The 70,234-nt window shown below is 49.2% G+C and overlaps 2 protein-coding genes across 6 annotated transcripts; both read right to left on the reverse strand.

The window, feature by feature from the left end:
- Positions 1–7,670: 7,670 nt before the first annotated feature.
- Positions 7,671–17,574, reverse strand: PLPBP (pyridoxal phosphate binding protein; the record flags this gene model as incomplete). 5 transcript variants are annotated; one of them, XM_079726829.1, is made up of 9 exons in its annotated part: positions 7,671–7,805; positions 8,668–8,766; positions 9,565–9,707; positions 11,379–11,513; positions 14,649–14,724; positions 15,223–15,258; positions 15,337–15,444; positions 17,025–17,174; positions 17,476–17,574. In XM_079726829.1, the coding sequence occupies 9 exons, from the start codon at positions 17,572–17,574 to the stop codon at positions 7,671–7,673; spliced, it is 981 nt and encodes a 326-aa protein (XP_079582955.1). The 5 variants fall into 5 exon arrangements, with proteins under 5 accessions (XP_079582955.1, XP_079582958.1, XP_079582957.1 ...); XM_079726832.1 differs by lacking the exon at positions 17,025–17,174 and having other exon boundaries at positions 15,223–15,252; XM_079726831.1 differs by lacking the exon at positions 17,025–17,174.
- An 8,296-nt stretch (positions 17,575–25,870) lies between these two features.
- ERLIN2 (ER lipid raft associated 2) lies at positions 25,871–40,941 on the reverse strand. Its single transcript, XM_079726675.1, has 12 exons — positions 40,875–40,941; positions 39,490–39,611; positions 38,123–38,204; positions 36,776–36,822; positions 34,989–35,050; positions 34,707–34,832; positions 30,847–30,920; positions 30,622–30,680; positions 29,999–30,090; positions 29,169–29,258; positions 27,183–27,262; positions 25,871–26,773 (listed from the first exon to the last, which is right to left on the reverse strand). The coding sequence occupies exons 2-12, from the start codon at positions 39,594–39,596 to the stop codon at positions 26,573–26,575; spliced, it is 1,020 nt and encodes a 339-aa protein (XP_079582801.1). The 5' UTR covers positions 39,597–39,611; positions 40,875–40,941; the 3' UTR covers positions 25,871–26,572.
- Positions 40,942–70,234: the final 29,293 nt, after the last annotated feature.

The raw sequence follows: 70,234 nt of genomic DNA on the forward strand, positions 1-70,234 counted from the left end.
AGCAGCTGGGGCAGGAGGCCTTGGACCTGGGAGAGCATCTCTGTGTGACCATGGGTTTGCAAATCCAGCTTTCAGGAGCTTCCCCACCCAGTGTCTGTCCTTAGAGTCCCACGTCTGATGCTCTGGGCCACTATTGCCCTCTCCCCAAACTACTGCCCCCTTCCCATGGGTCACTGCCCACCGCTTGCAGCACGTGGGAAGCCCCTCCAGTCACAGGGGAGCCTCAGAGAAACGTTACTCACACACAGCCTGGCAGAGTGGATTTCCAGTTTGCTGGAAAAGTCAGTCTTTGTGTGGAACCCCAGTTCCCTGCGGCAGCTGTCCTCTTCGTGCCTGGCTGGCCCTTCGTAGGGCAGGGGCTGGGGGCTCTGGAGCCGGCCCTTCGCCGTTTGTCTTGTCACCTCCCTCTGCTTCTTTCCCTCTCTCTGTGCTTTTCTTTCTCCTTTCCTCTCCTGTCCTCTTTGTACATACAATCTCTCTTTCTCCCTGGAAGGCCAGGGTCAGGCTTCTTTGCGGGAGGTGGGCTCTGTTCTCTAAGACCTGTCAGGCTGCCTTGGGGCCCTGCAAGGCCCATGGGGGTGGAGGGGAGACATGCAGTAGCAGGACCCTCGCTCTGGGCCTCCTGTCCAGGGGCTGCACTCGGAGAGAGAGGGTGCGTGGCTAGGGCCTCGGTGCCCAGAGTGAGTGAGCCAGTGTCTAGTTTTGGTTTCACTCTGGGCTGATTTTGCTGTTTTTGTGCCCCAGTCTCCAGCTGGGCCTTTCCTTTCAAGCTAGGGGGACTGGAAGGGAGGCTTGGGTGTCCGCGCTCGGCCAGCCTGTGAAGGGGAAGCCGGCCTTCCCACTGCCCCCATCCAGCCTCCTTATGTCAGCAGGACTTGGTGAGAGACCCACGAGGGAAGCTTGCCGGGCTCTCCGAGCTTTAATTGCCTGTCGGAGGGTCCCCTTCCTCCTCGGCCTCAGAGGCTCGTGTTTCATTTCTGAAGGGAGGAGGCAGTTTTCCCGACAGTCCGTATCTGCTCCGTCCATCAGCGCTCTGCCCCGATGCTCCGTGGAGATTGCAACAGACTGCAAAGCCCAGCCGGCTGGGTCCAGTGCTGGTCCCTGATGCCTCCTGAGCGCCTACGCTGTGCCAGGTTCGGTCACAAGGACACCATGAGGCCCTATTTACAGATGAGGGAACCAAGGCGCCAAGGGGGTTAGTCTTTGGCGCAAGGGAATTTGGCTGGCGAGGACCAGATTTGGGATTCAGACACAGACAGACGGGTGTCAATCTTGGAGCAAGCCTCGTGGCCATGCGTGTGCGTGCGTGCGTGCATATGCGTGTGCGCGTGCGTGCGTGTGCGTGCGTGCGTGCGTGCGTGTGCGTGCGCCCACGACTCCCCGGCCCCAGCGTGGTTCCTCTGCACGTCTTCCGGCAGCTCCTCTCCCTGGGAGTATGTTCCCAAACTCACTGCATAAAATCCTTTTGATGGCCGGGTTCCTTGCAGCGGACACAGTGAGAGCCCTGTTCCCGCTTCCCCACCCCTGCCAGAGGGAGGCCCTGGGCCTCAGTTCAGAGCGCCAAACGGCACAGCGGCTGCCAAAGCGGGCCTGGACCTCACAGGTGAGTGGAGCGCGCCGGAGACGGCGCCCACCTCGGCTGGGCCACGTGCTCAGTGATGGAGACAGGCCCTCGACCCGTCACACAGGCACACACAGATGCTGTGAGGCCCGGGGAGGGGAAGGACGTGGCTCTCCTGTGGACCTTCTGGTCGCAGATGTGGAACGGGAAGCGGGCCATACCCGGGCAGAAGCCTCTTCCCGCCAGAGGGGCTGCCCTCCACCATCCGCGCGGGCCCCAAAGTCCCGTGACCCGGAGCAGCAAGCTCCTGCCCATGGATGGCTAAAGCAGTAAAGCGAAGACCCTCCAGAGTCCTCAGTTTCGGGGTCCTTCCCATCACCAGTGGTTTGTGGGGGAAAGGTGGGCGGGGGGACCCGGAGGAAAGATAGATGTAGGATGCAGGGAGGAAACAAGGGAGAGAATGAGCGGGCTGGGCTCACCCAGAGGCCCCCCAATGGAGGAACACCCCCTCTTTCTGTGAGGGAGGAGGTGCCCCCTTTGGAAGCCAGCAGGAGGCAGGAAGCCAGCTCCGGAGGGTAGATCAATGTGGCTGGAGCTCCAGACACCAAAGGGCTGCCGTCTGGGCACAAAGGTGTCTGTGGAGAGCCCTGGGGGATCGGCAGCAGCCCCGAGGGCCTGTGGCCCAGCTGGCCAGCCCCTCCCTAGAGCCTGCCAGCCCAGCTGAGGAGTGCCGCTGGCAGGGCCCCCTCTGCAGATCTGGCTGTATCTTCCCCACACATTGAAACCATCAGGCCTGGCCCTCCGAGCAGCCTGCCTAGCCCCGTCAGCTAGAGACACTGAGCTTTCATGCAAACCAGACCTTCCCTCCTCCAGGTCCCCACTTGGGGGAAGGGGGGCGGAGAGCACAGCCCTGGAGCCAATTCCAGAACTTCTTAAACCTTTGCCCCCCATTGTGCTCTCTCTTCTGAAATGTGCACGAGGCCACCTTCCACTCTGGGTCCTCCTCGCTCCACCGTCGTCCTCCAAAGGGCATTTTCGTTGCTACTGCAGAAATAGGGAGTTGGGGGGACCCCGAAGTATGGAGCTGCTCCATCAAAGCAGCAAGAGCTCTTCTGTACCTCCAGTTCTGGAGAAGCCGAATCAGAGGCAAACCCTGAATGCCTCTTGCTCACGGCCAATAAAAACCTTGCTCCAGTGCCGGCTTCCTCTGCTGAAATCAGATATCCCAGCAATAAACAAGTCCGAAAGGCAGGGGAAAAGCTCTTATTTTTTTCCTCTTATTAGTTTTTCTTCCTTATTAAAAAAAAAAAAAAAGCCCTCTCCTATAACAGGATGCCCGCCCCAGAAACTTGCGTGCAGAACTGTGCCCTCTCCTGCTCTGCGCCCCGACTCCAGAATCCTAACCCCCAGGCTCCTGCAGGCAAGGGTGGGGCTCTGAACACGTGAAGGCTTTGCTCAAAGGCAGGTCGAAGGGGGTTGCGGGGGACAGGCCTTGCAGCCTGGGTAGCTGGCTGCCAGCTTATAGGGATAGCTGGGTTCTCGGCCTTTGGCTGCTAGTGGCAGTCAGAAACAAGAAGTGGAGTTAGGACAAATTGGGACCACTTTTTCCCAAGGTAATCCTTCTGAAGTCCTCTCAGTGCAACGCAGGCTGTGCAAAGCCCAGCACCGTGGGGTTTTGTGTTGAGTGCACAGTTGAGAAATCCAGGCAAGGTGGGTCGTGTGGCATCAGAGGGGCTGGGAGGGCAGAGGACTTGGGGTTTCGCTTCCCCACCAGCTCTCTCCTGGGCACCCCCTCCTGTGCCTGTCTGTCCCAGGGCGAGTGGTCCTCCGCATGTGGCCTGCTGAGGAGCGCCCTCTCCTAAGAGCTGACATCTCTCCCCCTATTCCCACCCCCAAATAGGTTTTTAAGTGACTTTGCTGTCAGAGACGCTATTCTGTTTGTTTTTCCTTCTGACACTATCTCTCTGGAGAGTTTCTGGTCAAGAGAATTATGTCGAGGCTGCAGATTGCAAGAGAATTGCGCCTAATGGGGAACAGACAGACAAGACACCTTTCATGTCCAGCCAAGTTTTTTCTTCCCCCCTCCTCTTTCTCTCTCTCTCCCAACTTCTCATCTTCCCTTTTTGGCTTCAAAGTTGGCCCTAGTTTGAGTTAGTTTCTTCGGTACAGCTGGTGAATAAGGTCACACATTGATTTTATTTTGGAGATTGGCAGCTGGGTCAAGCTTAGCTCTGAAGCTGGGGAGCGGCGTGCCTCTGCTGGTGCAGGGGTAGGGGAGCGCCAGCAGGAGCGCAGTAAGCCAGCTCACGGAAAGAACCTTCTAGAAGGCCGTCGGCACTCCAAGGATGACTTCTGCTCCTTTGTGGTCTCAAATCAGGAGCCGGAGCTTGTGTTCATTTTAAATACAAGAGTGTTGCCGAAAACACCCCTCACCTCTGTCCCCACTGCGTGCCATGTCAGCTCACTGTGCTGCAGTTGATAGAAAAAAGAGTGTTCTGAGGTCCCCTGGGACCTTGAGGTGCTTCTAGGAGCACTCTACCTTGTGAATAGCTTCTCAGCCACACGCAGCCCAAGTATCTACAAACTGGGAGCAGGTTGGGTGCTGCTGGATGTGGTGGGAGCAACGTGGGTGGGAAAGAAGGACCCTCTCTTTACCTCAAACAAGCTTCTTGAGGGGGGAGCAGATTAGTAAAACGTCTCGTGGACGGCTGGATTCTTTCGCTCTTAGTCACGAGGCTGATGTAATAGCATTCAACTGATTTCATGGTAAAGACAGCCGCAGTTCCCGGAGCAAATCAGTTCAATTGTACCACTGCACATCCATCCTCATAGAAGCCCTCCAGGGACAGGGGGCGAGGCCTTCCTCCTCCAGTGCTGTGGTGGGAAGCCCAGGGCCATTTCTTGTCTGAAGAACTAGATGTCCTGGATTTTCAGAACTTCCCGTTTGACCTCCTTCCTCCCGGCCCAGCCTTGGGGAACACAATTCACCGCCCATCTAGCCTGGGGGCAGGAGGATACAGTCCGGCACACCCTGAGCCCTGCAGCCTGTGGCACAGTTTGAATCTGTTGGGGGGGAAATAGGGTAAAAGAAGGGGAAGGCTGATTCCACTCAGGCTGCGTTTAATTCTCTCCTTCCTTCTCATCCCCTCTACTTGTGGTTTCAAAGTTTGTTCTGCATCAAGATGTGTCAGTTCTCAACAACGACTGCAGGCTGGAAAACATACATTTCTATCATGGTAAGAAGATTCTTTTAAATGAAGCTTATAGGGAGTTCCCTGGCGGTCCGGTGGTGGCCTGGGTTCGATCCCTGGTCAGGGAACTAAGATCCCGCAAGCTGTGTGGCACTGCTGAGAGAAAAGCAAAAAAGCAAAAAAAAAAAAAAAAAAAAAAAAACACCCAAACCCAAAACCAAAACCAAAAACCAAAAAAACCCTAAACTAAATGAAGCTTATAAATCTAAGAATATGCCGCTTACTAACTATTAAAGCCTGAGACAACAGAAGAGACCAGTGTGGTGTGGTGTGGTGACCAAGCTCTGGAACAGGAATCAAAGGTCTTGAGTTTATTTCTTGTCCTGCCACCAGCCCACTCTGACCTCAGGCGAGGAGCACACTGAACCTCCTCTGGGCCTCTGTGCCGTCTGCGAAGGGACGCCGCCCAGCAGCCTAAATCACCCTACCAGCTGCCGTGAGGGCAATACGAGCGGATGTAGGGGATGGTGCTTTATGTGCCATGAATGATTAAAAAAGGGGGGAGAGGAGTGCAGTTTGACTACCAGGAGGTTGCTTTGTTAAGAGATGCAATGAATCTGTGAGGAACTTCCAGAGGACTTCCTGATGGATTACTGGGAGCCTCTGAGTGTCTGCACCCGGCAGAGCAGGGCCGGAGGTTGACAGGATCGTCACAGAGGCTGCCTGGGTGGGTCCGACCCAGGACAGCGTGCTGTTGTCACTCAGGAAACCTGCTGTGGATACTGTCACGGCTTTGATGCAAATCTGTGAATACTCATGCCCGGCCCGTGTAACCAAAGACAAAGTCACAACTTTGCTCTGTTTTCTCTCTGCAAAAGGTCCCGGCCTGTGGTGGGCACACCGGACAGACATACTTTGGTTTCCCTTCCTGATCTGGGTTTGAGTCCATCTCTCCGGGCTCCCCTCCTTCGTTGTTCTTGATTTCCAGGCACAAGCCAGAGGGCTCTCTTGCTCAGACCCGTTTCTCACCCAAAGGTTCCACAGTCACCCACAGGACCCTCAGCAGAGTTCGAAAAGAAACGCAGTATCTGGAAGAACCTTGTGACTCTGCAAGACTCGGCCACATCACTTGGGAGAATCGTGTCCTCCCTGCCTTCTGTTTCTGCCTTAAAAGAAGGGGTGACGGGCGGCAGCGTCCGACTGGAGAACCCGGAGGGCAGCCTGGAGGAGGTGGCGGATGCTGTGAGCAGTGGGCGGGGCGCAATCCTGGGCTCCGGGGGCCCCCTACCCTGTACCTCCTCCCAGGCAAATTTGAAAAAAAAAAAATAAGGGGTGAGACTTTGGGTGACAGCCTCTTCCAGAGTAGTCTGGGGACAGTGGCGCGCCAAAGCTTGCCCCTCAGGTTAGCCAATGTCGCCACCTAGAGGCAGTTTTAAGAGTTTCTTACAGCAAGAGGCAACCTCTTTATTCTTGCAGTTCCTGAAATGCCAACATTTCACTTTCTTGCTCTTAGAAGTTCAGAATCCCTCTTTCATCCGCAGTCTGGCTTTGGCCGTATCTGTGACCCACAGGAAGCCCTTCTCCAAAGCTGTACGATGCCAGTGACGGGCACAGTGGCTTCCTATCGGGTCCAAGGCCCCCCTCCTGTTATACTCACTCACTACACCAGATGTAGAAAATAAATCTTTTAATCGCTTTGTAATTGGCATAGATGGCATAATTCAAACTCACATTTTTATTTAATAGACTGAAATATCACACTATAGCTTTGATTGAAACAGTACAGGAATCGTAATGGTTTAAGTTTTACAAAATTTCATTTCGGCAGGAGCTTAATGGAAGTTGTTTCATAAAATTAAAGACTGGGGTTTGAATAAGTAAGAAAAAGCCACCTAGAAAACAACGACCCAGACTACAGCTGTCTGTTGTGACTGTCCGAGAATTGTGCTTTCTGGGTTTTGAAGAGCTAGCTACTCTATTAACGTCAAGACTTGCAAAATTCTGCCTTATAAACATGGTTGTGAGGGGAGGCTATAAATATGCCTAAAAAGTGCTCCCAGGAACAGGAACCTCAAAGCCAGGCTTTGTTGAAACTGTGAGCCTGAACTGGCTTTCAGGGAATCTTTCATATCTGGGGAGCTATGAGATAAGAAATCATCATAATGGGGACTATGGTGGCGGAACAATCGTATCATTTGATGGTCATCACCGTAGGGCCCAGGGCAAAAGCTCAAAGTCCTGTCTCTGGAGGAGGATGTTAGAAAGGCCCAAGGACCGCTTATGTTAGTTGCCCTGTAATTTTCAGGGTCAGCACCACACGGTGGCCGAGGACACAGTTCTCATCAGCCACAATGTGGGTCTGGAGGACTAACTCAAGGCAGGTCCCGAAGTTACCTGTACTGCCATTCCAGAGTGGAGACCAACGTTTACTGGGTGGGGTGGAGACTGGGGGCAGAAACCACGCTGCTCCGGAGTAGCAGAGATGGCTGCCCAGTGGGGTTTGTACGAAGTTGGTAACAGGGAACTTTCTATTGAAGTGGTGACAAGTGGGAATCCCTCTGACTTTGATGATTAAAGGCATTAGCCACCAAGTTGTAACCTGGGAAAGGCATTCATGGGTTGGTTGGTGCTCCTGGGCCATGTTCAAGCCTGAACTCAACTCCTGACTAGTGCCCAGGTACCTGTTCTGCAGAAAAGTCTGGATTCCTCCAATCCAATCCAAAGTCACTGCTTGAAGTGAGCTTCCTGTGTCAGACACTAAGTCAGATGGTTTCCATCGACGCACATAATCATCGGCGTGCTCCCTCCAGGTCCCGAGGAGGGTGTGGTCGTGCTGTGACGTGGGGCATGTGGAAGTGAAAGGCCAGAGTAGTGCACAGTTAGTCTTCCTGGACCCGGCCCTTGGGCTGGGCCGCTGCTCAATGTGCCCGGGCCACCTCTGCTGCCGGGGCCTTCAGCTCTGCTGCAGGCTTGTCCGGGGCAGCTTTCTTGGAGTAATCTCGCTCTCCAAAAATGGTGCTTCCTATTCGGACATTCGTAGATCCCACTTCAATCTGTGGGAAAGGAGAACCGAGGGCTGAGTTTAAAATAATGAAACGCAGCAGACGCGGAAGCTGCGCCGCATTTGAGGGGCTTCTCGGAAGGACAACGATGACGCACCTGCAGAGGACTATGGGGCAGTGGTTCACCAGGAGAGGGTGTTTAAGAAATAAGTAAGGGGACTTCCCTGGTGGTCCAGCGGTTAGGACTCCGTACCTCCACTGCAGGGGGCACGGGTTCAATCCCTGCTCAGGGGACTAAGATGTCTCAAGCTATGTGGCGTGGCTTAGATCCTCCTGAGCACAGGATCTAATTCCATTTTACTTATAAACACAAAGTTTTTTGCATTGTTTTAGTATATTCTATTTTCCACAAGAGCTACTACTGTATACCTGGAGGAAGGTTTATAGTGTGATTTTTGGAACACTTTATCAAGTTATTCACTGCCCCAGAAGATCACGTATGTGAGTTGTTAATACAGCACACCTATCAGAACATACTTAGAGCTGCTGCCATCATGGTGAATCTACACGTACGATGAGGCATCATACTACTTCGTCATGACTTACTGTCATATAACCACGCCCAAGCATGAACACAGTGAAATGCCTTTTTAAGAAGTTGTAGTTTAATGTCTTCTTATTTTCCTTTAGATTCCACTTAGGGAATTAATTTAAAAAATTATGTGTGGGGCTATAATTTCTATACACTTCATTTCAAAAAAGAAGGGGCTGGGGATGTTAGTATAGGTGAGAACCAGCACTCCTGGGCGCCCTAACGCTACAATGAGGTATTTTCTGTAGCAAAAACACATTCTTGCTGGGGCCCTTTGGACCCGAACTTGAGGCACCCAAGGGCACTGGGGAGGACACTCACCGCATGCTGGAAGTCCACGGACATGCCCATGCTCAGCTCCACCTGGTCGGTAGGAATGCTCAACTTCCTGCACAGCTCCTCCCGGAGGGACAGTAGCACCTGACAGAGAGACGAGTGTGACATCCATTCATCCCCGCCTTCTCTGAGGATGCCTGAAAGCGGCTAAATCTCAACATCTCTGACAGAGATTCTTTATTCCTCATGGTTTCAAGGCCTGTTAAAATTGCCAGAAGTGGACTTCCCTGGTGGCGCAGAGGTTAAGAATCTGCCTGCCAATGCAGGGGACACGGGTTCGATCCCTGGTCCGGGAGGATCCCACGTGCCGTGGAGCAACTAAGCCCGCGCGCCACAACTACTGAAGCCCGTGAGCCTAGAGCCCGTGCTCCGCAACAAGAGAAGCCACCGCAACGAGAAGCCCGCGCACCGCAATGAAGAGTAGCCCCCGCTCACCACAACTAGAGAAAGCCTGCGCGCAGCAACGAAGGCCCAATGCAGCCAAAAATAAATAAATAAAATACAATTTTTTAAAAGGATAGAAAAAAAATGTTTAAGAAAAATTGCCAGAAGTTACTGAAAGGGTTTTTTTTTTTTTTTTTTTTTCTTAGCAAATGCTCCTCCTTTTCAAGAAAGCTGTCAGTCGTTGGGGAGGAAGTCAGAGCTCATTTTCTCTAAAGACTGTGTCAGGCAGGTTCAAAGTGAGCCGAGAAGGGTCTGTGGAGGTTTGGGGACCTGTTCTGTGTCCCGTATGAGGAGAGTGCCAGAAGAGGGTAATAATATAACATGACAGGCAACGTCCGGGATGTCTGTGGAGTTGATGGCAGCAGCCAGCCTTGCTCCAGCACCTCCCCGGATGCTTGCTCAGCACGTGAGCAGCGCCCCACCCCGGGCCCCGAGTACCTGGAAGTCTGGGTTTGGTCCTTGACTAAGATCGTGCCCTAAGCTCCCGATGGTCATCAGCCCCACGAACTCCAGGCTGGGGCACTTGGCGTTTATGTGTTCCACCACGGCCACCATCTCTGCAGGGGGCAGGCCGTGTTTGCCTTCACAAAAGGAAACAGAAGACACACAGAACACACCAAGATGTTCCAAGAAGCCAGAGGAGAGCCCCTTTCTCATCCCTTCCTTATGACAGAGGGGGTGGCTCTCAGACAAGAGGACTTCTTGGAAGAACTTGTCCTCAAGACCGAGAGAGAGTGACTTTACACTGAGGTCTCCGTGTGTGTTACTCCCCTTCTGACCTGGTTCTGAGTTTCTCAAGCTCTAAACTGGATTCTCTTTATTCTACCTCAGCATCTGAGAACAGCTAGAGTAGAAGGAGAAGAAAGAACACTGCTTTTCTTGACACACCAAGAAGATTCCCATCGCCAAAATGTCAGATTAACCTGAGAATTATTTTTCCAAATCTGGTATTTCTACCATTTTATTAATTTATTAGTAGAATTGTAAAAAAATAAAAAATGAAGTATATATTACATAGTTTTGACTATAACTTGCAAAATTTAACTGAGCTTGCGAATTAACAACCAGAGGAGGAATCTGCAGCAAATGATTATTTGTTATACAGTTATAAGGATGGATACTGTCCTTCTCTAAGTTAACAAATGGAGATGCTAACAATCCACCAATCTTTAATTAGGGCAAATGATAGCCACTGATCAAGAAATGATGTAACAGACTTGACCTGGAGTCAATTTCAGATTTACCTATATTGATAATGTAATGTAGAATCTAGGTACATGTACATGTAACGATAATTGTTAAAATTTACTGAACACTTCTGTGCCAGGCACATGTGCCAAGTCCTTAGAGCTTTTCGTTTAATGCAGTAACTGGATGAAGTAAGTACTCTTACTTTCTCCATTCTAAAGAGGAGGAGACTGAGGCACTGGGAGACCAAGTACCTTTCCCGAGGTCACACAACCAGGAAATGTGGAACTGGGATGTGGATCCAGGTAGCCTGACTCCTGAATCCACTGTTTCCAGGCCCCATGCTTGTTCCTTCAGCCTCAGCTTTGTAGGCAAATGACTGGTCTGTAAACACTTATTCTTAACAAACAGCTAACAGGTAAGACGCTCAGGGCTCTATAGCAACAGCTTTACCTCCATTTCCACGTTCAAGCCTCACAACACCCTTGGGAGTACTGCCCTGCTTGCACTGCCAGATAAGGCAGTGAAGTGCAGAGAGGTCAGGTACGTTACTCAAGGTTACAACGCTGCAAGTGGTGGAGCTCAGACTCCAGGTCTGTCTGATTTCAGAGCCCAGGTTCGGTTTACTATTTTACATTGTTAACCCAAGCCCCATAAACATATTCACTGATTGGTACTCACAGTGATATTTCTTCGATTTTCTCCTAATGTAACATTAAACAGTTTTGTTAGGTCCTGAGAAGTATTATACATGTAAGACTGCCATCTCTTTCAGGAGGGGTGGTGACCTCGGAGAATTTTCAGGGTCAAAGTCACAATGCCCTGCTCGATTCCCCCTGCCCACCTCCTCAAAAATTAAGAAATGACAAACCACGATGTATTAAAGAAGTACACGTGGACAGGTTTGGATGTCACTGTGCCGAGACCCTACATACAACAGTTTCCTTAAAGGCCTGTGACTTCTTTCTGTAACCTTAGGTATCAGATGCCTAGGCCTGCCATTCTTCCTGAGGTACAACCATCCTAAGGGGAGAAAAGTCTGCAGTCCAGGTCTGGTCACTTACTCTCCTCTCCGCTGGTGTTGATCTGGACCATAACCTTTAACCTTTCGGGAGAACCTTTTTTCTGCCACGCGCTGTTCACTTTGTCTGCCAGCTTCACAGAATCCACTGTTTCCAGCATGAAGAGATTGGGGACAGCTGTAACGAGAAAGAGGCCAGGTCATTCTTCACTCACCTGACCGCAGCAAGCAACACACCACAAAGCTTTTCTTGGTAGACAGCAAAATAATTTCCCAGGAAAAGAAAAGGACAGTTAAGTCTCAGTTCTGCTAAGACTTATGCGACAGTTTACTAGATATTAAGTTCGAATGTCAGCCCATTGCTGTCTAATCGGAAAACACGAATAAAGAAAGGGAGGTGATGACATGCTACGATCAGGCGGCACACGTATCCATCCATAAGCTTCAAGAAGCTGATAGTTTATAAATTAGGAGTTTGGGAGTAATATATACACACTACTGTATATAAAACAGATAACCAACAAGGACCTACTGTATAGCACAAGGAACTATACTCAACATTTTGCAATAACCTATATGGGAAAAGAATCTGAAAAAGAATCTATCTATCTATCTATCTATCTATCTTAATCACTTCACTTTACACCTGAAACTAACACAACATTGAAAATCAACTATACTTAGGGACTTCCCTGGTGGTCCAGTGGTTAAGAATCCACCTTCCAATGCAGGGGACGTGAGTTCGATCCCTGGTTAGGGAACTAAGATACCACATGCCGTGGGGCAACTAAGCCCACACGCCGCAACTACTGAGCCCGTGCACCACAACTAGAGAGCCTGCGTGCTGCAACTACAGAGCCCACGCGCTCTGGAGCCTGAGCGCCACAACTAGAGAGAAGCCCACACACTGCAACTAAGACCTGCCGCAGCCAAAAATAAATAAATAAATATTAAAAAAAAAAAAAGAAAATCAACCACTTCAATAAAAAAATAAAAATTAAAAAAACAATAAACAGTGAAAAAAAAAGAAGCTGGTAATTGTAGAGATTATGACTGGCAGGCTTGATCTGATTAAATCTCAGTTCAAACTGAGAGAAACAGGCCAAGATGACAATAAGGAAAGGTTCAACAGTGAAAGCTGAAGTGTTCCCTGGGCCTGATATCTCCATGTCTTTAAACTTCCTGGGATGGGGATGCTCTTATTCAACAAGGACATCAGGATGACCACTGACAGCTAAGGGAGACACTTAGCTGTCATCAAAACCAACTTCTTTCCCAAAGATGCATTTAGTCTTGCCTCAGATAAAAAACAAGACAGAAGCAACATCAGCAGCTGACTTTTATGAAACACTGAAATCCCCAGGTAATATGCTAATCACTTTATTTGCATTCTTCTTTTTAAATTGATGTATAGTTGACTTACAATATTGTGTTAGTTTCAGGTATAGAGCAAAGTGATTCAGTTACATATATTCTGATTCTTTTCCCATAAAAGTTATTACAAGGTACTGAATATCGTTCCCTGTGCTATGCAGTAGGGCCTTGCTGTTTATCTATTTTATGCACAGTCGTGTGTATCTGTTAATCCCACAGTCCTGATTTATCCCTCCCCCACCCCTTTCCCCGTTGGTAACCATAAGTTTGTTTCCTGTCTGTGAGTCTGATGCTGTTTTGTAAATAAGTTCACTTTGTACCTTTTTTTTTTTTTTTTTAGATTCCACATATAAGTGATAGCATATATTTGTCTTTCTCAGCCTTACTTCACTTAGTATGATAATCTCTAGGTCCATCTATGTTGCTGCAAATGGCAGAATTTCATTCATTTTTATGGCTGAGTAATATTCCATTGTATATAGGTACCACATCTTCTTTATCCATTCATCTGTTGACGGACACTCAGGATGCTTCCATGTTTTGGCTATTGTAAACAGTGCTGCTATGAATACTGGGGTGCTTGTATCTTTTCAAATTAGAGTTTTCATCTTTTCTGGATATATGCCCAGTGTTGGGATTGCTGGGTCGTATGGTAGTTCTATTTTTAGTTTTTTAAGGAACCTCCATCCTGTTCTCCACAGTGGCTGTATCAATTTACATTCCCATCAACAGTGCAGGAGGGTTCCCTTTTCTCCACACCCTCTCCAGCATTTATTATTTGTATAATTTTTGATGATGGCCATTCTGAATATGTTTAAGACCACAATTGTTGTGATGGTTTCATAAGTGCAAACATATGTCAAAACCTATCAAATTAAATATGTGCAATTTATTGTATGTCAATTATACTTCAATAAGGCTGTTTTAAAAAATAAATACAGGTTACTTTAATTTTGACACCTTGAGAGAAATAAGTATTCAGTTATTCAGGAAGATCTCCACCTGTCATTTTCACGCAGTTAAGTCTTTCTATAGTTAATTCTTTATTTTACTTTATTTACTGTATGTTACTGTATACTGTATTTTATTATTATATACTTTACTTGTAGTATTGTATATTATTGCATTTTATTTACTGTAGCCTTTCATTTAAAGGGAGAAGGACAAAAGTGTCTCCTTTGCCAGCTGAAAAATGTTATGGACTTTATTAATTCCTTATAATTTATTTCAAAGACCACCAAAAAATACCTAATGTGAGGTAGGGTAGGTTTCCAAGTATATATTACCCAGTCAATTGTGAGTTCATTCTTTTCTTACATGACGTTTTCCCTTATATCAAGAACGAAGATTTCCTAATGCCCTTTGTGGCAACATGGATGCAACTAGAGATGATCATGCTAAATGAAGTCAGAAAGAGGAAGACAAATACCATATGATATCACTTATATGTGGAATCTAAAATATGGCACAAATGAACCTATCTATAAAACAGGAACAGACTCACAGACACAGAGAACAGACTTGTGGTTGCCAAGGGGGAGGGGGAGGGAGAGGGATGGACTGGGAGTTTGGGATTAGCAGATGCAAACTATTATATACAGGATGGATAAACAACAAGGTCCTACTGAACAGCACAGGGAACTATATTCAACATCCTGTGATAAACCATAATGGAAAAGAATATAAAAAGAGAATGCATATATGTGCATAACCGAGTCACTTTGCTGTACAGCAGAGATGGGCACGACACTGTAAATCAACTATACTTCAACTGAAAAAAAAAAACTGAAAAAAGAACTAAGATTTCTTTCCCAAAAGAAACTCCAAAGCACAAATGGTGAATCAGGACTACTCTAAAATCTTCTCTCTTCCACAGAAGGTACTGTAAGTGATACAATGACGAAAAAATTGTGTTTTCGTATTTAGAGTTTTATCTTACCCATCAACTTGTTGACATTTTGTTTCTGCAGATGGCCAATGAAGTGCCATTTGATCTCAGGACACGAAGACAGAATCTGAAGAGAAAGAGGTGACCGTGTTTGACTTACACTGTGCGGAGGCCTTGCCCGCCCACATACCTTGCACGCTGCCTTCTGACCTTTCCCCTCTATGCAATAAACCACTACTGTCATCTTCGGTCAGGCTGTTAAGGATCCTTATAGAAAAACTGAAGGCTTCTGTTCCATTTCTCTTCCTTGTTCCCATCAACTCTCTCCTTCTTTCAGATATTGCCCATTAAGAATGAACTGATTAAAGCTTTCAAATCTCAAAAGGATCCAAGATTACAGCAAGCTCCTAAAAATCACCATTTTCAAAAAGCCACAAAGGAGAAAACTATGGTCTTAAGAAAGAAAGAAAATCTAGATGAGAAATGTTTAGGGCTCAAGGTGAACACAGACATTTCTACCGCCAGCCCAACCTCCTGCTCTAAAACTCAACCACCGATGTGGGTCTAATTTTCAACCGAACAGCCAAGACTGAGATCCAAACTAAAGAATTCAGATTCCACTTACTTTAGGATTTGATGCTTTTTCAAGCAGTTCCTGAACCTAAAGGGTAAAAACAGAACAAGTCAGAAGCCTGGCATGCGTGACTCTTCCGAGGGCAGTGTGGAAAAGGGCTCTTACATAGTTCTCCCCGAAAGTGCGCTGCCCGTGACTGTAGGCCTCGATCACCATGTCTGCAGGTTTGGTTTTGCTGACTGCTACTAGCCGGGGCTGGATGGCTGGGAGTTCCTGCCAAGAGGAAAAGACCCAGATGAATCAATGGTTGGGAATATTATCCCAATAAGCCCTGTAGGACATCCTGTAGAAGAGACTGGCAGAGATCTTTAACTTGGCATTCTGGAAGATCCATTTTTCCAATACTGCAGGGAGATCAGTATCAAATGATGTTGATCAAATGTCTTTTGTATGCGTGGCATCTAACTCTAATACGCTAGCTACCTTCTGCTAGATAGCAGAAGACCTCTCAGGAGAGCTGGGCAGGTAAGTAAGAGCAGGATTTCCGTAAAGCCTGGTCTTTGACCGACAGTATCAGCATCCCCTGGGTCCTGCTCCAGACCCACTGGATCTGAATCTCAGTCTGGAGTCTGAGAATCTCCTTTAAATCAAGCTCTCTGGATGAGTCTCTTGCGTGCCAAGGTTGGAGGTTTAAGAATCACTTTGTCTAAAAAAAAAAAATTAAAAAAAAAAAAAAATTAAAAAAAAAAAAAAAAAAAAAGAATCACTTTGTCAAGAGAAGGCAATGCTCTCTGACTAGAAGGGAGGCCACTTCTGGCTTCTGAAATCCCGAGGTCAACAGTCTTGGAAACTCATCTGGGTCCTGGTGTAATTATCAATATTGCCCACAGGCACTCTCAAAAGCTACCTGCTTAGGGCAACTCTGTAACTTATTGTACAATCTAATCAAGAACCAGCGGCAGAACTAAGGCAAGGACACAGAAGGCTCTGGACTCAGGATTAGACCTATCTGACCCCCCTGTCATGGCCGTTACATAAAGAGCACGGCTTCCCTGGACTCTGCTGTAACCAAATCCACACAGGGAAGAGATTCACTTATCCCCATATGGCTCAGTTTTCATGTACCCCATCACCCTCTGGTATTTTACAGAATCACAGAGTTCCCAAAGGGCCTGAAAAGTTACAATGATTAGCAAAGAGTTTCCCCTTCCTCCTGAGGGCTGCACTGCCAACCTTTTGAGACCATGTCATAACTCCTAGGATTATGCTGATGAATTGACAGTTTCTAGAGAAAAAAGTGGAAAAGGCAGCCCATCTGCCTGAGAGTTATGCTGGGAGCACCCCCTAGTGTGATTATTTATTAGTGGAATCTCTAGCTTTTTCTTGGAGAATCACAAAAAATTAATGCTGGAAGGGAGCTTAGAGCGTTCCATTGCCTGTACATATGAGGAAACTGACAGCCCGAGCAGTTAAGTTGTTCAAGGTAACGTCTAAGTAACAGCCAAGTAAAGGCTACACTAATACAGGTCTTCTGTCTCCAGGCCAGCATTCTGAGCTCTAACACCATAAATGCTTCATCAGAGAAAACTTTGACCTCTCTATTCAAGCCTGTCTCACTCCACACAATTCAGCTTAAACTTGCCCTGAGAGGGGAAGATATTGACCTTTGGTTTAGTGAACTTCCAACAGGAGAGGAAATATATACAAGGAAAAAAAAATCTCCCCGTAAACTGCTTGGGATTGGAGGTCAATTCCCTCCTGCCCCAAACGCGCAAGTGCAGCTCTGGTGCCTCCCTCCCAAGTCGGGCCAATCCACCCTGTCCTGCGCCAGCGAGGCGGGTGGGGGGACTGACATTTATTGAGCATCTACTAGCTGAGACGCTGCCACACACGTGATCTCCGGCAGACCCGGCCTCCTTTGGCTGCTCTGGTAGTGGACGTCTTCTCCTGCAGCCTCTGGGCACAGGCCCGGCCCCTCTCCCATCCGCCAAGGCTGCTGACCCCTAACACGAAGCGGGATGGACAATGATCGCGCTGCCTGGAGACTGGTCATTTTCCCGGGATACCGACACCTTCTGCTCCGACCAAGCCAACCTCCAGAAAACCTGACGGAAGCAGAGGAGCCCCTTCGCTAGCCTTTTGGGGGCTCTGCAACCCGCACCAATGCCAAGGCGGCGGGCTGGTCCCGCCCCTCCGGGAGACCCCTCTGCGTCACTGTGACGACCCATTCACACGCAGGTGTTACCCCCACCCCCGCCACCTCAAAGCGGCCGCCCACCGCCACCACGCGGTCCCCTTCCTCACCCGCGGCCGCCGCGTCACCGCCTGCTGCACGCGCTCGTTCACCGCCCTCAGGGCGAAGCCGACCCCCAGCTCCGCGGACATGCTGCCAGCTCTCCACATCCCCCAGGGCCTAACGTCCAGCCCGGACCCCCACTCCCCAGGCTGAGACCTCTTCCGGTCCCGCCCAGCTCACGTCTCCGTGTGCCCAATCACCGCTCACCAGCGAGTCGTCTCAGCCAATCGTCAGCACGGGGCGGGACGGGGACGGTGCGGCCGGCGGCCCCGGCCCCTGCCCCGGCCCCGCGGCGGCGCCATCTTGGGAAGGTCGCCGCGGAAGCCCGGCGGGGCTCCTGGGTGCGGAGGCGCTGCTGGCGTAGTTCCCGGGCCGCGGGGCGGGCCTTCTGCGTCCGCCGTCTCTGCCGCCCCCGCGGAACCGAAGGGACTGAGAAAACGTGGCCTGTGCCCGAGGTCCTCTTCCCGGGGTCCTTTGCTCGCGGATCAGCAGGAGAAGCTGCTGGGGCGGGAGACATGCCTTTTATCTCAGATGATTCTCAGGAGGAACCGTTAAGAGATATAAAAGAAAACTGCAGGGCTTCCCTGGTGGCGCAGTGGTTGAGAGTCCGCCGCCGATGCAAGGAACACGGGTTCGTGCCCCTGTCCGGGAGGATCCCACGTGCCGCGGAGCGGCTGGCCCCGTGAGCTATGGCCGCTGAGCCTGCGCGTCGGGAGCCCGTGCTCCGCAACGGGAGAGGCCCCCGCAGTGAGAGGCCCGCGTACCGCAAAAATAAATAAATAAGTAAAAGAAAACGGCAAAGAACATGGCAGGATTCAAATGTACGGTTTTTTCCCTCTGGTCATCCTTTAGCCCAGTACTGCCCCAGTGCAAGACACATATGTAATTTAAAGTTTCCTAATAGGCACATTAAAAAAATAACATTTTATATAGCCCAATATATCCAGAGTAAGGTTTCAATATGTAACCAATGGAAAAACTTAATGAGATCTTTGAATTCTTATTGTATTGATACTTAATTTACAAAACCCTGTGTATAGTTTGGACGACAAGCCTCAACTCGGACTGTCCACACCGCAGTCCCCCCCGGTGGCAGGTGCCGCCTTCTGGGAGGAGAGCACAGGCAGCTTTAGACAGTCCAGTGTGGGCTCCGCACACATTCAGCCCAGTTCTTGAGTCTCCTATGTGTGTAGCTCTGGGCCATGTGAAGATCACAAACAGGATGAGGAGCCAAACGATATAAAGATTAGCGCACTAGGGAATTCCCTATTGGCGCAGTTGGGAATCTGCCTGCCAGTGCAGAGGACACGGGTTCGAGTCCTGGTCTGGGAAGATCCCACATGCCGCGGAGCAATTAGGCCCGTGAGCCACAACTACTGAGCCTGCGCGTCTGGAGCCTGTGCTCGGCAATTAGAGAGGCCGCAGTAGTGAGAGGCCCGCGCACCGCGATGAAGAGTGGCCCCCGCTTGCCGCCACTAGAGAAAGCCCTCGCACAGAAACAGAAACCAAACACAGCCAAAAATAAATAAATAAATAAAAAGATTAACGCAGTAAAATACTGAGTTTAATAGTCGGATGGTGAAATGGTAGGTGCTGAGGCAAGTAGAGATGGATTTTGTTGTGGAAAACATTATTGGCTGTACTGCTGTACTGTTGAAAGACTCTCAAGCATTAATTCAGCTTCATGAATGAGATGCTATTACGTTGGAGAAAGGGCTAAAGTTTGCTCTCCATGTTGTCTTGAGGTGACTGGGCTTACTTCGAGCCTTCTGGAAAGAAAGGGCAACGTTCGTACTTTCTTCTCTCACCGTCTTCCCAGACCCTGGGAACTGAGATAAAATTTCACATGTCTGCTCTGGGAAAATCACTTTGAGCAGAACCTAGGGTCTTTGTCATCAAGGACTTCTTTTGGGGAAATTTCCATCTACCAGGAACACAAAACTGGGTTACCTGTAAACTAGGGTTGCAGTAATTGTGTTCAAGTAAAATGTCTCTGGACTTGATAATTTCTACTCCTGCCAAAGTGATAAAGATTAAAAAATGACTAGACTAACTCTTCATGGTGTGAATATACTAATAGATGCTTGTGGTAGAGGTGCAAGGTTCGAAGGCGCTAGCCGGCAGGCAGTCAGTGGTGGAAGGAACAAAGGGATTACAGTGATGGGGATCATGGTGAAGGGCTGTATAGCAGATGGATTGGGTGAGCATGACATACTTAAACGGATATGCTATTTAGACAACATTTTAAAAACCATAACTACTTAACAGAACTAAGGGATGTATAATCCAGGTGAGAGCTCACTATGTCAATAAGTAGAAGTAGCTTCATTTAATAGGTCAGGTCATTTCTTTGAATTACAAGGTCAGCCTCCCCACCCCAATGGTGTATGTGAGTGTGGCTCCCTAAAAAGTATCAGAAGAGTGATTTAAGCTTTCGAGTTAATAAGGATAGTGGTGGCAAGATTGGGTGGTGGTGGGCATAGGGCTGACACAAGTTGAACCTTGGTTTCATCACTAAACTGTGATCTTGGACAAGTAACTGAACTTCTCAGTTTTTCATTTATAAAATGGAGTCCGTCAATATCTCCTTCAGACTTGCAGTAAGGATCAGTCAAGGTAGCATGTGACACACACTTAGCAGAGTGCTCCCCAAAGCAAGTGTTCAATGAACACTAGCCCCTTGACATTAGTCAACATTTATTGAGACGTTTTCTCTGTAAAGGAACCAGGGGAGACCAAGATGAGTAGGACAGGATTTATTGTGGATTCACTTCTAAGATACTTTTCATCTCTAACATTCTATGACCTTATAAAAATGGAAATAAAGGCAAAAAGATCATGGGGACCCCAGTCTCATTATCATTTCCCATTTTCCAATTTTTTTTTAACATCTTAGCTGTACTTTTGAATGAATTTTATTCCACTTTTTCCTCTTTATTTTCTTTTTTAGTTTCTTCCTCTTCCTGGGACATCAACCATCTAATTTAACCTTTCATCCTTCCATACTACTTAATCCTTGAAAAATGCAAGTCTGAAATCACCTCATCCCTAGTAATTGTCTTTAAATTGCTCCAACAGTTTGCAAGGACAAAGAAGAGATGAGAAAGCCAAATACCCAGAGGAACCGGTTTCATAAACAATTTTATAAAAATCTAGTATACTTACTCACCATAAATGCCATCAAACTTTTAAAATATTCACCTCTGTAGTCTAAGGCCCTGAATTATGAGAAAAACATTTATGGATTTAAAAATTATTTCCTTTAGGGAATCCCCTGGCGGTCCAGTGGTTAGGACTCTGCACTTTCACTGCCTAGGGCGTGGGTTTCATCCCTGTCGGGAATTAAGATCCCACAAGCTGCGCGATGCGGCCAAAAAAAAATAAAAAAGTTTCCTTTTGAGTTTACTGTGATTCTTTCAGGGGGATTAAAAAAAAAAGATAATATAATAAAAAATTACTGTTGCCTGGTTACTTGGCTCTGAAGAGAAATGGAAAAATAATGCCCATGTTCCAGTTTAAATGAATTCAGGTAGAGAAGCCATGACAGCAATCCCTCAGCAAACATGCTGTCACATTTGGCTTTTGAAATGTCAATATAGATTCTAGAACCCTAGACCTGGGGAGGACCTTTAGAGATCATTTGATCCTTCATATAGAGAGGATGACATTTAAACCATCCCAAACAGCACAGAATCTCCCCAAGACTATCAGAGAAGAAAATGTTATATGTGATAATCCCTGGATTTATTTTCTATTTGCAGATAACCATTTCTCCCTATTTCAAATTTTAGCCAGTCTTAAAGTAAAATCTTTCAAAATGCTCTATTCTGCGAGCCCATTTCCTCTTCTTTGGTCTCTGAGCTAGACTATCTAGCTGACCATGATGCAACCTTTTTTTTTTTTTTTTTTGGCTGTGCCATGAGGCAGGCGGGATCTTAGTTCCCTGACCAGGGATCGAACCCGTGCCCCCTGCAGTGGAAGTGTGGAGTCTTAACCACTGGACCACCAGGGAAACCCCACAACTTTTTTAAAAAAATTGAAGTATAGTTGATGGACAATATTATACATTACAGGTGCACAATATAGTGATTCACAGTTTTTAAAGGTTATGCTCCATTTATGCCTATTTTAAAATATTGGCTATATTCCCTGTGTTGTACAATGATGCAAGTTTTATAAAAGTGAAGTTGCTAAACTCCCCTTCTGCCTTTTCTGGGGTCAACCCACGAGATTTAGTTTTTAACTACTTTTTTTCTTTGGGTTTTAACATTTTTTCTTTCTAGACTCTACAAGTCCTTTTTTTTTTTTTTTTTTTTTTTTTAATTGGAGCCCAGAAGTGGGCAATTAATTTCAACAGGGCCAAACTGGCTAATTTTCTACCTATCTACTGCATTGCTGGAAGTACGAATCCTCAACACTGCGTTTGCTGAATTGCAGTGTTGTTCCCCTCTTCCTCTATGTGCTATCCTACCTGTAATCTTATTCCATGTTATCACATCTGTTTGATTTCCCACTTAGTTACCTGTGTGTTTTCTAGCCTGTTTTTCCAGATGACTGAAAATAAGTTATTTTTGAACACTTATGCACTGTGCTAACCCCTTCACATGCGTTTTCATTTCATCCACTCAACCCTTTTTATAGATGAAGAAACTGAGGCTCAGACAGGTTAAAGAATTTATTCAAGACCATACATCTAAGAAGTGATAGAGAAGGGATTTGAATCTTGGCAGTCTAACTCTAGAAACTACATTCTTAAGTTTCAATTGTAAATCCATAGTATTTGTGTTGGGCTCTCCAACCAACAAAGAAAGTTTGGGAGCACCATTGAAAAACCTGAGAAAGCATGGGCTAGGGTTGCCAGATTTAGCAAATAAAAATACAGTTGATCCTTGAACAATGCAGGTGTTAGAGGCACTGACCCGGGCTGGCATCGACGAAAACCTGCCTATAACTTTATAGCAGGCCCTCGTATCTGTGGTTCTGCATCTGCGAAGCCAACCAACCGCAGATTGAATAGTCCTGTAGTATGTGTTTATTGAAAAAAATCCGCGTAAAAGTGGACCCGTGTTGTTCAAGGGTCAACTGTTCAGGATGCTGTTAAATGTGAATTTCATGTAAACAACGAATACTTTTTTAGTATGTCTCATGCAATATTTGGGACATACTTATACTAAAAATTATTAGTTGTTTATATGAAAATCACATTTAACTGGGCATCCTGTATTTTATTCCGCAACTCTAGGCTGGGCAGATTTCCCAGATAGAGACTGCGACTTTCTTACCGAATTGATATCAAAATGAATTTCGGGTCAGTTGAAAGTACCTCTGCTCTTTTGGAGCAGAATTGCAGCAGTGTATGGAGTATTTTACGATAAATCTCCGTAGCACCTACCAAGAATTATGCCATTTTCACAAATAAGCTGTTTATTATTTCTACATTGATAATGGGAATAGATATTCATCTGAATATATTTTGGGGGCTCGACTTAACTCACTAGGCAGAAATGTTTTATCTCTTTATATCACCTAACCTAATATTGGCTATTGCTAAATTTCACTGTAATAAAAAAAATACAAAGACTCATTTTATTTAGCAAGACTGAAAATAAAACTAAGACATCAAATCACACCTTTAGAGTCGTCCAAAACAGTTCTTCCATCTATCAGTCCAAGGCAATTAATCCAGCATATCATTTGTAGAGTGATTAATATAACAATCATTTCTCAGTTACAAAGGGGGTCTTTCAGCCCTCGGGGCTCTTTGCAAGTAGAATTAGTTTTGACTATTCAATCACCAGCTTGCACAAAAGCAGAAATAGAGAGGAATGGAAATACAAACACAAAATGATTGGCTATTACCTCTTTTAAAAGGAAACAACTGAAATAGTGGCTAGAACTCTACTGAATAGAACTAAAGAAGCAGTGGTTAAGTCCATAGATGCAGAGTGACCACTAGTCAGGATACAACTTATCCTCGATCAAACTTAAATAGGTAGTCAGTAAATATGAAGATCTTACTTTCACTGTTTATAAATGGTGAAGTTATCTGTGTTGAAAGATAGAGACCCATAGAAACTGCAACAGATCCTTTATAAAACATCTACTTTTTTCAGATCAATATAGCCGGCCCTTTGTATCTGTGGATGTGGAACCCGCGGATACAGAGGCAGCTGTACTAGGCCATTTTATATAAGGGACTTGAGCATCCACGGATTTTGGTATGGGGTGGGGGGGAGTGCCCTGGAACCAGTCCCCTGCAGATGCCGAGGGATGACTATATTGCTAAAATTCTTTCAGTGATTTTTTTTCTCTCTCAACTTAATATGATCGCAGATCCCTCTGAATTTATTTTAGTCATATAAAAATTAACAAACTGTGGCTTCCTTTCAAATATTCTGTCCTGATATTAAAAAAGTGATTAAAAACAGTACTGAATATAGATCACTTCTGCAAAGTTTAATGAGTGAGAAACATTCAACCAAGGTGATTTTTCCTTGGAAAGTCCTACAAAAACTGACTTTTATAAACAGTTCCTTATTTTGATAGAGGTTCCATTTATCAATAGCAGCCATGACTTTACTGCCTACAAAATTGCAGGCTGTCACAGTTTACATGTTTAGAATTCAAATGTTTTCAGATCAGGTTTTCTAGTAAGTGTTACAGAAATGAAGTCACACAGACAGACTGGTTAGTTGTCCCAAGCTAAGAAAACAGCCCGTTTCCATGGTTTTTCTAATCAGGCAGGTACAGACAACATTGGAGTTAAACGAATGGGTACTACAACAGTTATAGTTTTTGCTTAAAGAAGTGACATTGACATTGAAGGGGGGCGGGTGTAGCAGGACTTCACCGAGGCTCCTTTGTGATCGAGTGCAAGGGACAAGCCATCACAGGATGCTAGTATTAGAGAGAAGTTCCGGTTAAGAACCTGAGCAAGCTTGCTATTCAGAGAGGCTGAGATGTCCTTGCTGCGTATTCCACTGGAGAGAAGTAGTGTTTTCTGAGGCTTAGGCAGCCGGTCTCAAAGCAGAGGAGCCGACAAATATGGAAATCCGGGATGCTGGATGTGACATGGTACTCCTAACAAGTGATTAATAGCACTGAAGCGGGAGGAGGGTGAGTGTATCTTAATGATGGATTCCTTATGTTGCTCTTAGACTAACTGCCTCCTGCAAGGCCTTCCGAGCACATTAAAACCCATCACTCCCAGGAACATTTGGCTGCCTGCACAAAGCGTGACCAGGAATGGTGGTTTGAGAATTCTAAGTCCCACAAATTAGAACAGAGAAGGGCAACATTTAAATTAAGAGGGGTTAACCCTTTGTGTATTCCTAGGCCGGCTGAATGCTCCCCCAACTCCCGAAGAGCCTGGTGCTACTTAGAAGCAAGGTAGCCTGACTTTTGGGGCCATTCGAGTAATCAGAAGTCTGGGTGTGGGATCAAAAATGAGATGGAGAGGCTTCCCTGGTGGCGCAGTGGTTGAGGGTCCGCCTGCCAATGCAGGGGACACGGGTTCGTGCCCCGGTCCGGGAGGATCCCACATGCCGCAGAGCGGCTGGGCCTGTGAGCCATGGCCGCTGAGCCTGCGCGTCCGGAGCCTGTGCTCTGCAACGGGAGAGGCCACAACAGTGAGAGGCCCGCGTACCGCAAAAAAAAAAAAAAAAAAAAAAAAAAAAAAAGAGATGGAAATCTGTGCCAGAAAGTATCATTTGTAGTTTCACCGAGAAAAGAGGGGTACAGTGGGAGTTCTTCTTGGAGGGGGGCAGCTAATAACAAATCCTCAGCCAGGGCTTGTCGTGGACGATACCAACAGGCTTACAAGTTCACTCCAGACAGCTGCCCTCCACCTAGCGACTGGTACACACTCCTGCCCCCAACTCCAACTTCAGGACACAAGAAAACCTTTTGTTCATGTTTGTGTTCCCCCCATCCAAATCTCCCAATTTGTAATGAAAAAAACATCTGAGTGGATTCTGATGCAGCCCTTCTGACCCAGGGACTAGGGCGTGAACTCGTACCCACACAGCTGTCTCTGGAGATTTAACACTCGGTGTGAGCCCTGGAGCCCTGGATTTAAAGACACCGGCCGCTTAGCGAACGGGCTCCCCCTTATCACTACATCAGACACAGCACAAGTCACAGGCACTGAGACAGGGGAATCTTTTGGACGAGCCCTTCTTCCTCCCCCAGAGGAGGTCTTCAACCGTAGGATCCCCACAGCAATGAAAAGACACTTGATCTCAAGGAACGCACACAGTTTGCCAAGCAGGTACCACAGTGGCTAACAGATAGCACGGTCCCACTTCAGCAGCTTTGAAGACACCTGAGTTCTTCATTCCTGTCTTCTTGATGCTGAGTGGAACCAACGAACAGGTTAAGAGGAGAAAAAAACCAAATCACAGAATAGGTGAAAAGCTTTAAGAAGAATTGTGTGGTGGTGGCCAAACCCTGACCCTGAAAATGTGGTTGGAAGCCACCACGCTTTCAGCCCTGGGGCAAGGAGGGTGGTGTGTAGAAAAGCTGGCGAAACCTACAGCGCCAGCTCTTCCTTACCGGGGCTCCAGAGAGCGGGCCTCAGCAGTAACCCACGGGCTCACGGCCAGGAGCGCCGGGAAAGCCAACGTCCACCGCAGCCGTTTCTCCACAGCTCTGCTGGCAACCTTACAAGCACGTATTTGCTCGGTAGCTGGGCCTCACCCACGGGCATCTCCCACCTGGGAGGCACGATGAGAACACGGGACTGCCTTTCCCCAGATAAGGGCGGTCCGATCGGAGGTGACACCCTTCACGTCTCCCACTCATTAACAGCATCCCTAATTAAGCCAGCTTCCAAAGGGCGAAGATCAGTGCCTGGAGGTCCGAGGTCTAGCCCACGGTTTCCAAATCTTAACAGAAGTCACGTAACCCACTTACCTGGAGAAAACCCCAATTCATCAGTCCCTGCCCCCGCCTCCCAGGAAGGGGAATAGGTTTAAGTCCGTTTCTTCTTTTTTCACCACAGTACGTGGAAGAGAGTCAAAGAAGGTAGTGTGGAAGGGAGGGCTGGTTCATCGTTAAAAAATAAAGATCTCTTTGAGTGTCACGTGCGGCCGGGGACAGAAACGTTCAGTTCTCCTCCGCGTCTGCCTCCGCGGGCTCGTCTTCTAAGCCAAAGCTCGGCTTGTCAGCCAGCGCCTCCAAGTGCTTGCCCAGGCTGCCCGCAGAGTCCACGAACATGTCAGGGATGTCTTTGCCAAAGTAAATCTTGCTGTTGGAAGCGATGGCCTTGTACTTCATCAGCTGCAAATACTCAGGGGTCAGCTTCAGCTGGAAGAAAAACGAGGAAGGAAGACGCTGGTGGGGCCCGATTAGGGGAAAGCCTGGGCAGCCTCCCTTTGCTTTCGCGAGGAGAGGGTCTCCGTGAGAACCACGCCCCCGCACCTCTTCCTGGTCTCACTGGTACCTTAGTAACTGCGAAACCCCTTCTCTGGGAGGGAGTAATCTCAGGTCCTCAAGGTGAGAACTACGAGTTTCAGGAGTTTCTCTGTTTACCAGCAAAATTAAACTTCTCTCAGGGTCCAGCTAAGGGAAAGGGAAGGCGCTGGCCTACACGGCCCAGGAGTCCTCGCTCGCGACCACCAGGGGCTGGGGGGCAGGCGCCGTGTCCTGACAACCACCCGGCAGCTCTCAAGCCGGGCACACGCCCTCTGGCGGCCAGGCGGCGCTGGGCCTTTACCTTATTTGCTTCGGCTATTTTCATGGCAGTGTAGCACTCGGCGTCCGCCTTGGCCTTCTCCCGGGCCAGAAACGCAGCATCTTAAGGGAAGAACGCAGTGAAGTGAAGCGCAGAGGCTATCAGAAGCCTAGTCCCCGCAACTTTCCCCGACTGCCCCCGTGACCCTGGGCACACTGCTCTGGCTTCTCTGTGCTCTGATTTCCTCATTTATGAAACTCGGGCAAAGGCATTTTTTTCCTGTTTGACAAGTGGTTGTGAAAATCGACTAAGAAGAAAGAGTGCTCTGACAGCATCTCCCGGTGGTGGGGACTAGCTAACTCTGAGCAAGTCTGCCACTGTGCCCGGCGGTGTCTTTTCCGACAGCATCGTGGAGACACGTCCTCTTTCTAGCTGCTTACTCCTTCTGTGGCCTGTGAGGAGAGGGGCGGGACCCGCCTCAACCTCCAGTCTCCGAGCTCTCCACCCCCGCGCTCTCCCCTCCTAGTACACAGCAAGACCAAGGGAAGCCCGAAGAAGGTTCTGGATACGGCCCGAGGTGGATCTGCCCTGAAACCGACTACCATAAACCCGACAGTTCAGCCCCTCTCCAACTTCGGCTCCCTTCTCATTTCCATCAGTCATTTCAGAAAGGCTTTAATTAGCAGCACTTAAGCTGGCACAACTTGAAGGGCATGACATGCCATGGTCCAGACTAACACCTGTTTGGACTAAGACACATTTAAACTTCTACTTTGCAATCTGCTTCCTTAATCTGCTCAGACCAGCTTTTGGTCAAGCTGATGAAAAATTTTTTGTTTTTTTTGCGGTGCGGGGGCCTCTCACTGTTGCGGCCTCTCTCGTTGCGGAGCACAGGCTCCGGACGCGCAGGCTCAGCGGCCATGGCTCACGGGCCCAGCCGCTCTGCGGCATGTGGGATCTTCCCGGACCGGGGCACGAACCCGTGTCCCCTGCATCGGCAGGCGGACTCTTAACCACTGCGCCACCAGGGAAGCCCTGATGCAAAATTTTTGATATTTACTCCCTGGCCTTGGGAATGAGGCCAGCCTTGCATGAGCAACGTCTGTAGCAAAAGCCTGGGAATCAAGGGGGGACTGGGGTGGGTTCTCACTGCACAGCCTCAGCAAGGCCCTGGGTGGTGGAAGCCTGCAGGCTGGCTGGGGTGCATGCGGCCAACTCCACTGGCCTTAGCGCCTGGTGACCTGCGTTTATAATAAAAATGTGCTGTTCGGCTAAGAGCTGCCCAGTGAGGAGCCGCCGATCTGTAAAAGCCTAACTGGCTCCTCCACGGGCACCTGCAAAGCCCGAGAGGCCCCATCGTGAGTACAACTGGACACAGCACTGTGCAGCCTGAAGCTGGGCCCTGAGGTCTTGTTTTTGGCCTAGAGTTTGCTTGATATAAAGGCACCACACGGAGGAGAAGGTGGGTGGTGGGAATGAGGTGAGAGCTGAGGGGCAGGGGACTGAAGGTGAGTGAGATTCAGAGAAGCTGGCAAAGACAACACCTCCCTCCAGCTCGAGGTGTCGGTATTGAAAGGTGTCTTCTTCACACCCAGCTTAACATCCACAGGGACCCTGAGAGGCCAAAACTATGGTGTTCACGGGCTTCTGAGGAGGGGGGGCGGGTAAGCCAGGAGGGCGCGAGCTGCTGTCTGGACCTAGCTTCTTGGTTTACTTCCAGTGCCAGACTGTGAGCCCAAGACAGCAGGGACCGCGTGACTTCCCTTTTTCTTAAGCCTGGCAGAAGAGTCCTGATGGCACCCAACTAAAATCTGATGAATGACTGAATCTCTCTGAAGTGGAAAATTAATGCCAGCCTGGACCGAATCTCCCCAAAACTCGAGTCAGAGCACAGAGAACAAGGGATGTTCCAAAGGAATCATAATATCTGAGAACAGAGATTACAGAGCAAAGGAAATGACTCTCCCACCCCCTGGCCACAGAGTGGGGTTTGAGGAAAAGGCAGGCGGGAATCTCACTCTTGCTCACCTTCGATTTCCGAAATTCTCTTCTCCGTCTCCTTCTCCATCACCTTCTGCCCATAGGTGATTTCTGCCACCTGAGCCACTTTCTCTGCCTCTGTATGAATGAAGTTGAGAAAAGGCTTAGAGTTCTGATATTTCCAGAGTTTGACTGCATTGCACCTTTCACCTGACCTGAGGCCCTGATGCAGGGCAGTGGGTGAGCTCGGGTGAAAGGCCACTGGCCCAGAGGCAGCCATGGCAGGCTCCCTCTCCCAAGTCACAGGATATTTCTTCCAAAGGAATGTTTTAAGGGTTAAGGTACAGGTTTCCTCCTGCCACTGCACTTTAGGGAGTGGCCAGGGCTGTGGCTGGTCGTCGGGTGCAGTGGTGAAGAACCCGGGTTCAGGGGCAGAGTCCCTGGATTTGAACCCCGTTTCCATCACTTCTCTGCCATGTGACCTTGGGCAGTAATCCAGCCTCTGCGGGCTTCAGCTTAGTGAAAGGAGGTTAAGGATGGTGCCTGCCTCACCCGGCGGGGGTGGGTGTGTGAGGAGCGAGATGATTCACCCGCGAGCGTTTAGAAAAGCCCACGGCTCACAGTAAGGGCCCAATCGGTGTTATTATTATCGTGAATGAAGAATTAACTGGAAGGGCTCCTTTCATTTAAGAGATTTGTGGAAACTCAAAACTCACGATCCCTGGCTGTGATCTGACAACTTCAGCTCTGTTTCCGGGGGATGAAGGCTGCCTCTGCGTGTGGCAGGGCTTCGGAGGACCGTGCCCCAGGCTTCCTGAATCTCTCCACCCTCCCCAGCCCGTCTGCTCTGAAAGGGGACCCCAGAAGCACAGCCAGACCGATGAGGGCCTTCTTCCGCTCTGTCTCGGCTTCCTTCTCCACCACCTTCTGCTTCTGGGCTGCAATCAGAAGCTTCGTCTTCTCGCTTTCCCTGAAGGGGAGAAAAATGCACAGCTGTGAGGCCGCTGGGGACCAGCTTCTGCGGAGCTTCACTGTGCCCTGGAGAAGACAAGCTGCCCCCGCCCCGGGGGATGCAAGCTGTCGTGCCTTCCTCTCTCCTGGCAGGCTCGTTAATGTCCCAGGTGAAAGCGGCTCTGCTGCAGGCGGTGACATGGCTTGCCTTCTCCTCCAAAACTCATTGGGAGGAAATAAAGCATAACTGACTTCAGGAAAAGGCACCTGCCTGCCCACGCAATCGCCTCTCCCCATCTTCTTCGGCACGAGCCGTGAAATGCCACACGCCTCCCCGCCGCCCCCTCCCCGGCCCTCTGAAGAGCATCCCTGCTCTGTCGTTGCGGAGCCCCGGTGAGCGTCCTGACATGCCTGCCCCATCTTCCAGGGTGGTGCGCTGTAACAAACACTCAAGAGGGGATGCCTGGCCCGGCGTCGATCAACCCCGGGATGGGATGAACGGGAGGCGGGGGAGAGCGGTGGTTACGGCTGGGGCACCGGGCACACTCACATCAGCTCGTAGTTCCTGCGGATGGCTTCAGGTATGTTGGGCTTTGTCACCCGCACAGCCTGGAGAGGGATAAAAAGAGCACCCGATGGGGAGGTGAGGGCTGAGGGACCAGCTCCCACGGGTCCTTGATCTTCCTGCACAGACAGGACATCCTCTGGAAGAGGCGATGCACCTTCCTCGGGGGCCGGGGGGCGGTGGCAGGGCTCCCACCAGGGCGGTGCTTACTTGGATGACGAGCCCGGGGGCCATGGAGGTCAGGTCCTGTTGCAAAGCCAGTTTGAGATTTTCATCAATCTGATCTGGAATCAAGACAGATAGAAAAAGGAGCTGTTACACTTTTCAGGCGGGGAGGAGGGAAGTATGGTGGTAGAGTGCAAGGCAAGACAGCGGCTCAAGAATGCACCTGACAGGCAAAAGGTCTTCCCAAGGCAGAGTGCTCATCAGAGCCCGGATGTCTAAAGACGCCCTGCAAGACTCTCACAGTGGGATGCCCACTCAGTCCGCTACGTGAGCCGGACGTGAGCGTGTCCTTTCCCTGGGGCCTCAAGAAAATATCAGTCACACCCAGAAGGGAACTAAGCTTTAAAAGGACAAACAACAACTCTAGCACATTTTTTGAGTCAGGCGGCAGCCTTTCCCTAGAAACAGCAGCAACAGAAGGTGGCTGCCTGGCTTTCACGAAGAAGGAAGGTGGAATGGCCAAGTTAGGTATTTTGAAAAAGCCAAGCACATTAAATCTAGTAATTTTAGAGGTTTCTCAAAGAAAAACAGACTCTGATGTCAAGGAAAGCCCCAAGGAAGACTAATTCCATTAGGAACTCCATCAAATGACACATGGAGAAAAATGACAATTTACAGTTCTGGAAACAAGCCCAAGTGGTTTGATGTGTTGTTTGCTTTGGTCCTGATTCTCTGTCTGAAACATGACACGTGAGTCACTTCACGGACAAGGGTTGGAAGAGCTGTAACCGACTGTCCCTCTAGCTGTGACCCTAGAACAGCGGCGCCCAGGCTGCCTGCTCTGACCTGGGCCTTCCCTGCCCTGCCCCCCGCCCATGAGATCCTCAGTAAGATCCTGGAAGAGCACTGAGAGAAGGACCCACGAAACCAGGCTGGGACATCTACACGGAACCATCTCCCTACTGTCAGCTGCCATCTGCTTAAGTGGCCATTCGTGATCCAGGAGCCTTTGAGGAACAGTACGTCTAACTCCTTGCCTGTTATAGATGCTCAAACTGAGGCCCACAGGGGTTCAGTGATGTGCTCAAGCTAGTCAGGACTCAAAATAAAGAACTTGTTTAATTATTATGCTTTGGTTGTTAGGGTTGAGAACAGCACTTTCTTCAACTGTCATATCGCTAAGCAAGGGGTTTTAATACTTCTACATATCAGATACGTTCCCACCAGCCTCTCAGCACTGAGGGAGAAATGCCCATAAGGGCAGCACCTCACACCTGACATGGGTCTAACAATTTGACAGCTAGAGATAAACATTCCATTCCACATTTTCTATTTTAAATAGGAGACCAACCAAACTTTAAGGGAGATGGCCTATACCCTCCCTAAGTTAATAACACAGTTGTTTATCAGATTAAATTCTCTCTGAGTCAAGGCAGAAAATTGTGACCCTGGGCTAGTAACTTTCTAGGAATATCTGGAAGAAATATTTTGCATGGTGGTTTACTACCAAAGTAACACCAGTACTAAGTTGTTTATAGGTGATGGTTATGCTGACAGATGTGGATTAAGTTATGTTATTAAGTGAACAAAAAGAGGGTCTTCAGACAAACTTCTTGACAAGTACTGGATAACATTTTAATAAAACAGGCAAAGAGGATGCATCAGAGCAAGCAGTGATAAAAACTGCAGTCAAGCTGAAAGTCAGGGCTATGAGTCCTGAGAAGAGGGGGCCAGAGAAAAACTTTCCAACTTCAAGGAACAGGATCAGAGACTTGAGTTTCTCCTTTGCAGATGCAAACGGATTCTAAACAAAACAGTGCTTGCTGGCAAGGATGATGTTAAAAAGAAAGATATTTCCAAGCAAACACACTTCCCTAGCTCCTCTGTACAAGAAGTTTTACTTTACTAGGACTCCAAGTTCATCTGCAAGATAGTGAGAAGTTCTCTAATGCAGAACAATTTCACATTTTAATTCTCTCTACATGGAAATTAGAGCTCTTCTGTCTTTTGTTGTTTCAAATGCTTTGAAACATTCATTTAATGGCACAAGTTCTAAAACAATGGCTAGAGAGAAAACTAAGATATTTTATAAAATTCTATCAGTTTGAGGTTAAAAAAAAATCAACAACAGATTTACTGAATTGTTCTTAACAGCACACTGAATCCAAACCCCACAAGAGAATCCAAAGCCTATAAAGTGAATTTAGATTCATTTTCTTCTGCAGAAAAGTCAAAAGTGCTTCTGATGATTTCCCAAATCTGAAACACAGTGCAAAAGGCTGTTTGCTTAATTAAGACCACTGGTGTCGCCAATGATTCCGCCTCTGTCTACTCTGCAGAATGTTCTCACTCAGGGTCCTTTTAATGAAGATTCCTGGGAAAAACCACTGTCCAGTCCTGATGTCAAGAATAGCTGTTACCACTAATTGCAAAGTTCATTTGCTTTAATTTCTTAAATAAATTTATTTATTTTATTTTTGGCTGTGTTGGGTCTTCGTTGCTGCATGTGGGCTTTCTCTAGTTGCGGAGAGTGGGGGCTACTCTTTTTTTTTTTTTTTGCGATACACGGGCCTCTCACTGTTGTGACCTCTCCCGTTGCGGAGCACAGGCTCCGGACGCGCAGGATCAGCGGCCACGGCTCACGGGCCCAGCCGCTCCGCGGCATGTGGGATCTTCCCGGACCGTGGCACGAACCCGTGTCCCCTGCATCGGCAGGCGGACTCTCAACCACTGCGCCACCAGGGAAGCCCGGGGGCTACTCTTTGTTGTGGTGCGCGGGCTTCTCACTGTGGTGGCTTCTCTTGTTGCAGAGCACGGGCTCTAGGCGTGCGGGCTTCAGTAGCTGCGACGTGTGCGCCCAGTAGCTGTGGCACGTGGGCTCAGGAGTTGTGGCTTGTGGGCTCTAGAGTGCAGGCTCAGTAGTTGTGGAGCACGGGCTTAGTTGCTCTGCGGCATGTGGGATCTTCCCGGCCCAGGGCTCAAACCCGTGTCCCCTGCATTGGCAGGCGGATTCTTTTTTTTTTTTTTGCGGTACGCGGGCCTCTCACTGTTGCGGCCTCTCCCGCTGCGGAGCACAGGCTCCGGACGCGCAGGCTCAGCGGCCATGGCTCACGGGCCCAGCCGCTCCGCGGCATATGGGATTATCCTGGACTGGGGCACGAACCCGTGTCCCCTGCATCGGCAGGCGGACTCCCAACCACTGCGCCGCCAGGGAAGCCCGGCAGGCGGATTCTTAACCACTGCGCCACCAGGGAAGTCCCACGTGGGTCCTTTCTGTTCTAAGCGTTTCCCTATTCCTCTCTACAGGTATAGGGTAAAAACAACAACAACCAAAACCCACAGAGGTTCTAGGAACTATAAGTAGCTATGGTCCTTGTCCCACTTCTAGAATTAAACGTGACCCTTGCTGTTCTCATCACTCGGTCCTGGTGCCCTTCATCCAGGGTGGCATGGATGAAGCCAGAAGCCAGGGGAGGGAGGTCTGAGCTTCAGCTCTGCTACCAGCCAGCTCTGGCACTTTCTCCCTTTGGGCCTTAGTACCCTTATCTTGAAAGGAGGATGCTGGGTAATCTCTAAGGTTCTTCTAGAACTGACCCTTCTTCATTACAAAACGATGTTTAGGGACAGTGGGAACACATTTCCATCCCAGGCCTCCGATTCCGGGCAGGAGCGAGTCCTCTCATCCACTATTACCTCTGTGCCCAACGCTCAACCACTCTCACGAGCTTCTTCCACTGGCATCAGCATTTCCCAGGAGTGCCCTGTGTGACCGCCCGCTTCCCGGGCACTGGATCTTCAACACTTCCGGGCCTTTGGTACCCATCCCGCCCTCGGGCAGCTCAGAAGCAGGCGGCAGGGGAAGCAGGGCTGCTCGAGCAGGTGATCATCGCAAGAGGCTTTCTTACCGAAGAGCTCGATGTAGACCTCCTGAAGCGTGTGGACACTGCAGAACTGGTTCAGCTCGTGGTGGATCTTGTTGAAGATGAGCGCCTTGTCGTAGTCGGCAGTGTAGTTCTTCACTATGTCATACACTGGGAGGAAGGAGAGATGCAGGATGAGCACGGGCGGGACTTACATCCCCGGACACAGCGGCTGTCCCTGCCCGGGGCGCTGCAGCAGACACGGGCAGGCGTGGGGCCGGTGGGGGGGCGGGGCTGGGCTGGGGGCGGGGCACGACACGCACACACCTGCGTGTGGGACCAGGAAGTTCACCACCTCGATTCGGTCGAAGTAGATCATCACGCCACCGCTGTCGGAAGAGGCACGGACACAGCAGTCAGGGCTAAGCTCTGGAATATGGTGCCTCTCCCAGGGGGTGGCGGGAGGTGTGTGACTTGACAGGAAAGGAGGAGAGTTCACGGGGCGGGGGGGCTGGGGGGGGGCGGTGAGAGGTCAGAGGCAGGAGGCGCTCCAGGCAGGAGTCCTTCCGAGCCGCTAGCGAGAACGCAATCTCGCGAGAAATCACACCTCCTAAAAATACCTCCGCGAAGACAAAAACGAAACTTTGGCGGTAAGACAAGAGTAGTTCATCTCCTTTGAATCTGCAGTGCCTTTTGATGAAAGCCATCAATCGAAAGGAAGAGACTAAAGAAGGTAACGGAGTTCTCAGAACTTAAAAATGTGGGGTTTTATGGTCACTGTTTCTCACTTTGTTTTTCACCATCTCTTTAGTTCAGCCCTCCCCGCCCCTGACGTTCATTAGAAAACAATTTCAAACATACAGAAAAGCTGAAAGAATGGTACAACTAACACTCATATATCAACACCTAAACTTAACAATTGTTAACATTTTACCTATTGATTGATCTACTTTTTTTTTTTTTTTTTTTGCTCTACATTTCAAAGCAAGCTGCGGTCAGGATACCTTAGCCCTTAACACCTGTCAAGCATCCATCACCTAAGAATAATGACAGTCTCCTACAGAGTCACAATACCATTCCCAAACCTAAGGAAATTGGCAATAATTCCTTACCACCTAATACCCAGTCTTTCTCCAAATTTCCCCAGAAGTTCGTGTCATGGACTCAGTTGTGTGCTCTCCAAAATCCATATGCTGAAACGCTAATCCCCAGTGCGACTGTATTTGGAAGCAGGGTCTTTACAGGGGTAATTAAGGTTAAATGAAGTTATAATGGTGGCGCCCTGATCTGACTGGACTGGTAAAGAAGAAAAAGACACCAGAGATCTTTTTCTCTCTCCACACACGCATAGAGGAAAGGCCACGTGAGGACACAGCAAAGGAGCCACTTGCAGGCCAGGAACCAACCTTGCTGCCACCTCGACCTTGGACTTTGAGCTTCTAGAACCGTGTGAAAATAAATGGCCGTTGTCTAAGCCACCCAGTCTGTGGTATTGTTATGGCAGCCCAAAATGACTAACGCAGTTTCTGTAATGTCTTTAATAGCTGTTATTTTGGAACCAAGTTCTAAGCAAGGTTCACCATTACATTTGCTTATATCTTTGCCTCTCCTTTTTGACCCGAGGCCCCTCCAAGTACAATGACTTTGTGATGAAGTTGGGCCATTCTGTGGGATGTTCCGATTCTGTATTTGTCCGAGTGCTTCCTTATGGGGGGGTTTACTTTGTTACTGTGTCCCTGTTCAGACCTTCCTGACTCTCCAACCGGACCACCGTATTGGTTTTCTCTTTGAATTTCCTGCCCCTGAGTTCTCCCCCCCACCACCTTTCCAACATTCTCCATAGCTAGTTCTGCTAAAGTTATCTTCCTCTAGCAAGTTATTTGTGTGCTAAAAGCCTTTATCATGGCATTCAAGGCCCTTCCAAACTTGTCTCCCTTCTGTGATTTTCTCTACTGCACTCCACCACCTACTCAACTCAGAACACAGGGAGCTTGGGGGCAGAGAACTTGGTGAAACCACCAAGTGGTACGTCCCTTTTCACTGTCGCTTACTGTAGCCAGCCAGATGGCCTTGCCTCTTATTTGGGCTTCACAGCTTTATTCTGGGCACCTTACCTTGTCCCACAAGGTACATTCTTCACCTCATCTGTCTGGAGTGTGGTCTGGAATTAGGGGAGACATAAGATGCTGTAAGGTGAGCAGTGACAGACAAAGTGAGTTCTTTTGGGAAACCCAAACAGCCTTCGCCTTGAATACTTATTTGGGTTAAACTTGGCCTCTGTGAAATGTGAATACCCCCATTGAATCCTCCTCACTTACAGAGTGTGAGACTAAACCAAGCAAAGGCACCCACTCTGCTTCCCTGTAAATGAACCACCACATGAACAAGCTGAGCAATGATGGTTTAGTGAAAAAGACCCTGGATTAGGAGTCCTAAGACCCGGGTTTACTTCCATTTCTTCCATTTACTAGTCTTGAAACAGCAGATTCTTTATTTAACCTCATAGCCTCTAAAACCTGCTCGGCCCATTCTCAGGATTATTGTGAGACTCAAATGAGATAATGTGCATGAATGCACTTTGAAAACCATCAAGCACAGTAAATGGCAGAAGAAGCCTACAGGGCAAATGCTGAGGAGGTAACCCAGGATATTTTCCTGGGTTAGTTTAAAAGTCATTCTCTGAATCTTCTTATTCCTCTTAGCTGGACATACTTCAGAGAGGACTAGTCTAACTTAGTCTGGCTTTGGGTCTGTCATAACGAATCCTACACCTATTTTAGATGTCATTTCCCTTCTCCAAGTTCACCCCCCCCAATTATGTTCACATCTCTGAAGTTCAAAAAAGAACCAGCAAAATTACCGTGTTTTATTTCCATCTATGTTGGTAGCCTGTGTTTTAAGACACACAGATGCACAAACATCCGATTTCTCCTTCTGCGTACTCACAACAGATTCTTCTCTGGTTTTGTCTTGAAGTGAAGCCATAGTTTCCAGCTGGGAATGACGGGCCAAGGCAATGACCCCGTTCAGCTATTTCAACAATCAAGTAAAACTCCAGAAGTAAAGGGCTCATGGAGCCTCATACTTTATATTATATATATGACTTATTCTTTTTTTTTTTTTTTTTTTTGCGGTACGCGGGCCTCTCACTGTTGTGGCCTCTCCCGTTGCAGAGCACAGGCTCCGGACGTGCAGGCTCAGCGGCCATGGCTCACGGGCCTAGCCGCTCCACGGCATGCGGGACCTTCCCGGACCGGGGCACGAACCCGTGTCCCCTGCATCGGCAGGCGGACTCTCAACCACTGTGCCACCAGGGAAGCCCTATATGACTTATTCTTAAGTGATTCCTTGAAAAGGCATTATACTCATCCACTCATCCAATGGCTAAATCATTCCAAATCATGCACTAATCACCACCCAAGTCTGCAGTCATCCCACCCTGCCCCACAAGCCGAGTATACCTGCACAGACTTATAGGATGTGATGAATGGGAGCATGAGATGGAAGCCAGGGCCGCTGGTGGAAGTCAGCAGGGCACCGCCTCTGCAGAGGAGGAAGAGAGAGAGGCAGGCTTGGTTTAGGAAAGGGGTGTCTGTTACATTAATACTGTTTGGGCCCACTTTCTCTGCAGCCCCATAAACATTTAATATAGAGTGACATGTGCCAGAGCCATGCCCACAGATCCCTTTTTTCCTCTCAGCTTGACCCTAATATTCTAGGAAGCCTGATGCTAAAACCTAAAACTGCTATTCATGCTTTTGCAGTGAGAAAAATGGGCACACAGACAAAGTGGAATAAAGACAGCAGAATCCCTGGCTATACTTGAGATAAGAGAGGAGAGCTGTTTTGTCGTATCCGTTGGGCTTGTGGCGATCCACAAGGGCAGTGAAATCCGGTAATATAGTGACCAATTAATGGTACTAGTGTTGGAGTCCAGTGACACAAAGAACCAAAAGAATAATTTTAAGTACACTTGATAAACCATCTAAATATATTTTTGGCAGTACAGTTACTTTTCTAATCAAGTTATATGTAAATGGTAATAAAATTAAAAGCCATTTGGGGGGACATAGAAACAGATGGTGGGAAGAAATAATTAAAGGGAGAGGGAAACCCAATCAGACTTCTAGAACTCGCTATTGGCATCCAGAGAAAAAGCATTACGGGGTACATATAAGAAGGAGTTCATAAAGACTTAAAGCAAATAACTTGGTTATGGAGGTTACTCAAAGGAAAGCAACCCAAGATTTAAATGCTTTTTTGCTTTATATTATTTAAGTCACAGATACATTTTTTTTAGAAAGAGCAATAAAAATAAAGTGACATAATGGGTTATTGTAAGAACCACTATCGTAGAGCTTGCCTTGATGGATACAAATCAACCTGCAGGCTCTTTCCTTTTTCCTGAAATGTTAATTTTAAAGAGTAGGTCCACATTACATCTCCTCAGGTTGCCATCAAGAACCGGTACTCATCAGAGGTAAGCTCGTGGCACCAAGACGCCCAGAGGGAAGTAGGAGAAAACAGTGTTTCAGAGATGATCTTCAAGGAGCATGGTTGCCTTTAGGTTTTCTCTCTAAATCTCTCTACACGTTTATCGATTATCATCCATGGCATCAGACTACTAGGTTTTATATTTACATTTATATATGTATTTACGTGTGTGTGTATTCCCTTCCCCATGGTCACTGACACAAAAGCTCAACCTAAAAGACTCTCCTATTCAACAAAATGTAAACGCAGTTGGTCAGCAGAATCTGTTAAACACTGACTAGGAAAGCCAGTCACTGAACAGGAAGTTGCAAGCTACTCCCTGTCGCTGCCTTACCTGTAATACACCCCAATATGTCCCTCTTCTATCTTGTGCACAGCTGAGAAGAGAGATGCACACAAGAAACTGGCAGCCACAGCCACAACTGCTCCCAGCTGAGCCATCAGTGAGCGTTCACCCTGGGGGAAAAGATACAGCAAGACATGTGCGCTCTGACTTGCGGGAGAAAAGCTCTGACAGCGAGAGCACCTCCCCAAGCTGAGCTCCGGAAAGTGGCTCACGTCCAGTCTGTAGTAGTATGAACACAAGGCTGGACCTACAACTCTCTTCCTCCTTGCTCTCACTTGGCACCACCATTCCTTAACTATGGAATTATACTCTCCACCTCCCCAAAGAGGCAGTGGCTCCAGATACAGCCGTGGCCCAAGGGAGAACCAGTGCCAATTGGGCAGCGTTCAGGACACAGCCTTCCCTTCCTGTGAACACGAATGGGCTGTCACCGGAGCCACTCATATTAGTAAAAGGGAAGCGAGGCAGCTGCAGTACGTTGGCCCAAATTACAGAGGAGGTCAGAGGACAGGCAGTTGTGGCTGTGTAATTCTGGTCAGAGCCTCCCAGTCCTAACTGCCTGCCACTTCAAAGGAAACCATTATTTACTCCTTTCAGAGGCTGGAGCGACAGGGACAGCATGCGAGCCGAGTTCCATGGCGGGATTCTCTGGCCTTTCAGCCACCTTCCCAGTTATTCCTTTGGCCCTAAACAATATAGGTCTCTGAGCAGCACTGAAGCCACACTCCCTCCCATATGCTTGACTGGCACTTTGCACCTGACAGGTTCCCCAAGCCCACGGTTAGAGGGGAAAGGGAGGTTCCCCAGGCTGGGTAGACTCTGGGGCTCCTGGGTTCAACTGTATTCAGGCATCAGGACGCGAAAGAGTTGGTATCCAGAGACTCATTTCCTGAACACTGAATGATCTGGAAAAACTACGGTAACTGTCAGCGAGGTTCCCAATCGGGCGCGCCTGGGCCCACGCGTCCAGCGCGTGGATTTCTGTCTCCCGGGTCTAACTTAACTCGGGCGCAGACGTCTGCGAGGCACTTATTTCACCGTGCGGCCTCCAGCTATACCTGCAGCTGCGTCCTATCTGCAAAAGCCCTTTCCTCCCCGAAGTCACCCCCGCCCCACCTCGCGCTCCTTCCCTGCCCTCTTCTGAGAGAGGGTCGCGAGTCTCAGGAGCCCTGGGTCGGGGCTGGAGGCTCCAAGAGCCTCCGCTCCGTCCCGCCTAGAGGCTCGCGGGGAAGGGACGGGACAGAAAGGGGTTGCTTTCCCGCTCCCGAGGGAGAAAGGATGCTGTGCTGGGGGCCGGGGGAACCGTCGATCAGCTCCTGCCGGGAGCCTCACCGAGGCCCAAGCGCACGCACTAAGGGGCGGGGGCCGCGTACCAGGCTGTCCCTCCAGGCGCTCCGTACTCGTCCGAACCCCTGTGCAACCGCAGAAACCGCCACACCTCTCCGCACGCTACTTCCTTCCGGGCCCGTCGCTTCGATGACGCCATTAGTTCACGCGAGAAGACCACGCCTCTTCTCTCCCTAGTTCGCCAGTGCCGCTCCCGCGCCCCGAGCGGCCGGTGGCCGCGGGTGGCCGCCAGGAGGCGCCCGCGACGCGGTCCGGGCGGTCAGGACCGCGGTCTGGGATTTCCGGGGTGGGGGTGGTGCGGGCGCCTGGAGAGTGACCCCGGGGACGAGGCGAGTGGCGGCGGGTGCTCAGACCGACGTGTCACTTTCCGAGGATTTGACTTTGGAGTTTGCTCCGGATTCCCCTCCACGTTAGGTCAAGCCTGTTTTTCTGTTTATTTGTTTTGTTTTTCTTTTTTTCGGAGCAGGTACCAGCGACCTGCAAGCCTTCTAGCCCTCTGTTCCGCTCTCCTGTAGCACCGCTGAATGAAACATCCTTTAAATGTGCAGATTAGCACCGGTACGTAGCTAATCAACAGTCTACTTTGAATTGCCCTTTATGCTTTTCTACGAGCTTTGGCCTTTGAGGTCCCTACAGCACCGTAAAGTAGATTAAGAAGGAATTATCTCAATTTTAATGAACAAAATCTAGGTTTAGTGAGGTGCGAGGGTAGCAGTGGATGAAAGCCTGCTTTTCTCTTCCTTAACGTCAGGAGTTTAACTGCCTTGTAACTGGTGCCGCTCCGCACAGGGGCTTGTGCTTGTCAGTGTCTCCCCGCTAGACTGTAAGTTCCCTGAGGGTGGGGACTGCATCTTCCTCAGCATCCCGGGCCCTTAGGTGCCCAGTAAAAACAGACCGCAGCACGGTGGCCGAGAACCAGCATCCAGACCTAGTGTCTCCCAGTCCGCAGCCTTCACTGGTCCGCAGCATCACGCTAGGGCGTTTCTAATTCAGCCACTGAAGTTACTGTGTTCGCAGAAAGGAGTCCACTTAATTACAGCCTTCGGTACTTGGCAAGCGTTTACACAGGGAAGATGGCAAGCTGGTGGTGCTGGACAGACTGAGGACACTGGAAAAGGAAAGTGTAGGTTTTCCAGGCATGGAAATGGCCCATTTCCAACCCCCTCCCCATCTCCTGGGGGTTTGCTCTGGGTGAGTTTGTGTTGAGATGTTTCATTATATGTTCAGCCCACAAGTGGGCGCTGCCGGGGAGCTCTGTGCCCACCTCCATGAAACAGGGTTTCTCCTCTCCCCACCCTGTCACTGCAAATCTCCCCCTCCCCCAACACACGCATTGTGCACACAAACTTGACCAATTTCCTGATTGATCCTATCAGAACTTGAGAGCTTTTTCTCCGCATGTTCAGTGATAGAACTGGGCCCGACACACTTAATAAAGGTTTCTTTAATAGTTCACACTTAGTAAATGTTTACTCAATAGTTGAGTGAATGAATAAGAGAAATGGAAATATTGGGGTTTATCAGCCCAAGGAATGGGGCTTAGCGTGCAGCTGAAGGAATTAAATTAGTTGTCATTTAAGAATTTCCTGACTATTAAACTTTGAAATGAACTATGAACGGAAGTGGTGGAATTTCGTTCTCAGGAGGCTTTTTACCAGGTGTCTGTTGTTTAGTTATGGCCCTGCCTACAGCCATAACTAAATGATAATCTAACATTTCTGAAAACTCTTTCCTTAAGAGACCCGTGATTTTTATGACTCAATATCCAAAATTACCCCGGAGGTAAGTCTGTGATGATTTGTTTAACAAAAGTCAAACAAATGTGGTTAAACATCCATTTTTTAAAAAACTTGCAGGGCTTCCCTGGTGGCGCAGTGGTTAGGAATCCGCCTGCCAATGCTAGGGGACACGGGTTCGAGCCCTGGTCCGGGAAGATCCCACATGCTGCGGAGCAGCTAAGCCCGTGCGCCACAACTGCTGAAGCCTGTGCACATAGAGCCCGTGCTCCACAACAAGAGAAGCCACGGCAATGAGAAGCCCGTGCACCTCAACGAAGAGTAGCCCCCGCTCACCGTAACTAGAGAAAGCCTGCGTGCAGCAACGAAGACCCAACACAGCCTAAAATCAATAAATTTATAAAAAGCTTGCAGTAGAGAGTAGTGGTAAGTGCAGATACCCCACGGTCAGATTGCATGGATTTAAATCCTGGGCCACCACCTGGGCCACCCAGCCTCTTATTAGCTGTGTGACCTTGGGAAAAAGACTTTATCTGTGCCTCAGTTTCTTCATCTGTAAAATGGGGGTCATGGTATGAACTTTATAGGACTGTTGCGAGGATTAAACGACAAACCAAGAAAATCATGTACAACAATGTTTGGCACATTTTTTTTTTTCCTGTGGTACGCGGGCCTCTCACTGTTGTGGCCTCTCCCGCTGTGGAGCACAGGCTCCGGACGTGCAGGCTCAGCGGCCATGGCCCACGGGCCCAGCCACTCCGTGGCATGTGGGACCCTCCCGGACCAGGGAACGAACCCATGTCCCCTGCATCGGCAGGCGGACTTTCAACCACTGCACCACCAGGGAAGCCCAATGTTTGGCACATTTTAAGTGTTCAATAAGCTTTAGCTGTTGCTGCTTTAAATAGGGAATTCCATTAATGTGTTCTTGCCCTTTTGTGGATTCCAATTATTAATGTGACGGAAGGTGAGAGAATGATGAGCTGTAAGTTATGTGGTTTTGAGTCGTAACCAGATGAAGGCTTATCAGAGGAAAAGATGAGAGACTCCAAAACGACACCCCCATAGATATTTACAATACAGATTTCATAAAGCATTACTGAATGTTTTCCATGTACCAGGCCCTGTGCCTTTCTCCTGTTGTAGAATTTTCAGCTCAGCTCTTTGAGTTCAACTCCATTTTAGGGAGGAAGTTGAAGCTTACAGAAGTTAAGGGATTGTCCAAGATTACAAAGCTTGTAAGTTGCCAAGGCAGAATTCAAATGACCCCAAGTCTCTTTCTTCATTATAGTAAATGAATTAGAGAATGATGATGCAACTTAAAACACATACACCCACACTTACCACATTTATTTCATATGTAACCTTTCAGGAATGTAGATCAGTGGTCAGAAGTTGCGAAACTTTAAATTGGGCTGGTTCATTTTGCAGTTGAAAGTTGAAACAGGATTTAAAAAAAATATTCCCGCCACAGCCATCCGCATCTCCCAATCTCTGGATTGCTGTTTAGTCCTCCAACAAACTAATTGTTGGCGAGGGTGTCACTCCAACGCTGGAAGAGACCCCTTCTTTCACATTTAGAGCCCTTTTCATCAATAACCAGGTTAGCCCCAAAGGAGTCAGGCAACTCTTAAAATCTTTGGCTTCAGTTCATTTATATCACAAGAGTAGAAGTTGGTGGAAAAAGTTTGATTTTGATTTTTCTTCTTTACTTAATGCCCTACACATACACAGAGAATAGAGGTCATCTTTTAGAACATTTGATCCCAGTAAGATTTTGGTGAGCTTGGGGGGAAGAGAAGTGAAGAACTGTATCCTTAATTATTGAGTGTTACTCAGAATTTTTCCAGCTGGAAAACCTAGGACTGGTGCTTGTAACAACACAAGGATATTTACTTGGGGCTAATGATGTTTCTTGAAGAGAGTTCTGTAAAGGGATCAAAGAGGGATCATGAAAACAAAAATGAGTTGGAAATCAGTTGGAAGTCCCCTAGAGATCATTTTGTGATTATATGTTTGTACAGCTTTGTTGAGGAATAATTGACATACAATAAAAAGCACATAAAGTGCACAATTTGATAAGTTTTGCCATCCATATATATCTGTGAAACCATGACCACAGTCGAGATAATGAACACATGCATCATGCCCCCAAACTTCCTCATGCCCCTGTGTAATCTTTCCCTCCCAGTCCTCTCTGTGACCCCCACTCCCTAATTCCCAAGCAACAACTTGTCCGCTTGTCATTCTGGCTTACTTTGCATTTGTAGAATTTTATATAAATGGAATCATGCAGTATTTACTCTTTTGGGGGGAGGGGGTTGTCTGGCTTTTATTTTTTTACCCAGAATGATTATTTGGAGAGTCATCTATGTTGTGGAATAGAGTTCATTCCTTTTCATTGCTGTGTAATATTCCATTGTACAGCTGTACAACAATTTGTTTCACCTACTCAGCTGTTGATGGACATATACACTGTTGGCTGTGATTTTAATCCAACCCTTTTATTTCACTCACGGAAAAACAGAGGGCAAAGGGGAGGAAGTCTTCAGAGAGGGGGCTTGGTCAAGGTCCACAGTGCATTTGGGGAGTGATGAGGAAGCAGCCAGCTACCCTGGGAAGCTATGCCAGGGGGCCTGGTGGTGTGAGGTGTGGCTTGGTTTGGTTTGCCTGGGATGCCCCTTCACTTGAATCCATGACAATATTAGGAATTATAAAAAAGATTGTATGGCATTTTGTCTGTGTGTATTTATCCATACATCTCTCTATATCATTGGTAGACTCCTTTCTGCCATACCCGCCTGGCTTTCCTCCTCCATGTCAGAATGTTCCTTCTGTAGTCTCCATCATGAGTACATCCTCACTGCTGCCCCAGAACTCTCTCCTTGAACCCCTGCTCTTCCCTTCTCCTTCTGGAAGGTCTCTTTTGTTCTCAGTCTTCTAATTATGGGGTGGTTGATGACTCCCCCAAATGCATATTGATAGCCGTGAGTTACAGACTAGCATACCATCTCATTAGATGTCGGATGGAGGGAACCCAATTGTGTCTCAGCCTGAACTCGAGGTTTCCCTCCAACACGCTCCTTCATTAAAGGTATCACCATGCACTCAACCAACCAAGCCAGACGCTCTGCCTCTATCTTAATCTGCCCCATCCATTTAGCTGTGAAGTTCTGGTTATTCCTTGACCCCGTACCCTCTTCTCTGTGCATTGTCCTCGTTCCGGCTTCATCACTTCTCACTTGGGTTGTTGTAAGAATCTAATGTTCGTGACCTTCTTACTCCACCTTGTAGCTTAAATCAAAATCAGTGCACCTTCCACACTGTGCCCCATGTGTTCTTAAAAACCCAATCATAGGTTTCCTAGAGAAAAAAAATTCAAATCTCTTAATGATGTGATCCCCTACCTACCCCTCCAGCTTTGCCTCTCACTGCTGTGGCCACTCCCGCTGCAGAGCACAGGCTCCGGACGCTCAGGCTCAGTGGCCATGGCTCACGGGCTCAGCCGCTCCGCGGCATGTGGGATCTTCCCGGACTGGGGCATGAACCCGTGTCCCCTTCATCGGCAGGCGGACTCTCAACCACTGTGCCCCCAGGGAAGCCCTCCCCTCCAGCTTTTATTCTGCTTTTTGTGTTTTAATAGACCAACTCTTACTCATCCTTCAAGGCCTTTCTAAGTGCTGCTCCTCTCTGTTTCCATAGTATTATCCTGAGCCTTCTTCCTGTGTGGCACTCACTCTAACATACTGAAATAGACTGGTTATATGTCAGTACTTCTCCTAAGAATGTATGCTTCTGGAGGGCAGGGGTTTCATTTTGTTTACCTTTGTGTCGCCCACCCCAGGGGTGCTAAATTATTCCTAGCACATAATCAGCACTCCATAAGTGTTTGTTGAATAACATAATAAATTCCATGAGCTCATTTGATCCTCATAAAAATCCATGAGGATAGTTTCACTATCACCCCATTTTACAGATGAAGGCGTGCAGGTTAGAGGGTTAAGTCACTTCCTCATGGTCACGGGCAGATCCCTCTGATGGTCAATGCAACGTACTTCCTCCCTCTATTTGTGAATTTGGAAAATGTCAGTGTATCAGGAGAGAAATTTAGCTCCATTCAACAAACATTTTATTGACCATCTACTAGCTGTACGTCACAATCCTAAGTGATGAAAGCACAGAAGAAGGGGGAGACCACTTGCACCTGTTAAGGTTCCACAGCTGGGTTTCTTAACCTTTCCACTAGGACATTTTAGGCTGGATAATTCTTTGTTTTTGTTTGTTTGTTTGTTGCTCTGCTGTTGCGGGCGGGCTGTCCTGTGCATTTTGTAGGATGTTTAGCAGCATCTCTGGCCTTTATCCCTCGATGCCAGTGGCAATACTTTCCCTTCCCCTGCCAGTTGTCAGAACTAAATATATCTCCAGACATTGCCAGATGTCCCCTGGTGTGTGTGTGTGTGTGTGTGTGTGTGTGGGGTGTGTGTGTGTGTGTGTGTGTGTGTGTGTGTGTGTGTGTGTGGTGACAAAGTTGCCCCCAGCTGAGAACCACTGTTGTATAGCAAGACTTAAGAAAGGGGGTGGATTGAGAACGAGACGGCAAGCTTTCCAGGCATCCCAAAGTGTGATGGATGTTGTATCCAGGACGTGCTGTTCGGGCTGAGAGAACCAGGGGAGTAGAGAATGGGGTAGATGCTGTGAGTGTGGATGAATGAAAGCAGAGCCCAGGAGGGGTTCTGGAGGAAGATGGAAGATGGCGGGGGCAGGTTATTGCTGGTGGGTCCTGGAGAAGCTTTGCGGATAAAAACCACTGGCCGTGGGACAGGAGAGGCAGAAACATTTGTGTATATGTTTGGAATGTAGATCTCAGCTCATCCTCCTGAAATGACCTCCAATGACTTGTTCTTCAGAAGATCAGACATGGGGAGAGGCCGGGCTGTAAATCCTGGAGGGGAGGACTTTAATGCCACTTAGAAATCAGGCCTGAAACACCCATAATGTTTGTCAGTTCACATTTTAGTGTTCTTGAGTAAGTGTGCAGGGTGTGGGGGATGAAATATGGCAGGTATTTGAATTAAAAAGCCTGCCCAGATTTAATGTCCTGATAAAATGTATTAAATCTTTTAAGGTTTTAATGAATCTAGTATGTGTTTCATAAATCAAGAACTCTGCTAAGCCATCTCCTGGTTTAATAAGAGTAAACTGGCAAATTGCTCTGAGCAGAAGCAAAATACATTTATATCACATCGAAAAATAATAGATTTTTAAGCTGAGGGGGGTCTTTCTGGGCCTTTTAAGCTGTTTGCTTATTACATTGCTCCGACTCCTTCAAATATTAAACCCCAGGCAAACATGTGCGAAACCGTATCAAGATATGAACCGGCACAAAGGTAAAGATTATTTGGAAGAGAGCAGAAAACAAAGCCGGTATTTCCTGACCCAGAGACCTTGGACCAAGTTGGTTTTTGCACTGAAACCTGGCTTTGTGTAACTAGGCTTAAGGTGGTTGGTTAAAAATCATTCGTAACTGTTACTAAACCTCCTTGTCTAAATTCCCTCACTCCTCCACCCTCACCCCCTCAACACATTTGCTGGACTCAAGTGGTAAGTGTGTAACAAACACACTTCTTGGGTTTTACAGCTGTCTGGGGAATGGCTTGTGAAGGTCGCTGTTCACATTATCTAGAGCAGGCATCAGAAGCCTCTTGCCCTTGTCTTCAGCCTAAACCCCCTAAGGTTTGCTTTTGTTCCTTTCCCTTCCTTTTTTTCCGCGAGTGCCCCCAATCCCACGGCTCCAGCTCCTGCAGGGGTGGGGAGAGGGCTCTTAGGGGAGTGGATGTAACAGATGGGTCTCTCTGAGCAGCCTGGGGATGGGAAACCCCTGGTACCAGCTTCCTTTGTGGATGGGGCAGGTTCTGGGTGAGAGGGCGCTTCAGGGCCTTGCGGGGAGGTGGTATTGGAAGAATGAAGTGGGGCTGGTGGGGCTGGAACATTCCAGCGCACAAAAGCTGGCAGGGCTTGTGAGCTCTGCAGGGAAGGGAGCCGGCCCCATAAAGCTCAGCGAGGAGAAGCCTGTCCAACCTCATTAGCTGTCACGGGCAACAATACTGATCTGGCAATAAAGGCGATTCCAAACCTGTTGGTCATTAATCACCCGCCTGACAGTTGCGAATGGAAGTGGAAAAACCTCTCCCCTCCCTCCCTTGGCCCAGCTCTGAGGTTTCGAGTTACCTCTCGGTATATATGGGGTTCGCTGCTGGGGGCTAGTCTCTTCCCCCTCCACTTTTCAAGAGGCCGCGTTCGGCGTGGACAGGCCACAGGTTGGCCAGAGCAGATTCCAGCACAGGGACCAGGGGGCGAGGAGGTGCCGGGAGGCGCCCCCGAGGGTCGGCCCCCTGGGATCCAGGCTGGGACTTGGCCAGCGCGAGCGTGGGGTTGGGGAGACTTGTCAGCGCCCCTGCCTCGTCTTTCTACACCCTCCCTGCACCCCATCTCTCCCTCCCTCAGCCACCAAGTGCCAACATATTTCCCTTTCTGTTCCTCTCCTACTCTTCCCATCCCCTACCGGACCCCCCCAACCCCACCATCTCTCCTAAGCAGATCTCAGCTCGGGAAAAGCTTTCATCTCAATCCTTTGCTCCCTGCTCTGGATGTAAGCCCCGTATCCTTTCCCACCGGCACTTGTATTGTCAGCCTCATTCCTAACCGTAGCATTTGGCGACAGGCGACTTTGGGTGACAGTGAGAGTTCGCGTGTGGGAGGTGCAGGCAGTGGGTAGGGTGGGAGGGCGGGCCGGTCTGCACCGGCGCCCCCTGAAGGCAGCTCGCGGGAAGTGCAGCTGGGTCGCCTGGTCCGCAGAGGCAAGGAGGGACCAGCCGAGAAAGGTGACGCACGGGGCCAGGTGAGATCTCGCTGGCTCTTCAAGTTACTGGCCCGCTCTTCAATGCACTTGAGCCATGTGACCTTTTAGAGCGAGAAGGTGCAACTTCTGCTCCATTTCAGAGGATGTGGAGGGAAGAGGGGCGCTTAGAATTAGCCAGGAATTTCGGAAATGGTAGCCTGACTGTAATTTGCATACTTCTTGTGGCTCTTTGGATGGGCAGGCATAAGAGAGAGTCAACCGAATGCTAAAACCCAGCACCGGGAGAAATTGTAACATAAAATTTCGAGTGGTCTAAACGGATCCTCTAGTTTCCCCGAACTTTTCTGAATCCCGCGGGTACAGATTGACCGTAGCCTGGCCCACGTTAGCTGGTGCTGTCTGTTCTCCCCATGGCACAGAATAGGAGCGTCTGTCTCCAGCTGATCCATCCAGACTACTCTGACCAAGATGAATTCCCATGACCAACTCATAGGAACAAAATGGAAAAGGACAGCTTTTTAGGTCTGTTTTGTAATTTTCTTTACATTCCTTTTTCTTTTACTTCCTTCTGTTTTTTTTTTCAATACTATGGTTGTTCTTACCTCTACCTACACATTAGAAACACTTGGGGAGCTTTTAAAAAATAGTGATGCCTAAGCCACATTCCCTGATACCCTTATTGATAAGATTGGTCTCAGGTAGGGGTCCCCACATGGCGATACCTTCAGGTGATTCAAATCTCAGGTGGGCTGAGAACTATGGGTGTAATATCTTTACACTCATCATGTCAATTCCCACCATGGTATCTTTGCTTTTGAGTTTTCTCTGCCTGGAATGCCCCCCTCTTTTCTGTCTGCCTGTTGACGGACCAACTGTGCCACTCATGTCAATTGCTTCTACTGCACAGTACAGTCTTGTTAAAAAGAGGGAAGAAGCAAAAGATGTGGTCCTGAGCTGGGGACGTTTTTAGAACATAGTGTTTCTATTTAAAGACTAAATGGTCTGATACCTGATGTAGGTGCTATCGGAGCTCAGAGGAGAGAGAAGTCAGGGAGGGCTGGAGCAATCACGGAAAGTTGTGTGGAGGAAGGGGCTGGGCTGAGTGTCGATGGGTGGTGGGGGTTAGGGAAGGGGGCAGGGAAGATAGAGGACTTCAGGCAGAGGGATGACATGAGCATATGAGCAGAGGCTGAAATGACTGGGGCATGTGCTGGGGACAAGAGGAAGATTTGCTCGACTAGATAGAAAGCTCAGCCCTTACCCCTCTTTCAGCCTTGCACGCATCACTGCCACACTTCCTACAGCATGACTATGGATTCCACATCGTCATCAGTGGTTTTGTACTGTTCGGTCACTTTCATGTGTGTGTCTCTAGGTCTCACCATCGGATTTGTAAGCAACTGGAAACAGGGACTATACTTTATATAAGTTGGGACCTATCATTCAGTTCAATTCAATTCAATTCAATTCAACATATATTTACCAAGTGCCAGCTCTGTGTCAGTTCTAGGCTTTTGGGATTCAATCAAACAGACAAAGACACTGGCCCTTCTGAGCCTGGATTCTAGCCAGGGGATACAGACAACAATAAACACTATAAATAATATATAGATAAATTACATAGTCTAGTAAAAGTACCACGGATAAAAGAAAAAGGAGAACGGGGTAAGGGGTATCAGGAGTGAGCGTGTGTAGGTGAGTGTGCATGTGTGTCTGTGTGTGCATATAGAGTTATTGAGTGGAAGATATTAAATACAAGGCATTATTATTATTTAAAAAAAATAATTTTATTTATTTATTTATTTTTGGTGGCATTGGGTCTTCATTGCTGCGCGCGGGCTTTCTCTAGTTGTGGCGAGCGGGGGCTACTCTTCATTGAGGTGCGCGGGCTTCTCACTGAGGTGGCTTCTCTTGTTGCGGAGCACGGGCTCTAGGCACGCGGGCTTCAGTAGTTGTGGCGCATGGGCTCAGTAGTTGTGGCTCGTGGGCTCCAGAGTGCAGGCTCAGTAGTTGTGGCGCACGGGCTTAGTTGCTCCGCGGCATGTGGGGTCTTCCTGGACCAGGGCTTGAACCCGTGTGCCCTGAATTGGCAGGCGGATTCTTAACCACTGTGCCACCAGGGAAATCCCCAAGGCATTATTAATAGAGGTATTAAATACAAGGCATTATTAATAGAGGTATTAAATACAAGGCGAGATGAGGTCTCATTGAGAAGGTGAGAACTGAAAAAAGACTTGAAGGAAATGAGGCATTTGCCCAACTGGATCTCTGGGAGAAAAGATCTTTAGACAGAGAAAAGATTTCTAGAACAAAGCTGCTACATTGCAGCATGCCTGGCATTTTGAGGAGCAGCAAGGTGGCCATGTGGATGGAGCCCAGTGTCAGAAGAGACAGCGGTGCAAGAGGAGGCCAGAGAGGGAGCAGGGAGCTGGACCACGTCGGGTCTCAGAGCCACCCTATGGACTTTGGCCTCTACTCTTAGTAAGACGGGAGCCCTTGCAGAGTCTCAAGCAGATGAGTGACATGATTTGAGTGATGTTTTTAAAAGACCTCTTGGGCTGCTGGATTGAGAACAGCCGGTGGGGGTTGGGGGTAGAAACCAGGAAGTCCATCATGAGATCAGGTTTTACAGACACAGCTGAGCTCATGCAAGTCAGTGAAAGAGGACCTTCAAAGCGTTCACATGGGAAGGGGGCACATTATTCCAAAGTGCGATTAAGAGCATCATTATAAGATGCCCATTATTTAGAGTCTTGACCTGACTGAATAAGCCTGACCATCCAGCTTGGCTTCAAGAGACATTTCTGTCCCCTAATCAACACACACAGCTTTGTCATTGCCAATAAAGTATGTGACGGGCTTTGACGACGGTTTTTAAAGCGTTCCAAAGAGTTTCGAGCAAGGTAAGAGAATAGAATAAATGTATGTCGTTCCAAAGTAACCATTTTGAGTGGGACAGGATTTATTTTGATGTCCTATGTCTGGTAAAAAATTCTGTTACTTTATAGTATTTCTTCTGTATTCCCCCTTCTCCTGAGCAGAGGCTTGGCACTCAGCACACAGTACGCTCAGTAAGTACTTGGGGAATGGAGTTAAGCCTTGGGCACGCTGGTGTGTGCTCCTTTGCAAGGCAGTATTAAAAATTCCATTTGAATTTCCAAATCCAGCTAATTTTAAGGGGCAAACTATTTTTTTTTCCCTTAAGAGAAGTGAGACATGCATATTTAAAAGAGGTTCTTTACCTTCCCCCGCTGAGAAGCAAAGGTGACCACTTTTTGTTCAGTTTCTTACAGGTCCATTTAAATGAACATGCAGCTAGGAGGGTAATCAGGCTGTCACCTAGTCAGCAACATCATTGAGTGGCTTCTCTGAGTGTTAGTCACCGAGAAAGGATATAAAAGAAATAAAAACCGTCAACTTTGCCCTCATGTTTCTCCCGATCTGTCCAGGAAACCACGAACCATGAAGACAACGGGACATTTACAAAGACACAGGCTGGTGGGCGATTCCAGGAAGGGAGATTCCTTATTGTCAAATGCGTGTGTATCATTGTAAACTCCTTAATGTAGTGTAACATTGGTGATCATTGTCCCCACAATAATCCTCTGAAATAAAATCAGTGTTAGAGCTGAAAAGAACCCTCGAGATTATCCATTTTATCCAGTCCCCTCCCTCTGTGAGCAGGAAATCGAGGCGCACGTATCTGAAGTGCTTCACCCCGGGTCACTCAGGGAACAGGGGGGCTGGAACTAGGTCTCTGGGCTCCCAGGTCTTTCCTACAAGTTCAGAGTGGGGTCAGCCTCCAGGATCAAGGTCACAGGAGCATTTAGTGAAGCTGGGGGGAAAGCCTGATTTGGCAGGAGGAGAAAGAACAAGGCAGCTAGGGGAAAAAGTCCATACCCCTTTGTCGTTTCCAAGAGGAGGGACCCAGGCAGGGCAGATGTGCTGGTTCATCTAAGGGGTTTGGAAGGTGAGGTCACAGCAGGGGGACCCCTAGGCCCAGAGTCACAAGAAAAAAAACATCAGCTTTTGATTATTATTTTCTGAGGCTGACCCTCCCACAGCTAGGGTGGCTGGAGCGGGGCGGTCGGGGAGGTTAGGAATGCCTGACAGAGTGAAGGCGGGCCGGGTGGCCTCAGTGATGAATGGAATTCCTCAGCATGGGGCATTTCTATCCCAACCCCTGGGCTGGAGCAAAGACCCCAGACCTGGGACACTCACAGGAGAGAGTCCCCTGATCCTGTGACCCACTCCCTTCAGTCCCCAGGGGAGATCAGCCGGAAGTGAGCCCTGCAAAGCCACCTGGCCGGGGCCTTCCCGTTGTAGCAAAGCCTAAAAACCGAGTCGGGCTGGCCGTCCAGCTGGGTCCGTGCTCCAAATGGAAGAAAGCAACAGGCCCCACACTGATGATTCTCTGCAGCGTTCCGGCCGTGGTTCACAGGGCCCCAGGGAGTGAGACGGGGACTATGTGGGGAGCCCGTGTCTCCTTTGTGGTGAGCAGCCCTGTGGGCAAATGTCAGGGGACTTGCAGACACCAGGCCCTTGGGTCAAGCCTGCTCCTGCCTGTGGCTTCCTGAGCAGGGCATTTAGAGTAGTGCTTCTCAAACTTGACTGTGCGGCAGAGCCCTAGGGATCTAGTTCAAAGGAGGGTTTAGAGCCACAGGTCTGGGCTGGGGCCTGAGACTCTGCATTTCTAACAGGCTCGCAGCCCATGGCGATGCTTCTGGTCTTATGCCCACACTTGGAGGAACGAGGCTTTAAAGGGGAATTCAACTTTTCAAAACCCTCACCTGGAGAACGGCCTTCCCAGCTCTTTTCACCCGACGGCTGCCATCAGACTGCTTTGCATGTTCCCTGCCTTTTCTAGACATTTCCAGCCCCTCCTCTGAGCCCACCTCTCCTCTGAACGTTGCTGGCACCGAGCATCCATGCTGCTCATCTGGCCTCAGCATCGCTGTCCAGGCTGTTCTTCTCTATCTACTTGTTGTTTCCCCAACTTGATTGCCAGCTACCTGGGTTCCCCCTCCCTCCCTCTGTCCTGGTAAGGCCAGGATTCCGTGAATACGGATTCGTTGAATTGATCTCCTCTCCTGTGCCCTCTGACACCTTGCTCAGTGGGCCCCGAGAATCCTTGCTGGGCACCGTCTTTCTGTCCCTGTTGCCCGGGACTCTGTTTCTAGAACAATAGGCTGGATTCTGTTCCTCTCCTAAGAGAGGGTTGAGTTCCGGAATGGGGGGAAGAGTTCTCTCTTGGCAGCGGAGGGCTGGCCCAGTCAGGCGGCCAAGGGACCATTGATCTGAGTTCAGTGAGAAAGTGGCTTCTCAGGAGCCCTGGATCCAGGCCCACTTCTAGACAACTTCTTCTTTCAACGCGCTCTCATGTGCTTTAACTTCACAAGCATGCCGGTTTCCCAGCTGCCCGAGAGACAGCGGTGGTGGTGGTGACCACAGCAGGGGTCAGATGGTGTGGCCAGTGCGGAGGGCGGGCTGGGGGGTTTCGCTGTATCCGAGACCTTTCTGTTGGGGTTGACATTGCGGGTCTGCAGATACAGTTACATGGACTCTCTCCCCAACTCATGGGACAACACGGTGACACATGTTAAAATATAGACGTGTGCGTAGGGCGAATTCACACATAGACGTCTCACCTCTTTCTTCTGCCCTTTATACCTCCCTCTCTCTTTCACACACACACACACACACACACACACACACACACACACACACACACACAAACACTTAACCAATTAAGTCCGTCGAGTGCTATTTGCGGATGATGGTGTGGAATTGTGCTGGAGTCGTGTCCGGCATCATTAAATGTCAGCATTAACAATACGGCACTTGGCAATCAAGGCCGCTCTGTGGCTGCTAGGCATTAATCACCATCTGACAGTCCTGAATTGGAAACGAGGAGCCTGTTCACATGTGCTCCGTGTGCCCAGATACCCTCTCGGTAATCAGTCTCGGAAAACTTTTCTTCAACTCCCTGCCTGTGAGGGCCTCTGTCCTGGTGAGGGGGCGGGGGTCCTTAGGCTGAGTCCCTCCCCGCTGCGCTGCGGAAAGAAGCCCAGGTCTAAGAAAATAGGGGAGAGAAGAGCGTATTTTTTTTGGCCTACCCTTTCCCTCCTAGGGCTGTTTTATGTAGCCTTGTTTTTCTATTCTGGCCCAATGGCCAGGAAAATTCTTTTTCTCCCTGAAGAAATTCTGAAAGACAGCAGGGAGCTCGGTTCTGTTTCAGAAGCTGGTGGGGTAAGTTTGTCAAGTGCGTCCTCAGGTGTGGACCTGTGTCTGCTAGCTGGGGGACTTGACTAATTTTAGGGATCGCTTCCAGCAATGTGGGTCTGAACTTCCACAGGCCTTCTGGGTCCCTTTGCTGAACTGAGAGGGAGGACTATTTCTCCCTGTGGTCCAATCTCAGCACCTCTCTATAGCCGTATTCATTCATTCGTTTACTCCAGAAATATCTCCTGAGGGCCCGTTATGTGCCAGGCACGGACTGGACACTGGCGCTGCAGCGATGGACGCAGGCCCAGGTCCCTCCCTCGTGGTGGTGGCTTTGAGTGGGTGGGACGAGGGTCAGAGAGAGAAGCTGTGTGGCCCCACGCTTGCTCTCTGAAGGGGAGTCCTCTTCCTCTGCATCCTTGGTACGTGTGCCGCCCAGCTGCCAGCTCCTCCAAGGGGCGCGAGCATCTGGGAAAACGGTCATTTCCAGAAGCTTTCCTGACCTGGCTCCCTCACCTCTCTGATGTCTCATGCCCTGCAGACCCTGCCCTCTGCCTACCCAGGTGGAGACTGTCCCCGAACAGGTGAGCACTGATGTCTCCAGGGGGTTGACTTCTCCCTCCATCCCTTTCACGCGCACATTTTATGATGTTTTTACGGGACTTTGTTCTTTAACTCCGAGGAATGAGTTGAGTGGGGGGATTTCAGCCACCCCTGTGAGTTGGCAGAGGACCCAGGCCACTGACAGCTCCGTCCCCAAGGGCATCTCCTCTGCCTACCTCAAGAATTTGCCACTCCAGCCAGGGTCCCCAGGGTGACCGCCTTGCCCCCAGGACCACCCCTCCTGTTCTGCGCTGATGAGAAGGAAAGGCTTCTGGAACAGCTCGTCACTGGGCATCGCTGGAGGGCGTGCCTTCTTTCTCTCTTCCCTGGTGGCTCTGTCTTTTGTCCCTCCTCTGAGCTTTACCCCTGGGTCTCTTCTCTCACCCAACTAAGGACTTCAGTTCAAAGACGTTGACAAATATTTTAGCCCTTTCACTGTTTTCCAATTAAGTAGAATTCAGCAAACTTCCACTGATTGTCCACCACATACCTGGTGCTGTCCCAGGCACGCAGGGGACACGAAGATGAATAAAAGATCCTTCTCGCCTTTAAGGAATTTATGGGCCGGTGAACGGCAACGAGGGGTCCTCACATAGAGAAGGACTAGAAAGAAGATAAAATAAGGGGCTCAAGGGATTCAGAGCGAGGGAAAACCACAAGTGGTCATGGTAAAAAGACCAGTGAACTTGCGAGGAGGGGTAAGAAGGAAGAACTTGAGGGACTGGTCTCTGCGGACCACTTAGTGATGGACTTGAATGTGGGGTTAAAGGTTTGACCTTGGGTAGATAAGGCCTATGAGTTTCCAAGAGTTAGAAACACACCTTTGCGTATTTCATTAAAAATGTATCTTCCAGGAAGAGAGAAGGCTGAGGTTGCCCTCAAGCTTCACACTCCCCGCAAGAACCCTGTAATTATAGGTTGGTTTGAGTGATCACCAGTCTCCATCAGCAGCTGTCCATGCCGCAGCTCTGGGATCTAGAAGAACCTCCAAGCTCTGTCCCAGGGTGTCCCTGTGACTCCCTGGAGAGGTCCCGGCAGCACCGGATCTGCCTTCATCTCCCTCTGCCTTGTGCTGGTTTGCCGCCCTGCCTTGCTTCTGCGGCTGGTGGTCCCTGGATGGCGGTGCTCTCTCTCCGCACCCTCGGCATCCCTTCTCCTCCCAACTCATCCCGCTCCAGGTTCTTCCAGGGCTCAGGCTGAGTTTTTGTCCTTCTCTGGAGGCACAGCTACGAGGGAAAGTTCCTTCAGGACAGGAGAATCCGGCTGCCGTTCGGGTTTGGATTTCCCAGCCTGAGACGCGCTCCCCTCCCTCCTCACCTGCCTGATCCCAATCATCCTTCAGGCTTGGCTGCAAGGTCACGTAACCAGAGATTCTCCCTGACCTTAGTTCTAAACGATGCTTCCTTGTTACCCGCTGGGTACGCACTGTGAAACAATTTCTGTCATTGCTGCTACCGCAGTTTTTAATTATATATTGATTTGTTTAGTTTTTCCCTCCATATTAGTCTGTAAGCTTTATGAAGGCAGGTGCTGAGTGCCTTTTTGCCCACGATCGTATGCCTGGAGTCTAGCCCCATGCCTGGTGTGTAGTAGATGCTCAGGAGATGTTATGGAATGAATGAGTTGTGTCCATCTGGTGCCTGGATGATCTCAGAGCTGGTTGGGCATTTACCCAGTGGCCTGGGGATAGGTAAACTATGGGACTTCTCTCTCTTTTTCAGAAGGAAAGGGAAAGCAGAAAATGGGGAGTGAGCAGCCATGAAAAAGAATGAAATACTGCCATTTGCAGCAACATGGATGGACCTAGAGATGATCATACTGAGTGAAGTAAGTCAGAGAAAGACAAATATCTGAGGAATCTAAAAAAAAAAATACAAGTCAACTTATTTACAAAACAGAAACAGACTCACAGACCTAGAAAACAAACTTATGGTTACCAAAGGGGAAGGAGGGGAGGGATAAATTAGGAGTTTGGGATTAACAGATACAAACTACTATATATAAAATAGATGAACTACAAGGACCTACTGTATAGCACAGGGAACTATATTCAATATCTTGTAATAACCTGTAATGAAAAAGAATCTGAAAAAGAGTCTGTATATTCTGAATCACCTTGCTGTACACCTGAAGCTAGCACAACATTGTAAATCAACTATATTTCAATTAAAAAAATGGGGAGTGAGGAGAGTAGGCATGGCTTGGCATTCCCTCATGGTCTGGCCCTGAGGAAGGTGCTTAGCCTGCCCCACAAGAGATCCTGGGTGACAGCCCTGGTTCCAGGGACCAGCTTCTCCTCTGATGGAGTCCCCAGACCTAGGAACCTGTTTGAAAAAGAAATAAATGGATGTTCCAGAAAGAACCAAACAGCCCATTCCCGACCTCAGCTGCCCACCACCAGTCTGTTCTTGAAGGATTCTGAGCTTGGAAATCCCAAAGAAGTTTCGGGGACCCTTCTCTTCCCTGACGCATGGATGAGCCACAGTCTGCTGGGGAGACAAGAGAGCAGAAGAAGAGGGAAGAAAATAGAGTTTAGAGCGGGGCTGGCCTGAGGCGAGTGGCCAAGGGGGAGCATGAGTGTTATGGGGAGTGAGAGGACACACCACACCTCCTCTGTCCTGACTTTCAAGGGGTCTCCTCTCTGTGTGGGCTTGAGGATGTGAGAGCTGGAGGAGACAGGGGAGTGGACGAGGCCCTCGAGGCACGAGGGATGGAGGGGAGACTCTCGACCTCAATGGTGGTCCTCAACCAGGGCTGGTACCACCCCCAGGGGCGCTGCGATTGTAGAGGATATTTTGGGGTCGTCTCCACGACGGGGGAGGGACTACCAGCAAGTAGCGCCTTGAGACCAAGGACGCTAAACCTTCTGCCCTGCATGGGACAGTCCTGCCCAAAAAAGAACTGTCTTGTTCCCAATGTCCCCTCTGTGAAACACTGAAATGAGAGAAAAATAAGGCCTTTGATGCTCGACTCTTTGGGGTGTAAGATGCCCCATGGTTTCTGTCCCCAGAGCTCCTGAGATCCATGGGAAAAAAGTAGACAGGCCCACGCTTGACCATGGGGGCGTGTGACACGGCACTCAAGGAGAACTTGGGTCACTGCCTCTTCACCCCCTCTCGGCGCCCCCTCCGCGCCCCACAGGCCTGCAAAGCTCCCCAGCAGGCCCTGCGCGCCCAGCCAGGCCTCACCGAGCTGTGACGTCTAAGTTTTTTCCATCTGCCGGGCTGCTTCAGCGTGGGCCCGAGAGATGCGGGGCCGGAGGTGGATGTGGGCGGAGGTGAGACGTGGTGGGGGGGATGTCGGAGGGTTCGGGGAAAGGCTTTTTGGGGGGTGTTGCTGGAAGGGAGCAGTGCTGGGGGAAGTCGACGGCCACAGGCTCTGGCCTGTCGGGAGGACGGCTGTTGGCACCCGGAGAAATCCATCCAGCGGAGCCAACCCTCATTAATCATCTGGGCGGCTGAACTGCCAGCTCCTTTCAAGATCTTTCAAGAAGGGTTTTCACCCAAAATAGAGTTGAAAATGTGCTGGGCCCTACTCAGAATCTCATCAGTCTGGGCATTATGGAGAGTGGCGGGCGGGCCGTGACGGACAAGGCGCACTCTGTTCCAGGGGTCCTGACTCCTAAAGCCTGTCATATCAAGCGCCTGATCAGATTTGACAGCTTCATTTGTACCTACAGAATAGATAAAAGGGGCTGTTCATTGACACAAATGGAGGGGGAGGGGTGGGGAGGGACGAGAGGGGAAGGGGGAGGGGCACACGCGCACGTGTGTGTGTGTGTGTGTGTGTGCGTGTGCGCGCGCGCGTGTGTGGTGGGGGAGGGATGGCATCGGGGAGGGGTGGGGCGGGGGGGTGGTGGTTGGGGGCAAGGTTGCCAAGCAGGATGCGTCCAAGAACAGTTTCTCCTCCAGCGCCCCCAGAGAAGGGTGCGTGGTCAGGGGAGACAGGTGAGGCTCAGGATGGGGATGGCGCGGGTGACCCCACCGGTCAGGGTCATCGTCAAGCCCCTCTCTGTGCTCTGGGCCCCGAGGCTGTAAGTGGAGCCAGGAAGGTGGGCCTGGAGCAGCAGAGCCTGGGGTGGGTGGCTGTCACAAAGGTGACCCGGGCCAGCAAGTGGGAGGCAGGTCTCCGCTCTGAGCCCTGAGCTGAAGGCTGCAAAGAGCCTTCCTTTCCTTCTGCTGCAGCCTCTTCACTGGGCTGTGTCTGTACTGAGGCCATCGCCCCTTGGAGTAGGCTGCTGGGTGACCACACTTACGCTGGTGGCCCCAAGCAGGGACTCCCTTAAATTACATTTGTAAGTGCCTTCCTGTTCCCAGCAGATGGCAGCTGGTTGGCGTGGGCTGGACGAGGTCCTCAGTACACCTTGCACAGTCCAGCTTCGGCTTTGCTCAGGCCGCCCCACTGGCCTGGAAGGCCCCTCCTCTTCCTCCGGGGGCTGAGTGAACAAGTGAGTCCTCCCAGCGCCCGGGCTGCTCCAAACGCCTGGCACTCTTCACAGCTCCCCTTGATTCGTTAACATCATACGTTATTTCATGTTATTAATATGTGTTTGTCCTGGTTCTCCTACTAGATTGCAAACAGTTTGATGTGCGGGCTCACGTCTCACGCATCTTCTGTCCTCTGATAGCATTTAGAGGACTTAGCAGGCTCTCCAGAAATATCTCCACAGGAGATTCCACAAGGCTCAGTCGTGACTTCAGGAAGTGAGCCTGGCATCAGGGGATTTAATGTCCTTTTCTGACCCGAGGTCTTTAGAGGAGAGGGTCAGAGATCAGCAAGGCTCTGCCTATCCTGCCCCCACCCACCTGGGGCCTTTGGAGGACTTAGACAAACGCCCCCTTCCCAGCTAATGCAGCCCAGGCCAGGTGTCATGGGTGGCCGTGGAGCTCCCTCATGCTCCCTTGGCCGGATGGCTCTGGTGGCAGGCATATAGGTTTTTGGAATCATATAGACTTGGTAGGGATCTTGCCTCTAATGCTTACTGACTTTGTGACTTGGGGCAAAATGTGTTCAAGAGTAGACTTACTGCAGGGAATGGATGCCAGGATTAAATAAAACCTTGTATGGAAGTACTTAGCGCAGTGCCTAGCATACAGTAAGCACTCAATAAATGTTAGAGAAGGGAAAAGGCCACGTCTGGTCCTGTTGCCCAGACCTCTTCCTTTGAACTTAAGAGGACATCCTGTTGATGGCACTTGTTTGTTGGTGACCATTGATCATTACCACGCTGAATCAATCCTCAGCTTTTTGTAAGTTTCACAGATGGAAGCTTTGCTAGAGTCCAATGCACAGAAGGTCCCTACCCTTCCTATAAGGAGGAGGTGTTAATATGCTGCCTCAGGACTACAAGCTATGCGGAAGGTCGCGAACCTCTTTGAACTTCGGGGTCTCAGAGCCCTGGGATGTCTGTCCCAAGAGGAGTGAGGTCAGCCGTGTCTGGCTAAAGTGTTCCATCCCTGCGCCTGTTTCCTACGATTTCAAATGTAAACTTCCTCCAGGTGAACAGGGCTCTGTGGGTTTGGAAGGGCTTCTGCTTGGGAAGGTCCGAGGAAGCAGGATGGAGGTGGGCTGGAGTGAAGGAGAGCTGAGTTCTGTCCTGGCTTCTCTCTGACCTACCGTGTGACCCGTGGCAGCCACCATGTGCCTTCATCTTGCTACAAACTCAGTTTCGCCCTGAGCATGGGGAGGACAAGATGGAAGCCGGTCAGAGCACCCAGACAACGCCTGTGGGGGACCACCCTCCAGCTCCCTCTCCTTCTGTGCACAAGGGAGGGTCAACATCTTGCACTTAGGAGGGGCCGTGTGGCCAGTTCCAGCCAGAGGATTATGAGCATAGGTGACATATATCATTTTTGGCCTGAGCTGTGTTCATGCAAGACCTCTAGTTCTCCCCCTGCTGTGACCACTGAGGATGTCAGGAGTCCTGATTAATTATGTGCAACACCGTGATGCTTTCTGAGGTGTCACCTTGGTTAGACTGAACTAGAGTCCAGGTTATTTAATCAAACTCTGCTTCTGGGAAGGAATTTTGTGGATGTGATTGAAGTCCTTAATCAGTTGGCTTTAAGTGGCTCAAAAGGGAGATTATCCAGGGTGGGCCTGACCTAATCAGGTGAGCCCTTTCAAAGAGGCTTCCCTGAGCTCAGAGACTCCAAAGGGCTCATGCCAGTAGAGTTTCAGCCTGCTTGTGGTCTTCCCTTCTTGCCTGCCTGCCTTACGGACTTCCAACTTGCTTAGCTAGCCACCACGATTGTGTAAGCCAACACCTTACAAAAAATGCCTTACTATATTATTGGTTCTGCTTCTCTGGTCAAATCCGGATTGATACAGAGATCCCTGTCAACCCACGATGGAGATGTAGTGTAAGTGAAAAACAAGATTTTGTTGTGTTAAGCTTCTGAGATTTCAGGGTTAATTTGTTACTGTAGCATAATCTAGCCTATACTGACTATTGCAACAGCATTAGTAAGCCCTTAGTCCATCATATCTTTTTTTTTTTTTTGCCATACACAGGCCTCTCACTGCTGTGGCCTCTCCCGTTGCAGAGCACAGGCTCCAGACGCGCAGGCTCAGCAGCCATGGCCCACGGGCCCAGCCGCTGCGCGGCACGTGGGATCTTCCCGGACCGGGGCACGAACCCGCGTCCCCTGCATCGGCAGGCGGACTCCCAACCACTGCGCCACCAGGGAAACCCAGTCCATCATATCTTAATTAGCTTATACACCTATCTCCTAGTAGACTGAAGCTCCTTGAGGCAAGGGCCAGGGTCTCTCTCACCTTTTTAGTGCCCAGAGGAGACAATTGTACCTGGTATGCAGGGGACATTCTGTAATGTTTAACAAATGAGTCAAACCCACTGCACTCAGTGGCATCTCAGCTCTTGGAAGGAAGGACCTAGGTACCTTCAGCTGCATGGTGTCCAGCGAGGTCCCAACACATGTAGGCACACTGGCCAAGACATTCTGATGGGACAGTTCCCCTGATTCTATCCATCTGCAGCATCTAAACCCACCTGGATACAAAGTCGGAAGCTACTGGCTCAGTGCAAAGAATTTTATGGTCAGGACTGGGTTGGAATCCTGGTTCCACAGCTCTTTAACTGTGAAATCGTGAGCAATTTCCCTCACCCCTCCAAATTCCAGTTTTCTCATCAGCGTGAACTGGAGGTTTGTTGTAAATATTAAATGCCCAGCACATATTATTATATTTAACTGTGCCATGGCGCACACAAAATGATGCTCCTAGAGATGCTCTAGGGTATGCCTAGCTTATTGTATACTTGTTTCGTGCTACCTGTATTTGAAGTTGTAAGCTGTAAGTAAGAAGGATAAGCATGATGGCGTAGTCATGCTAGTTCCTTTATGGACTGGGTACAAACCTGTATATAACTCAACCCCGCCCAGGCCCCCACCCCTCCACAAGAATTCACACATCCACATACCCAGGAAAACAAACAGGACGTAGGGAAAGTGCAGTGACATTTTCCAAATGACTGTTTCCATTCTAAAATCTGGCTCTGATTTAAAGTCCAGGAGGATCATTTTATTTTATGTTCCAAAGAGCTATGGAGATGGCCACTGCCCACTCAGAGCAAAGGTCCCCCCACTATGGTTTGATTTTTATCTGCCTTTCATTTCTTCCCTCGCCAGTCCCATTTTCCAAAAGCAACTGGATGGAGGCGGTGAAAAATGGATTCTTTTTGTAGACCTTGGTTTAACCTCATACTATTTAAAATAATAATGTCTGACCCAGTTAATTACCAAGCAGCCACTGAAATACCGGCACCACCCTATTCTCAGCATTTCATCAAATGAAAAAAATTTTTTTGCGGTACGCGGGCCTCTCACTGTTGTGGCCTCTCCCATTGCGGAGCACAGGCTCCGGACGCGCAGGCTCAGCGGCCATGGCTCACCGGCCCAGCCGCTCCGCGGCACGTGGGATCCTCCTGGACCGGGGCACGAACCCGTGTCCCCCGCATCGGCAGGTGGACCCTCAACCACTGCGTCACCAGGGAAGCCCTGAAAAAATATTTTAATGCTTCATTCTTTTGGGCCCAGTTCCCTGGATGGAAAGCCCACATTACAACATTCTTCTTGTGGACCCTCCACCCACCCTCCATCACTGAGGTAAAGTCACGAGGTTTCTTTTTCTGGGTTTTCCACTTTTACTGTCTTGATGGGAACTTTAGTATTGCATTAGACTGGGAACCAGTGTCACAGCATCCTGCCCAACTCTGACCACCATGCTTCACCCTTTAAACATTTTATAAACTCATAGAATATTCCAGTTAGAAAGGGCTTAAATGTGAAGAAAAGGGAACACCTGTACACTTTTAGTGGGAATTAAATTGGTGTAGCCACTATGGAACACAGTATGGAGGCTCCTCATAAAACTAAAAATAGAACTACCATATGACCCAGCAATTCCACTCCTGGCCATATATCCAAAGAAAATGAAAACACTAATTCAAAAAGATACATGCATCCCAATGTTTGCAGCAGCATTATTTACAACAGTCAAGATATGGAAACAACCTAAGTGTCCATCAACAGACGAATGGATAAAGAAGATGTGGTATATATATATATATAATGGAATACTACTCAGCCATAAAAAGAACAAAATTCTGTCACTTGCAACAATGCGGATGGACCTGGATGGTATTACGCTTAGTGAAATCAGACTCACAGACATAGAGAACAAACTAGTGATTACCAGTGGGGAGAAGGAAGGGGGGCAAGATAGGGGCAGGGGATTAAGAAATACAAACTGCTATGTATAAAGTAGATAAGGTACAAGGATATATTGTACAATACAGGGACATATAGCCAATATTTTGTCATAACTTTAAATGGAGTGTAATCTATAAAAATATTGAATTGCTATGTTGTATACCAGAAACTAATATAATACTGTAAATCAACTATACTTCAATTAAAAAAAATAAAACGCTTCATGTGAAAAAAAAAAGGGCTTAAAAATTACAAGGTGCCACAACTTCATTTCAGAAATGGGAAAAAAAGAGACTCAGATAAAGTGACTTATTCAAGGTCGCACAGAAATTAAGTTTCAGAATCAGAGCAAAATCCAGGTTTTCTGACTCCTGTTTCAATGCTCTTTCTACTATACATATGATGACTACACTTTCTGGACTTCTCAGGACAGTCCTCAAGCTACCAAAGTACACTCACACTCTTGGTCTCCATTTTGAACAATATGGTCACTTCATTTCCTCTCAGTCGGCAGGTTCAATTTCTTTTCTCTTAAGAGAATGCATTCCTAGCTCCTCTGTGATCCAAATCCACTGACAGCTTTTCCTGTCTTGGGAAGTGTTAATAAAGCTGGTGATATGCCACCACCCCTGGGAAAACTTGTAAAGGCACTTCATCTAGGAAGAAGCACAAACCGTTTCCAGGTCTGGAATTCTCCATGGAAGGTGCAAGCTGGTTAGGCAAGCCTATTCCTTGGTCTGCTTGAGAATGGAAATCACTGGCTCTGGGCTCTGGCTCAGCTCTCTCACCACTATGGAATGAAGGCCTCACCCATCTTCCAGCCTTCAGAAGAGGACGGGCCTACGAGGAATTGGGGAGCCTCCCAACAGAACGGAGCTCCCATGGGAAGGTCCCCAGTGTCAGCCCCAGTGAGCTCTCCCTCCAGCTTCGTAGGCTGACTGTCAATCTGCACAGCTAGCCCCTTATTATATTCTGTCCTGTTCTCCACTGTCTGCACCGTGCAATTCAGCACTTATTAGACTGGCATAAAGGCAGTGATATAGAATACTGTCTTGTTCCCGATCTCATGGGTATATCTTGTCTCCAACTAAACTGGGCAGGAACATGGTCTGAGTTTTCTCCTGTGTCTCCCGACGCCTCGCATTGCGCTGGGCACGGAACAGGAATCCTGTAAACTCTGTTTGCTTTGGTGATCGACCTCCTGGAAGTCTAATTCCCCAATACTGGGTCTCTATTTTCAAGCTGCCATTTCTCTATCTTGGTCATTAGGTACATCATTTGTCAAAACATAAACTTTTTAAAAGTTGAAATCAACCACGCGGCTCCATCAATTTCCCACAAACTCCTGACCTTGTTCCCGCCCCTGGACAGTGGGGTTGCTTCGGTTCTGTTTTTAGCTTGGCTGAGCCCATTGGCCCCCTCTCTGGCCTCCCTCTCTGCTGGGTGCCTTTCCTGTCCTTGGACTCGGTGGCTGACAGCTGGTTTGGGGGGACCGGAGGAGAGGATGCGGGCATGCTGAGTGTGACAATAGGGTGGGCTTTGTCCAGGGGCAGGGTGCACCTCCGCTGACCTTGGAACTGGGGACAACCAAGGAGAGGCAGTTTCCTTCTCTCTCTCTGGGCTGCAGGTTTTTAATGTCTTCTTTGTTGGTCTGGGGCCCTGGAGACTGAACCGAGGGGAGAGACTTTAGGCTGTTCCCTCCCTCCTGGACAAAACGGTGCGTGCTTTTCCTGTTTAAACAGGGCACAGTTGTGAAGTGCCCTGACTCCGCACACACCGAGGCCCGGCAACGGCTGCAATAAATCAATAGGAAAATAGAAGCTGCCAGTTAGACTAAACAAGTGCATTTGCAAAGACGGCTAGCCCTCATTAATCACTCTGACAGTCCTAAAAACACATTTCCCCTTTAATGACTGTATTTGGATAATCAGTGCTTTTTCCTCCTCAGTCAGAGTTTGAGTAACAGACAGCTGGTGTTATTACAGCCATCGGGGAGGGAGTGCTGGGATTAGGGTCGAGGGGGAGCCATCCACTGGAGGTCTCCGCAAAGGGGCGGGGCTGCCATGCAGTAATGAGGGGGAGCTTTGTGCTGCCATTGATGGCTCCCGGGCAGCCATGGGCACGTTCCCCCCAAACCTTGACACCTACCTGCATTATGTGAACACAAAAGCCTCATGGGGAGTTTTAGGGGGGCTTGCAGATTTCACCTGGGCTGGGGAGGAGGCAACAGTTTCCTGGGCAGCGAGGGAAGGAGATGGGTCGATGTGATTTGGCTTTGTTTCCGTGAGGTGACTTTGGCTTTCAGGAGAAAGTTTGAAACCCAGCACATTCCTCTTTATAAATGATGTAACACATTAATGCACAGCACATTATGAAAATGGTAATTCAAACCCATAGTGCTCCAAATTAAACCATACATTATCGGATGCAGTCAACCATCTATTTTGCAAAAAGACAGGATGAATGAAATCAAGTCAAACAGAAAACTGGAGTGCAGCTTCCCCTACAGAATGATTAATAAAGTACAGAGCCACGGTATTATTGGAAGACGGAGTCCACGGAAATCCAGACATACATCAGGAGGGGGTTAGTTCGTGTATTGAAAGACACATCCCAGGATACTGCGTGGACCAAGGCAATTATGGCTGCAGAAAAATGCTGGAGGGCCCCACGCCTCCCACTTGGGCTGCGGATTCTCAGGGGACGGGTTTGGGGGGACGACTGGGAAGTTCCAAACTTAACACCCTGCAATTCTGTTTGTGTCAAACCTGTATCTGAGGGTGAGGCCTTTTCCTCTCTCTCCTTTCCTCCCACTGCTGCTCGTGAGGCCACAAAAATAACCAGGCAGGAGGTGTGAAAATATGACCCAGAGCCAGGAACATCCAGTGTCTCAAGGTCCAGCTCTGTGGCTGCCACCTCTCCTGGTGCCTGGGGAACGCAGGCCCCATTGCTGGTGCCTGGAAGAGATTAGGAGGAAGCGGGGAGGAGGGCTAGGAAGAGAAGGTGGAGAGATGGAAGGTAGAGGTGATTCTCAAAGAAGAGTTGCTGGGTGAATTAATTATGCAAATGAGCAGCTGGTGGGGAGTATTATCTCTATTAAAACAGCAACTTTGTTTCCTGAGAACGTAGCTCCTGAAAGTAACAAACTTCCCCCCCAGTTAGTGAAAACAGCCCCGTGTCTTAGGACTGTCACCCATTTATGGCGAGGAGAGCTGACATCCGAGGGTGAAGACTGGGCCCCTCCAGACTACAATGCCTGCCCTTTGTGTCACAATGGTAGTTGGTGACAGCCTTTTCCAATCAGGCCAACGGCATCCTTCCTGGTCTGCAAAGGCCGATAATACATTTTCTGGGGGAAACTCAATCCTCTGAGGAGTTTGTAACCTGCATTCTCACACCTCCCATGTAAGCCAAGCACCTAGAGAGAAGTTTCTTTTGCTATATGGAGAGTTTGCTCTTGGAGTTATGGAGTCTCTCCCTTTCTGCTGTCCCAACCAGGGGAGCCCTGTGGTCCTTAGGCAGGAGGTCTGAAGACCCAGTTCAAGAAAGAGAAAAGCTTAAGTCCCCCTGCAGAGGGAGCAATTTCCAGCAATTCTAGCAGGCATTAAAAAAACCCCACACAAACCAACCAAAAAAGGTATCTGAAGGAAAGAGGGATTTCAGAGGAAGGGAAGATGGGAAATAAAATAACCAAGAGCAAACAAAACAACAGAGAAAGAGAAAAAGTAAAGCGAGTTGCTACATTTCAGGTCTTTGAAAGCTTCCTTTGGGCCAGTTTGAACTCTGAGAAGTTGCATAAGGATGATTCCCCAGGAAGACCCTGAGCTGCTCTCAGGGCGACTTCTCCAGCCCATCCAGCCTCTCCCTGACTCCGCCCCGCCCTGTGCGCAAGGATGCCAGCAGCCCAGGTCCCTTCCCCTGCGACACACACAGGGTCTTACTCCAGCACTGCCATTTGCTGCAGAAGAAGACTGAGGTTCCCTTGACTAGTGGAGAAATTTTGCCCAGAAACAAAGATATAGGGGCGACCCCCGCAAGCCCCAAACCACCCCCCCGCTTCAGAAACATCATATGTTGAGGTTCTGTCAAATCCCGAGGTCATGATGCCGGAGGAGGCCGAGACCCACCCTGTGAATCTCTAAAGGAGTTTGGGGACGGCTGTGGGCTGAGACAGCGAGCTCAGAGAGGGCAGCGTCCCTCCCGCCCCCTTCCGCACTTGACCTCTGGGTCTAGGGACATTTCAGAAGCACACAGTTTGCGGAGCGGGAGCTGCCCCCAAGTCGCATTCCTCACGGAGAAGGTAAAGCAAAACAACGCGAACTGCAACAGCAGCATCTCCCAAAGCTGCGCGGCGCCGACGCAGAGGAGCACGGCCAGGAGGGGGCGAGGCAGGCATTTTGCAGTGCGCCCGTCGGGTGGTCCCGCGCGCCCTGGGCCGCCGCGCCCCGAGAGGTGGGCACCGGGCGTCCTGCAGCCGGAACCTGAGCGGCGCCAGCCTCGGGGTGGGGGTGCGCCCCTGGCCCGGGGAGGACGCACAGGCCCCGGGCCCCTACGGCCCTCTCCTCCGGCCCTCGGACTCCCCGGGCAGTGGGGAGGTGCCCCGGCCCTCTCCCACCATCTCGATAAACGGCACCCCAACTCTGGCCTGCCCGAGGATGCAGAAGCGGGTGTCAATCGTGCGAGCTCAAGAAAACGGGCACCGAGGGTGGCTTCCAGGTCCCGAGTAATCGCCGCGCCTTCTCCACAAAACCCAAACCCCGCTCAGAGAAGTCTCTGGGGGCGCAGACGGCTGGGGTCCACAATCCAGAGCTGGCCTTGGGGAGTCCCCAAGCCTTGAGAAGCACCCTTCCCAACAGGTGCATTTACCCTTCAGCTTCAAGGTGTATAAAAGGCACCGTCAGGGAGAGAAAATCCTCCCCATTTGGAGTGCGAAGCGCGGAAGGCGCGGTCGGGGCTGGCGACACTCGCTCGCCTTTCCGCCACCTGGTGGCGCCAGAGGCACGTCGTCGTTGCTCGCCCGCAGGGCTCCGGGGCGGCGCTGCCGAGTCTCTTGATCTTGGGGCCTGGTTTCCTTCTCGGCCCCTCAGACCTCGAATCTAGGCCCAGAGGAAAATCCACATTTGCGCACTCCCTCCACCCTGTCCCCAGGAAATGGCAAGGCCTTCGAAGTGAGGCTGGGAGCTAAATAACCAAGTTGGAAAAAAAGGGGCCGTTTTATGTTATTTGCAACGCGT

This window comes from Hyperoodon ampullatus (genome assembly GCF_949752795.1).
Source record: "Hyperoodon ampullatus genome assembly, chromosome: 20".
Taxonomy (NCBI): Eukaryota; Metazoa; Chordata; class Mammalia; order Artiodactyla; family Ziphiidae; genus Hyperoodon; species Hyperoodon ampullatus.

Excerpts from the sequence above, each read along its gene's own strand:
- ERLIN2 (XM_079726675.1), bottom strand. The coding sequence starts at position 39,596 with ATGGCTCAGCTGGGAGCAGTTGTGGCTGTGGCTGCCAGTTTCTTGTGT. Across the intron at positions 30,681-30,846 it reads CCCCCGGGCTCGTCATCCAA|GCTGTGCGGGTGACAAAGCC; the intron begins GTAAGCACCGCC and ends ATCCCTCTCCAG. Across the intron at positions 27,263-29,168 it reads GAGAATTTCGGAAATCGAAG|ATGCTGCGTTTCTGGCCCGG; the intron begins GTGAGCAAGAGT and ends TCTTCCCTTAAG.